The sequence below is a fragment of the Danio aesculapii genome, chromosome 21 (assembly GCF_903798145.1).
Source record: "Danio aesculapii chromosome 21, fDanAes4.1, whole genome shotgun sequence".
In the NCBI taxonomy this organism is placed as follows: Eukaryota; Metazoa; Chordata; class Actinopteri; order Cypriniformes; family Danionidae; genus Danio; species Danio aesculapii.
In genome coordinates this window covers 40,926,512-40,989,011 of record NC_079455.1, presented here as the reverse complement: position 1 = coordinate 40,989,011, position 62,500 = coordinate 40,926,512, and the positions used below count along the sequence as shown (strand labels likewise).

At 35.9% G+C, this 62,500-nt stretch overlaps 1 protein-coding gene across 1 annotated transcript; it reads right to left on the bottom strand.

Moving 5' to 3' along the window:
• Positions 1-10,079: 10,079 nt before the first annotated feature.
• Positions 10,080-43,683, bottom strand: ark2ca (arkadia (RNF111) C-terminal like ring finger ubiquitin ligase 2Ca). The gene is made up of 8 exons (XM_056446801.1): positions 43,527-43,683; positions 18,248-18,446; positions 17,990-18,115; positions 16,155-16,281; positions 15,865-15,969; positions 14,508-14,603; positions 14,222-14,325; positions 10,080-11,068 (listed from the first exon to the last, which is right to left on the bottom strand). Exons 1-8 carry the CDS (start codon positions 43,585-43,587, stop codon positions 10,951-10,953), a joined length of 936 nt encoding a protein of 311 aa, XP_056302776.1. The 5' UTR covers positions 43,588-43,683; the 3' UTR covers positions 10,080-10,950.
• Between the last annotated feature and the right edge of the window lie 18,817 nt (positions 43,684-62,500).

Genomic DNA, 62,500 nt, shown 5'->3' with positions numbered 1-62,500 from the left:
CTAAGCCGAAGGAAAATGAATGAAGTTGGCAGTTCTTTCCGCTGTGGTGACCCCTGATGAACAAAGGGACTAAGCCGAAGGGAAATTAATGAAGTTGGCGGTTCATTCCCCTGTGGTGACCCCCTGATGAATAAAGGGACTAAGCCAAAGGAAAATAAATGCAGCTGGTGGTTCATTCCTCTGTGGCAACCCCTGATGAATAAAGCTACTAAGCCGAATTAAAATGAATGAATGAGTAAAGTTGGCAGTTCATTCTGCTGTGGTGACTCCTGATAAAGGGACTAAGCCCGAAGGTAAATTAATGAATGAAGTTGGCAGTTCATTCCACTGTGGAGACCCCCTGATGAATAAAGAGACTAAGCCAAAGGAAAATAAATGCAGCTGGTGGTTCATTCCTCTGTGGCAACCCCTGATGAATAAAGCTACTAAGCTGAATGAAAATTAATGAATGAATAAAGTTGGCGGTTCATTCCTCTGTGGCAACCCCTGATAAATAAAGGGACTAAACTAAAGGAAAATTGATAAATGAAGTTGGCGGTTCATTCTGCTGTGGCAACCCCTGATGAATAAAGGGACTAAGGCAAAGGAAAATAAAAGCAGCTAGTGGTTCATTCCTCTGTGGTGACCCCTATTGAATGCAGAGACCAAGCCGAAGGAAAATGATTAAAGTTGGCGGTTCATTCTGCTGTGGCGACCCCTGATAAATAAAAGAACTAAGCCGAATGAAAATGAACGAAGTTGGCAGTTCGTTCCTCTGTGGCGACTCCTGATAAATAAAGGGACTAAACTGATGGAAAAATTAATGAAGTTGGCGGTTCATTCCGCTGTGGTGACCCCTGATGAATAAAGAGACTAAGCCGAAGGAAAATGAACAAAGTTGGCGGTTCATTCTGCTGTGGCGACCCCTGATGAATAAAGAGACTAAGCCGAAGGAAAATGAATGAATAAAGTTGGCGGTTCATTCTGCTGTGGCGACCCCTGATGAATAAAGAGACTAAGCCGAAGGAAAATGAATGAATCAAGTTGGCGGTTCATTCCGCTGTGGCGACCCCTAATGAATAAAGAGACTAAGCCGAATGAAAATGAATGAATCAAGTTGGCGGTTCATTCTGCTGTGGCGACCCCTGATGAATAAAGAGACTAAGCCGAATGAAAATGAATAAAGCTGGCGGTTCATTCTGCTGTGGCGACCCCTGATGAATAAAGAGATTAAGCCGAATGAAAATGAATGAATCAAGTTGGCGGTTCATTCTGCTGTGGCGACCCCTGATGAATAAAGAGACTAAGCCGAATGAAAATGAATGAATCAAGTTGGCGGTTCATTCTGCTGTGGCGACCCCTGATGAATAAAGAGACTAAGCCGAATGAAAATGAATGAATCAAGTTGGCGGTTCATTCCGCTGTGGCAACCCCTGATGAATAAAGAGACTAAGCCGACGGAAAATGAATAAAGTTGGCGGTTCATTCTGCTGTGGCGACCCCTAATGAATAAAGAGACTAAGCCGAATGAAAATGAATGAATCAAGTTGGCGGTTCATTCTGCTGTGGCAACCCCTGATAAATAAAGAGACTAAGCTGAAGGAAAATAAATGGAAACAACTATTTAAGCATTTCAACAGTTTTTATTACAAAATGAGCACATACAAAAAGGAGAAATGTACAAGCTTTGAAATTAAACAAAATGAAAACAAACCAAAAACATTTCAGCGATGCCACTTTTAAATTCATCATTAGTAGTAGTAATAAATAAGGTACAAAAATTCCACCAAAAGAGATTTCTAACATTTTACACATACTTTTTTTTTTTTACTCAACCAGTTACGTACTAGCAGTCACACCAGCAGGAGGCGCTATTGCTTTAATATGAATGATAAATAGTCTATATTCTGCTAGAAAATCCGCTAGTGAAAAAACACCCACAGCACGCGGCACCCCTGTCACTGGCACTTTTAGGACAACATTATCATTAATGTCTTGTTTTTTTTGTTTGTTTTGTTTTCTTTTTTCAAATGCAAGCAGCAGCAAAAAAATCGATCCTCTAATATCATTAGTAGAACATCTGCACTAGTCTTTATTTTCTCTATGTTACTGTATATTTCTATTTAGTCATGTATATATTCAAACCTGAGAAAAACATGCATTTTAAATCTGTTGTGCTTTATTATACTCTGTTAGTCCTGACCCTGCCATGAGACAGGGAGAGAGAGAGAGAGAGAGAGAGAGAGAGAGAGAGAGAGAGAGAGAGAGAGAGAGAGAGAGAGAGATTGGCAAAGTAAACTAGGAAGAGAGAGGTTTCACATTGCCCTGGAGACAGTCTGAATAGCGCTGACTGACAATATCAGAGACGAAGATTGAGAATGAAACAGAAATAGGCACAAGGAATGACAGGTTGAGAGAGGAGGGAAAAGGGCTCGTTGCAAAATCCTAGTGAGCCTCAATCTTAGATAGACGTGCAACATACGCACCGACCAATATCACATGCATGCTTGATAGAGAAGGCAATCCCATAATGCACTGTGACAAGTTGGAGTGGTGAATGCGGGCAATCATTCAGTACCCAAATGCATTGATAACACAATACCATGTAATTGACTATTTTAATCACTAGTTTTCCATGCTGTATATTATGCTTAATAAGTGTATCACTTCGTTAGCTTAGCAATATGCTAACATTAATTAGTTCCATGTATGTAAACAGAGATTATTTGTAAAGGTGGTGGAGAATGCGGGCAATCATTCAGCACCCAAATGCATTGATATAATACTATTATGTAATTTACAGAGGACTATTTTAATCAATATTTGTGCATGCCATATATGTTTATAATACTTAAAAGCACTTTTGAGTTAGCATAGCACAATAGCATTGTAAGTCAGATCTCTTGTGCACTTTCTTTGCAGTTAGTATGGAAAGTAACTATGTAGGGCAGCTCACTAGATTTTAAACAGAGCCTCAGAGAATGTAAACATTGGCAATTTAAGACTGTTAAAGATTAGGGATGCACCAATACCATTTTTTTTGGAAGTGATCCGATACCAAAATTCTGAGTATCGACCGATACGGATCCGATCCGTGCCGTTTTTTTTACAGTTTCTATTCTGGTGATAAACTCAAATAATATATCATCTTTAGTAAAAATAACAGACCTATAGGCCTGCTGTATATGACAGATGGCACAATCTAACTAAAACATGATGCTTGCTGTAAACTAGGCTACATTATTTGAGCATTCGTTATGACATTGATCTGTTGTGGTCCAGCTTATGTTCCCTTTATAATATATTTAGATTTTTCTTTCTAATCAAAACACAAACTGGGGTGCGTTTCAGAAAACCATCCTTAGCCAACTAAGGTCACAAGTTCCGTCATTACAAACATAGCTCATTAATCTGATGTTTCCAAAACTCGTCGTTCTAACGAACATTCGCAAACTGCGTCGCAAACTTGTGCGCTTGCAACTACAACTCTGGAGCTGTAGTTAGAAACATAGTTCCTGGCTGTGTTCTATTCCCAGTTATCCCCCCTATGCCCTATTCGTTTAGAAGATTCTAACATTTAAACTGGGAATAATAAAGTAAGGTGTAATTTGCTTTCAAAGTATTTTTACACTTCAGTTTTAGCGATCTTCATGTTTACAATTGCGCTCCCTTCACGTACACCTGCCCTCCTTTCAAATATTGATGTCATTTTGAACACAGCCGAGCGGAATTTGTTACGTCTCCAAAGCTAGTACATTTTTTACAGTCATTGCTCCAAAGCTTGTGAAAACAAAAAACATAGCATATGTTAGTGCTTTTATTTTATAGTAGGTTATTTATTAAGTTATTTATTAAGAAATGTAGCCTACTGTATATGACATGGGCCTGTTGGTTAGAACATTTCTGCAGTGATTTGCATGTGTCAAATTGTATTTGATTTGATCATCATAATCATCATTATCATTAATATTATTATTAAAGTATGATTTTTTTTACATTTCCTAATAAATAATAAATATAAAATTTCATTTTTTTATATAAATAGCCTCATTATTTACTTATTTATATATGATATTAGAATAAGTGTTAGCTTTTGTAAGTGATTGTTTGTTTTAAAATAAAATATGAAATGTTCTCAATAATATTTGTAAAGGAAACACAGTCTCTATATGTGATATTTACATATATCTCAATTAATAAAGCGAGTGCATGTTTTTACCAAAACCAATATTGGATTTTTTTAATGCGTGTGCATGTAAAACAATACAATTTGCACAAAGAAATGATGGGTTCCTCTTTAAAGAAGTTGTTACTCCACCCTGTTAAGAGCATCATCATGGACCTTTTACGATATAACTAACGTGGTTCAAATGATGGATCTGCGACAGAGAAACTACGGATTTTGGGAAGCACTCGTCACTACATAGTTATTTTGCCAAACGATGCATCGTACTATGATAGTTCAGCCTCGAGTTATGTTTTTGGGAAATGCACACCTGGTCTGTTAAATAAAGTATTAATATAAATAAAATCGCAGTGAAATATTCACAGTTTCAGAGTAGCCTGTATTAGACTAAATCATTTTCTGTTAATGATAATCCACATTGCGCCGTCAGTTTCACTTTTATTCATTTAATCAACTACATTGACCATAATGCGCCAGGCTTTACAAACTATTCGCAGCACTGAAAGTATTCCCCTCAGAAGAATAAACTCTGAAGGATGAAAGAACAGAAACTTTTAATATTACAGAATAATTTTACGCAGCGATGCACGTCACGTCTGCGCAGCCAGTGCGTGAATGAAGCACTTGATGCATCACAGAGAGACAGCTTTCAGCCATCTTGTATCTGCGGACATTTTCAAAACTCAGCAGCACAAAGGGAAGAAATCAGTGCGTTGAGGATCTGTCCAATGTATTATTCAGCTTTTTTTAATTTAAAATTTCAAGTAGGCCTACTTTGTGTGTGAAGAGCAGGTAATAACCCTCTCTACACCAGTGTTGCAACATGATTTAGAAACAACTCCAAAACTAAATGCATTTCTCCACTGATTACTTATGTTAACTAATAGTCTTGGAGAGAGTTTTTCAGGTTGACATGAACGTGACGCAGTTTGAATTGTGAATAAATAAAGAATGATTGACAGGCGCAGAGGAGGGAAGCGCTGAACTGAACATGAATTTAAGCACTTGAATATTCATCTGTGCTTCACATTTAACTATAGAATGGCTTCAGAACGTTTGGGATCTAGTAGGCCTACATGACCACTTTCTAGTGTCTTATAATAGGTTAACTTCATGGCTTTTGTGGCTTATAAATTACACAGAATATAGCGCACACGCAAGATAGGATTTGGATCTGTACCAGCTGGCCGATACCCGATTCAGCAAAAATATGCGGTATCGAACAGACATCCAATCCAAGCATTGGCATCGGTGCATCCCTATTAAAGACAGAAAAAGCATGGGCAAGAGAACGAATGTAAACATTAACATTAATAAACTGTTAATTACAGAGAAAAAACACATTAGAGCCGACTATAAACAGACATGTGACGAAAGAGAAAGAGAGAAAGAGAGAGGTAAAGATCATGTAAACATTAACAATGTAAGAAAGACTTACAGAGAGAGAAGTAGAGAAAGAGATTGTGTTGCAAAGGTTGCCAGAGTGGTAAAAATGATGCCAGTGAGAGGGTGGCCTTCGAAAAAACTAAGAGTGCAAACAGGACAGCGAATCAAAACCCATAATACTCTCACTCCGCTGCCGTGTCTGACCAATCAGCAAGCGGAATGTCAGTAAGGTCACAGCACCAAAGGGAGAAACACACACGAACACGACCAACCGCATGCGAAGCATTCCCGCAAACCAACTCAAACATGAGGTAAGAGTTTTAATCATTTTGTGTTATTCTAAATAAATAAAATATGATTCCATTGCAAAAAAATGAAACTATACAAAATTAAATACGCACCCACGATATCTACAGTTAGTAATAAATTATGATTGTTAAATACTTAAGGCATTTCAACGGACATAACCCTGTGTAAACGATCAACACGAGCCATCATCCACCAATCAGCACCGGGGAGGGGGGAGGAGCCGACACTCAGGCAAAAACACAGCTCATTGGCTGAAACAAACGCAGGGGGGTTTTTTTTAACTGAATGAAACTGTTGGCCCCAAAATTTAGCAGTTGTAAAATTTCCATAAGAAAAAGAATAACCTTGTGGTAAAAAATAAACAGCAATAAAAATAAGAAACTACAGAGGCTTTTTTCCATCATGGAATAAAAAAAAAAGGTCATTTAAATCAATAAGTCTAAATTCTGAGTTCATAACTCGTAATATTTATTTGAGAGATGTATAGTTAAGAATTTAAGGCCCCGTTTACACAAATACGTTTGTATGGTTGTACGGTTACGCCATCCGTCCACACTACCCCGGAGTTTTCGAGCCCCGAAAAGGAAGCGTTTTGGAAACGCTAAAGAGGCCATTTTGGTTTTAAACACTGCTGCTCCGTGTCGGTATGCATGGGGGAAAACAGACACATCTGAAAACGGAAGCGTGGCTGCAGACATTCGACATCTGATTGGGGCTATTCCCTCAATATTAAGTACACAAAGTTGCATCCTTTCCTTGTAAGTTCAGACTTCGGAAGATTGATTTGGCCAGCGTTTGGCCAGCGAAGAAATTAAAATGATCGCGCCCAACTGAGCCTGGTTTCTCTCAAGTTTTTTTTTTCTTCACTTCCGCCATTTAGTGAAGTTTTTTTTCCCTCTCCGCTGTCACCACTGGCTTGCATGGTTCGGGATCTGTAGAGCTGCGCATCGTTGGATTTGCTCTTCAGTGTTTGGACTCTCAGTAGTGATTATTAAACCACACTGAACTGAGCTCAACTGAACTGAACTTAAACACTACAAACTGAACTACACTGTTCCTATTTACTGTGACCTTTCATGTGAAGCTGCTTTGACACAATCTACATTGTATAAGCGCTATACAAATAAAGGTGAATTGAATTTGGAAAACCCCTGAGGTCAGCTAAATCTTCAAAGGGAACAGTGTACTTTATAACCTCATTCCCATTACCCTGGCTACGTTCTTTCACTTTCTTAACAATAAATTGAAAATATGATAGAAGGAACTGCCTATTTTAATTTTAATATTAAGAACTTAACAGACAGCAAAAATGATGAGGCGTCGTGTAGCTACATATTTATATGAGCGTCATCTTCACTGTATGCATATTTATAACAAAACGGAGCCGATAACATCACTGCCTCCTTTCATTTTCATTGAAGAATATGAAACATACCCTCTCTTTTGCTGAATATCAGTTTTAATCAGTGCTCAATTTGTAAATTGTGAGCTCCCGGAACAGATCGGGGTAACAGATCCAGCATATACCCAAAAGAGGGATAGGTGTCGCGGACGAAAGTGAAGAGGGTTGGGGAGTCGCGAAAGAACGTGACGAACGGGACGGGGCGGTGCGTGTGAGGATGGGTATCTTGTAAAATGAGGTGCCGGATCAGATTTCAGAGGTGCCAGATCCAAATTAAGCCCTGGTTTTAATAATCAATAATGGCCATTATAATAGTATAACGTACAATACGTTTATAGCAATCAGTCAAATACGCAGAATCAGTGCACATGCTTACATTAACTTATCTTTGTGCTCAGCCAAAACACATTACCTGATGGATTTAAAAGAGAGTTGTTAGATAGAGAAAAAGATTAGGCTAATTAAATATCAAGTTTAACAACTATAGTAAGATTAGATCCAGCGGTAGATCCTTAATAAACTGTCAGATGTGCGCTGCTCTCACCTGGGGAGGTGTGCTCAAAGCACCCGCTGACTGCCTGGAGCTCAGACGTGCACATACGCTGCAGCGCATGCCAGAGTGTGTGTGGGGTCACGCGATGTGCATTTTCAGCAGTGTAGTGTGGACGGAGATCTTTTCAGAAACGCTAGGGTGGACGTGGAGCGTTTTCGTTCTCAAACTAAAACATATTAGTGTAAACGGGCCCAAGAAACAAGTCAAAGTTGTGACACCAACTCAGAATAAAAAAATATTAAAAATACCAAAATGTAAAGTCAGAAATCCCCCAAAAAAGTCAGAGTTGGAAAATGTTAAGTAAGAATAATTTTTAAAAATCAAGCTTCTGTAAAAACCCACGCATTGCACCCCTGATTCCCTTTTTTATTTGCATCTTTTGCAAACTTCAGTGCTCAAGACAGTGTTTAAACGTTGGCACCAATTCAAACAGATGTGCTGTTGTTCATGTTTCTGTCTGTAAACATATAAACACTTTTACCTTGCTCGGCAAGATTCTTTTTGAAACAAAACTCAAAGCTTTAGTGGGGCAAATAAAAGAACAGGAAAATTCCTGCCGCGTTTAGCTCATCCGTCTCACCCCGCTCGAGTGCTGTTGGCGAATGGTCCTCTATCACACCACATTCTACATTGTAGTTCTAGCAATACAGCATAGCAACCAGCATAGCAACCACGAGGGGAGACCTGTCACACAAGAACACGGTTGTACACGCACAAGCCCCGCCCCCCTCCAAACACTGCATGTTTAAATACCAATAATAAATACAGCAACCATGGCAGCGCAGCACCAGAGTGAGGCCGGGCACTTCAGCTATGCTCACATGTGCTTTTTTTCAGTAGGCATTTAGGGTCAAAGGTCATGGCAGGGTCTCTCTCGCGCGCACACACACACACACACCCGCTCGCTACATGAGTCTGATAATGTTACGGATCGTCACAGCTTAGAGGAGCTAATACACATTCATGCATCTTGCATACACACGCACGCACACACACACACTTCCTCAAAACAACAACCCAAGCACAGATGCATGCAACTACTACTGCGCCTATCTACATCAATCCACCAATCACAACATTCTCCGCTTACTTTGTTGTTGGTTTTTTTTGTGTTTTTATGATGCATGTTTGTGTGTAAGACAACAGCTGTCCTCTATGGAGGCAGATCGGTCTCAAAAATAATACATAAACAAAGTAGAATTCATACATGCACAGCGCGATTTACATTGACACAATTCATAAATGCAGCTTAAAATATGAATTCACAAGTAAAAATCATAAATATTTTCACAAATTAATTGGATTTGTGCATTTATGAACTGTGTTTTGAAATTACGAATTGAATTTGTGTATTTACGAATCGTATTTTTAATTTACATATTGGACTTGTGTATTTACGAAATGTGTTTTAAATTTATTAATTGAATGTGTGTATTTACGAATCCTGTTTGAATTTACGAATTGGAATTGTTTATTTATGAACTGTGTTTTAAATTTACGAATTTGATTTGTGTATTTACGAATCGTCTTATGAATTTACAAGTTGGATTTGTGTATTTATGAATTGTGTTTTGAATTTACGAATTGAATTTGTGTATTTACTAATCAGATTTTGAATTTACATATTGGACTTGTGTATTTACGAATTGTGTTTTAAATTTATTAATTGAATGTGTGTATTTAGGAACTGTGTTTTGAATTGGTGTATCTACGAATCATGTTTTGAACTTACAAATCGGATTTGTGTATTTACAAATCGTGTTTTAAATTTATTAATTAAATTTGTGTATTTACAAATCGCGTTTTGAATTTATGAATTAGATTTGTGTATTTACGAATCGTGTTTTGAATTTACGAATTGGAAATGTTTATTTATGAACTGTGTTTTGAATTTACGAATTTGATTTGTGTATTTACGAATCGTCTTATGAATTTACAAATTGGATTTGTGTATTTATGAATTGTGTTTTGAATTTACGAATTGGATTTGTGTATTTATGAATTGTGCTTTGAATTAACGAATTGGATTGGTGTATCTACGAATCATGTTTTGAACTTACGAATTGGAATTGTTTATTTATGAACTGTGTTTTGAATTTACGAATTTGATTTGTGTATTAACGAATCGTCTTATGAATTTACAAATTGGATGTGTATTTATGAATTGTGTTTTAAATTTACGAATTGAATTTGTGTATTTACAAATCGTGATTTTAATTACGAATTAGATTTGTGTATTTACGAATTGTATTTTGAGTTTACATATTGGACTTGTGTATTTACGACTTGTGTTTTAAATTTATTAATTGAGTGTGTGTATTTACGAACTGTGTTTTGAATTTGTGAATCTACGAATCATGTTTTGAACTCACGAATTGGATTTGTGTATTCACGAATTGTGTTTTGAATTTATGAATTGGATTTTGCAAATGTGACTTGTGTTGTGGATGTATGAATTATATTTTGTATATGTATTATTTTTGAGATTGATCTGGCTCCATAGTCCTTCTGCTGTCTCGGAAATGAGTTGCGCTTCTGTTTTAATTGAGCATGTGTTCTTTTTTGGCTTGTCTACATGCACCGACGTGCACCAATAACCCACGGAAATACACACACACCAATACACACGCACCGAAATGGTGAACAAGCACACACACACACGCACAAGCCGAAGTAGCTCCAGTGTGTAAGACTAAAGCAGTATTGCAGATCAGAAATATAGTGAACACACACACACACACACACACACACACACTCCAGCAGCTAGATTTGACAGTGTCTTATCCGCTTCACCGTGTATGCATTTCAGTTAGTGTGTAAGTGTGTGTGCGTATTGTATGCAAGCTGAGGGTCTTTAGTAAAGTTCATGGCTTAAGGAATTGCACAAATACACACACGTATGCTACGGACACACACCTTTTTTTCCCTACAGACAGACTCACTCCAGTTCTAACAGTGTGTGTGAGTGTGTAGTGTCAGTTGTCATTGGCTCAGTAAAGCGTGTGAGTTAGTGTTTAGTGTGTCAGATGGCTCTTCGTACACGTGTGTGTAGGTCATATACAATGTGTGTGCATGGATGGATGGATGGATAGAGAGCATGAGTGTGTTATTTGTTAACATGTGTGTGTGTGTGTTTCAGCTCTCAGGGCTGAGCTGTGTTTGGATGTCCACTCTGCAGATGGGACACTTCCTACTGGTGGCCAACCACTGATCCACACATGCCTGATGGAACAAATGCATACAGGGTAACCGCCTGAAAACACACACACACACAAACACACACACACAGAGAGAAAGAGAGAGAGTAAAAAGAGTTAAGAAATTCTGTAAATGTAAGTATGGCTTATTAAAGCAAGAAGAGTTGCTTTAAAGGTGCAGTATGTAAGTGTGACACCCAGTGGTTGAAATAGGTATTGCGTTCATTGATCGAAACAAACGCAAGAGCAGGTTGCCAGATTGAGGACCTTAAAACCTTTTCCTAACCAACATCTTGAATGGATATTAGAAACGACTTCTATTTCTTGCATCTGAACAACAGAAAACTGACAATGATCACCTCGGGTACACCTTGTGTGCTTTATTCAGTGTTAAATGCTAATAATATGAGTTTGAATGCCATTTTACATGACATTTATTGCCAAACTACTGAAAGCAGCAGCAGATAGTTCACCTCAGATCTGTAAAATAATATAAACCTTAGAACTGAACTTTAGAACTGTGAAATAATGCAAACCAACACATATCAGTGATTCAGCTTGTACATTTAATATTGCTAAAGAGGTTTAATATGTATTCATTAGATTATAAATCTTACCATTTCGTGCAGTGAGTGCATATTCTGTGCTTCTGAATGGCTCTATATAAATTTCTGTCGTGTTTCGTCTGGTGCAAACAGCCAAATTGCTTATCACTGCAAATCTCGTCATGAAGCATGTTGTTAGGACACGTGGTTACAATGTAACCTGCTCACCTAATGTTTACGCTCGTAATGTTTATATTATTTGCTAACTAATAACCTCATGTGGATTCTGTTGGTTCTTTTAACTGCCAGTTCAGCCAATTATATTTCAGAACCTCGGGTTGCCTTGATGGAAAACCGCATATTTCATTCCTTCAGTCAGAAGGGCCCTCAAAGCATGCGTCTGTGACAGAAATGGGACCTCTGGTGGACAGTAGCAGACTCTGAAATATGACGCAGATTCAGCATTCACATGATGTTATTAATTAGCAAATAATTATATGTGGGCATAGATTGATTGTTTTAATCTAGATTAATCTCACTGTAATCTTGGAAATAATCTAAATTAAAATGGCTCATTTGAATTCTGCTGAAGGCATTCAGAATGTGTGCGCTACCCAAATAATGACCCAAAGTAAGTCTTTGAGAACGGGTTTCTCAAGCCAGGTGGCGCATTAGACTAGGGGCTCATCACCTGTTTCCAAAATGCATCACAAACTGCTTGGAAAGCTTCTACTGTAATAATTAGTGATGAAAATAAATTATGTTCAATAAGATGTACTTGTGTTTACTCACTGTTTATTCAGTTAAACATGAATTTTGAACTGTACGCCTACAAATTTTTTCCGTGTATCCCATATTTTCCGACAAGATCCACACAGGCGGATGTCAGTAAAGGACCGCACAAACACACGTCACGAAATGCGGAAGTTTTTTCTTTTCATTTGGCGTGCGTTATTAAATAACATAACACTCTCACCAGTTTACTCCTTATTTGTGGCTGCAGTTAAAGTCACCCAAAACTACAGGAAACTCTTACATGAAAGCACTTTACGTAAACACCTTAATTATATTATTGTCTATTAAGGCAAATAACTAGATTACAGATGTCCATGTAAACGTAGTCAGTGGTGTCTTTGTAGTAAGTGAAAGATCCAGAAGGGCATCCTGCTGATTTGATTCAGAAGGGCACTTTTTTTGTCAGACGGCTCACCGGTCAGGTATACATCCGCGCTATAATATAAAGGTGAAAGTCATCATAGCTTGCCTAGAATAGACCCAGCACCCAACCCAACTTTGAGAATAGATTAAAGGCGATATTTTTTTACCGCGCGCTAAGTGTCTCGCGTTAACGCTGATGCTGGCCCACCACTACAAATAATATAAATATTACGAGTGTAAACATTAGGTGAGCAGGTTACATTGTATCCACGTGTCCTAACAACACGCTACGTGACGAGATTTGCAGTGATCAGCAATCTGGCTGTTTGCACCAGACGAAACATGACAGAAATTTAAATAGAGCCATTCAGAAGCACAGAATATGCACTCACTGCACCCCAATTAAATGGTACGTTTTATAATTAATTAATACATATTAATTTTGAGTCACAGTTTTAAAGTTCAGTTCTAGGGTTTATTTGTGATCTATCTGCTGCTGCTTTCAGTAGTTTGGCAATAAATGACCTGTAAAATGGCATTCAAACTCACATTATTAGCATTTAACACTGAATAAAGCACATGAGGTGTACCTGAGCTGATCATTGTCAGTTTTCTGTTGTTCAGCTGCAAGAAATAGAAGCCCTTTCTAATATATCAATTTCAGGAGTTGGTTAGGACAGAAACTCCTTTTAATATGAAAATAGTCCTTCTGTCACATGCCGTTGCTTTTATTTAGAACACAGTTTAAATCAGCCTTTGTTGGTGTCCTCAATCTGGCAACCTGCTCTTGAGTGTGTTTTGAACCAGGAGTGCAATACCTAGTTTAGCCACTGGGTGTCAAACTTACATACTGCACCTTTAAATTTAAGTCAAACAGAACTGTTATTCATATATTTTTTATTATATACAGTTGAAGCAGAATTATTAGCCCCCCTGTTTGTTAATTTTTCTTTCCTCAATTTCATTTTAAAGGAGAGAAGATTTCTTCAACATTTCTAATCATAATAGTTTTAATAACTCATTTCTAATAACTGATTTATTTTATCTTTGTCATGATGACAGTAAATAATATTTGACTAGATATTTTTCAAGACACTTCTATACAGCTTAAAGTGACATTTAAAGGCTTAACTAGGTTAACTAGGTTAACTAGGCAGGTTAGGGTATTTAGGCAAGTTATTGTTTAATGATGGTTTGTTCTGTAGACTATCGAAAAACAAATTAGCTTAAATGGGCTGATAATATTGACCTTAAAATTGTCTTTAAAAAATTAAAAACTGCTTTTATTCTCGCTGAAATACAACGAAGAAGACTTTCTCCAGAAGATAAAATATTATCAGACATACTGTGAACATTTCCTTGCTCTGTTAAACATCATTTGGGAAATATTTAAATGAGAAAAAAAAATAAATCAAACAGGGGCTAATAATTCTGACTTCAACTGTGTGTTTCAAAACCCAAATTGCAGAATGAGGTCAATATGGTGGCATTTGTATTATATGTTACCTGACATCTTCTCCATCCTCCAGCATGGAGAGGCAGATGGTGCATTTCTCATCTACATCAGACTCCTCATCACTCTCACACAACTTCAGATCCATTGGCTTCCGCTACACACACACACACACACACACACACACACACACACACACACACACACACACACACACACACAAATACACCTGTTAATAAACGAAACCTGTGGGCTGGATTTGGAAGTGAAAGTCTATATACGTGCGTGTGTGTGTATGTGTGTGTGTGTGTGTGTGTGTGTGTGTTTGTGTGTGTTCACCTTCTTGTATTTGTGTGGGAAGGTGAATCTCTCTATGGTGGTCTGAATAGCCCCTCGGCTGACGCTTCCCAGTCGGTCCTCCAGCTGCAGCAGCTCCTGCACACACACACACCATGTGTGAATGTTACTTTTCAGCAGTGTGTGTGTGTTAGTCTTTGTCAAATTGTCCGTGTGTAGTGTTAGTTTTCAACAATTTGTGTTTGTGTGAAGGTTAGTCTTTATCTGTGAGTTAGCCTTGTGTGTGTGTGTGTGTGTGTGTGTGTGTGTGTGTGTGTGTGTGTGTGTATGTGTGTGTGTTAGTATTAGTGAGTTAGTATCCAATGTGTTAGTTTTCATCAGTGTATGTGTGTATTATTCTTTGTCAGTGTATGTCATAACAGTGTGTGTGTGTGTGTGTGTGTGTGTGTGTGTGTGTTAGTAATTATCTGTGTTAGTCTTCATGTGTGTGTATGTCTTCATGACTTTGTGTGTTAGACTTCATCAACTGGTGTAAGTGTATGTGTGTGATAGTATTCTTCAGTGTGTGTGTGTGTGTGTGTGTGTGTGTTAGTCTTCATTAGAGTGTGTATGTATTTTTGTCTTATTCACTGTGTGTGTGTGTGTGTGTGTGTGTTAGTCTTCACCAGTATGTGTATGTATTTTAGTCCTAATCAAAGAGAGTGTGTGTTAGTCTTCATTAAAGTATGTATTTTTGTCTTATTCACCGTGTGTGTGTGTTTGTCTTCATCGGTATGTGTATGTATTTTAGCCTTAATCAGAGAGTGTGTGTGTGTGTGTATTTTAGTCTTAATCAGAGTGTGTGTGTGTGTGTGTGTGTGTGAATTTTTTGTCTTAATCAGAGTGTGTATGTGTTAGTCTTCATCAGTGTGGGTGTTTATGTATTTTAGTCTTAATCAGAGAGAGTGTGTGTGTGTGTGTGTGTGTGTGTGTGTGTGTGTGTTAGTCTTCAATAGAGTGTGTATTTATTTTAATCTTATTCACCGTGTGTGTGTGTTTGTCTTCATCAGTACGTGTATGTGTTGTAGTCTTAATCAGAGAGAGTGTGTGTGTGAGTGTTTATGTATTTTAGTCTTAATCAGAGTGTGTGTGTGTGTTAGTCTTCATTAGAGTGTGTATGTATTTTAATATATTATTCACCGTGTGTGTGTGTGTGTGCACGTGAGTCTCTCTCTCTAAGTGTGTGTGTGTTAGTCTTCATCAGTGTGGGTATTTATGTATTTTAGTCTTAATTAGTGTGTGTATTTTAGTCTTAATAAATGTGTATGTGTGTGCGTTGGTCCTTATCTCTCTCTCTCTCTTTCTGCGTGTTTGTGTGTTAACCCTCATCTCTCTCTCTAAGTGTGTGTGTGTGTGTTACCTCATAACTCTCCCGAACAGCAGATGAGTGTCTGCTAGGACTCAAACTCTGCAGTGCCAGCAGGTGGAGCTGTGGATATGGATAATTTCTTATCTCGTGGACAACCTACAGACAAACACACACACACACACACACACACAATATTTTAAAATATGTCTATAAAATAGCCTTCATCTTTGTGTGTGTTAGTCATCATCTGTGTGTGTACATATTTTAGTCTTAATCAGTGTGTGTGTGTGTGCGTGTTCTGTTGCTATGGTGATGTATGCAGAATATCCACAGACACTCACCACCTGTGTGGTGGAGGTGTTCCTGGGCAGGTGGTGCATTCTAGGAGAGGCCAGGTAATGCTGGTAGGGTTGAGGAATCTGCTGTAGTGGATACTGATGCAGCACTCCTGCGTCCACACTCAGATCCCTGAAAACACATTTCAATGAGACTCATTTAAAAATGGCGGAAACATTCGAGCGTTTTGTTGTCCAGTTTCACTCATTTTGTAACAGAATTAAGCATTTGTGTGCAAGGTTATTTTAGTGAATAGTACTAAAACTACACTGTCAGAAATGCAGGTTTCCATACAATTAATTCCTGTTGTCCCAACACAAATCGATTAAGTTAACTTAATTTAAGTGGATTAAATATAAAACAATTGCTGTCTCAAAACAATCTCAAGAATTGTGTTGTTTCAGCTCATTTTAAATAAGTTGTTTGAACAAGTAGCTAAATAATATTTTTGAGTGTACACTACCTGACAGTCTGGTCCCCTATCAAAGTTTTAGAAACAACAAATAATAACTTCTTTCTAGTTGATCGTTTGGTATCAGAAGTGGCTGATATGAAAGGCAAAGGCCTCTAGATTACGCTTATTTGACCAAAATAAAATATGATCATGCCTTGATTTTGAATGATTTACTTAGGACAGTAAGGTCTGACTTTGCTTAGACAAAAGTCTTGTCACTGAACAGAAATAATGTCCAGTATAGAATATAAAGTCATGCTGCAGTGGAAACAGAATGAATATTGTGTCTGACTCCCATGAGCTTGGAGGACTGCATCCATACATCTCTGCAATGACTCAAATCACTTATTAATAAAGTCATCTGGAATGGCAAAGAAAGCGTTCTTGCAGGACTCCCTGAGTTCATCGAGATTCTTTGGATTCATCTTCAATGCCTCCATCTTACCCCAGACATGCTCAATAATGATCATGTCTGGTGACTGGGCTGGCCAATCCTGGAGCATCTTGACCTTCTTTGCTTTCAGGAACTTTGATGTGGAGGCTGAAGTATGAGAATGAGCAGTGCTATCCTGCTGAAGAATTCACCCTCTCCTGTGGTTTGTAATGTAATGGGCAGCACAAATGTCTTGATACCTCAGGCTGTTGATGTTGCCATCCACTCTGCAGATCTCTCACACGGCCCCCATACTGAATATAACCCCAAACCAAGTCTAAACTATTGTTTTTCAGTGTAAGCGCACTAGACGGACATGCATAAGTAGTTCATAAGTAGTTGACAATGGGTTAATGATGATGTGCATCCCAAGTAAAGTCATGATATAATTATATTAACATATAAGGGGTTCATGATGGTTAAATTAAGCATTAACAAATGTGGTAATTAATACATTAATAAACAATCATGTACTAACAAGTAATTAAGGTAGCCATTATTCACAAATGAACTCATGTGACTCATGTTGTAGTTAACGATAGTTTATGATTAGCGCATGCATTAACTCCTTATTAGTTGATAGTAAAATAATGTTTGGGCTGCATATTAACACATCATTATTCATGTACTGTAATTGTAGTGTTACAGGAGTTTCTCTTAATTCTTTATAATATTATATTTAATTTTATTGTAATTTTTATTAATTATAAATTATTGTCTGTTCTAACTATTACTTTATTCATACTTTATTATTCTTATTTATATTTATTAGAAGTTTGCAGAAGAGTTAATAAGCTGTGGAAACACTTAACTCAAACAAAATGTTCACAAAATAAAACAAAACCAGTAATTAAACAAACTACAACTTATAACTAAAAATAACAGTATCAAAATAAAAACTAATTTATTAATGTGAAACTACTTTGTGTGTGCGTGTCTGTTTCAGAACGCACCAATCAGTGCCTTCCGCCAGGTATCTGGGCTGCTGCGGGATTGGCTGCGGGACGTGAAGGGGCGGGGCATATTCATATCCCGGGCGTAACCGATGAGTGTTCAGCGGGACTCGCTCCTGTGTGCGTCTGAACACATCCGATAACACAAAGAATTTATGAATCAGTTTTGGTTTTTATTTCAAAAATAAATAGATAAATAAAAGGTCATACAATTTTTATATGCTTTTTTTGTTTGATTGTGTGTGTGTTTTGTCGTACCTGCGTTGCAGTAGCTGTTGCTGGATGAGGTATTGCTGCTGTAAGGCCTGAGGTAGGAAAGGGGGTGGGACCTCCTGGTATTGGGGTGGGGCAAGTGGAGGGGGCGGGAAATCAGCAGGCAGGGGCGTGGCTGTGGCGGCCAGGTGGAAATGCCGGCAGGAGGTGGCATGACTATGCTGGTGCCTGCTGAAATGTGCTCCTGTTCGGGACGAGAGAGAGTCCATACAACCCGTCAGAGAGCCGCCAGGACGCGTTCAGGAGACAGAGCTTATGTTCAGAACAGCCTACTGTGACGTAAAATAAGCATTTTTTTATACAGCTCACACTTTAGATTTACAACTTTTTTCAAGGTAAGTGGTTGCAAAAAAATGTATATGGGCTGAATTTAAACAAATAAATTAAGTGGAACATTACTAATTTTAATTTGTTTGATTAAATTCAGCCCATAGCCTATAAAATGTTTGCAACCACTTACCTTAAAAATATTTTTAGTAAATCCAATTAATAATTATTTTTCAGTGTATTTACAAGGTCATCATACTATTAAAAAAACTGTGCTGGGCAAAGATTAATCACGATTAATTTATTTGATATATGTGTGTGTGAGTGTGTGTGAGTGTGTGTGTGTGTGTTAGAAACAAAACAATACAAAAAAAAGTTACATAGATATTTAAATATATATTTAAATTTGCATCATGTACATATTTTATATGTAAATATAAATAAGCTCTCAAATATATGAATGCATGCGTAAAATATGTAAATTACATAACATGCACAGAACTCACATATATTATGAAAAAACAAATGTTTATTTTGGTTTAACTTTTGGCCAGCACTATAAAAATATAATAATAATAATAATAATAATAATAATAATAATAATAATAATAATAATTATTATTATTATTATTATTATAATTAACAATTATTATTAATACATACAGTGCTCAGCATAATTGAGTACACCTGATTTTGAAATTGCCTATTTCTACTGAGAAATGGGTACAAATATTCAATGTATTTTGGTGCATTTAAACAAAACAGATTTATTAAACAGATATACAGTTGAAGTCAGAATTATTAAACTCCCTTTGATTTTTTTTCTTTTTTAAATATTTCCCAAATGATGTTTAACAGAGCAAGGACATTTTCACAGTATGTCTGATAATATTTTTTCTTCTGGAGAAAGTCTTATTTGTTTTATTTTGGCTAGAATAAAAGCAGTTTTTAATTTTTTAAAAACCATTTTAAGGTCAAAATTATTAGCCCCTTTAAGCTATGTTTTTTTCGATAGTCTACAGGACAAACCTTACCTAATTACCTAACCTGTCTAGTTAACCTAATTAGCCTAATTAAGCCTTTAAATGTCACTTTAAGCTGTATAGAAGTGTCTTGAAAAATATGTAGTCAAATATTATTTACTGTCATCATGACAAAGATAAAATAAATCAGTTATTGAAAATGAGTTATTAATACTATTATGCTTAGAAATTTGTTGAAAAAAAGAAATCTTCTCTCTTCGTTAAACAGAAATTGGGGAACAAAATAAACCGGGGGGGGGGGGGGTCTAATCATTCTGACTTCAACTGTATATTTTAGACACCAAACATATTTAGAAATTGAAAGATAATACAATTAAATTAAAGCTAAATATTGCAAAATTAAATTAAAGCTTACAAAATTTCCACTAATTTTTTTGCTTCTCTTGATTTTTCCTCTTTTTAAATTTGTATTTAATATTTTTGTTCTGAAAAGTTATTTCATAGCATTACATTCTGGACACAAGACAGATATGAAAAATCCCTTAAATTGTAATGCAAAGAAATTAAAATAATAATGAACAAAATACACAAACATATTAGTATTGATACAATAAGACTGAAAAAAAATAAATGCATTAAATTGAAAAGGTAGTAATTAATAAAATTAATTACAGTTATTTACAGGGAAAGAAAATGTTAAAATGAGAATGAAAACAAAATTGTTTATTGTTTGCATGTTTTGTAATGTTATTCCATAGCATTACATTCTCAACAAGACAAATATGAAAAAACAACCTACATTTAAATGCAGAGAAATGAAAGAAAATCATAATCAATCAAAAAAACAAACTAGTAATAATACAATGAGACTGAAAATTAATGCATTCACTTAAATAGTTAGGTCTAAACGAAATTAGTTATTATAGGAAACAAAATGTTAAATGTTAGAATGAGAATGGAAAAAAAAACATTAAATTAAATGGTTCAAATGAGTTAACAGTTAAAAAGAATGAAAATAATAATAATAATAATAAACAACAGGATTTCTGTAGGTTTCACCAAGTTAAATTTAAGACTATAAGACTTTAAGACATAATGAATGAAATTTTAGACTCATTAAGGGCTAAAGGCAAGGAATTTTTCAAATGGTGCAAATGGGAAAGATTTTTTTTTTTTGCCCCATCAAAAGAAATGATAATTTAATATTTTACAATAATAAATGAATAATGAAAATGCTTATATTTTAGATATTTCTTTAAAAAGTAGTAAATATTTAAAAATAGTGTAAAAACCAGCAAGTTCTACTTGTATCCATACTCTTTGTTCCAACATAAACTTTAAAATAATAAAAAATTAAATGAACAAATATTTGAAAAGTTTTTTAAAAAGCATAATAATATGAATGCAAGCACAACAATCTGTCCAGTTCAGTGTTCTCAGCAGTAAATACACAAAGCACTTTTAAACAAATGTTATTGTAAGGAAAATAATTCAACCATTATGTTAAATAGAGTTAATAATTACCTTTTTGAATAAAAAGTTGAAAGTTTTATTGAGATGGATTGTCGGTGATTTTATGGGTTTTGGCCAGATTGGGTAGCAATACATGAACAAAAGAAAATTAAGACCCATTTAAAAAAGATTTAAGACCTACAACACAATATTTCAGTAAATTTAAGACTTAAGGCCTAAAATTTAGATTTTGGGATTTAAGACATTTAAAAACTTTAGGAGCCAGCGGAAACCCTGAATAATTATAATTAGTCAAAATTAATTACAGTTAGTAACAGAAAAACATCAATAAAATGAAAATAATAAATATGTATGCGCCTATGTTAGGATTAATATCAACCAAAACAAAATCTCTAATAAAATTCTTAAAACAAAGATTATCTAAAAGAAATTAGTGTCAATAAAATGGAAATAAAGAAATAAAATTAAATACAGTTGGTTATAACACAAAAAGTGTCAGAAGCAATATACTTAAGATGCAGAATTAATAATAATAATAATAATATATAAAAATGTAACTGTGATAATAATACAAATATTTTGTATAATAACTGTACAGATAGATATTAAAGATGTAAAACTATTAATATTAGTTTCAGTTAAATGAAAATAATGAAATGAAGGAGCAAAACTGATAATTTGGTAAATGTGTTGAAACCCCATACTATTATTGGTGATTTTGCAATGTCAGGACTAACTGGCCGTTTGACCACAGCAGATGTCTGTGGTGTGTTATCTTATCAGCAGGACATGAAGCAGAAGGCTGATTTTAGAAATGCAGGAACATTTGACATCTATTAGACCAGTGTTTCTCAACCATGTTCCTGGAGGCCCACCAACACTGCATGCTTTGTCTGTCACACCCATCACAGGTCTTTCAGTCTCTGTGTGTTTGGTTAAGTAGACAGGGAATGTGCAGAGCTGGTGGTCCCCCAAGAACATAAACACTGTATTAGACGAATCATTGCTTAAACTTTAATGAATCATAGTTATATCAAGTTCTCTCAAAAACTAATGTTTGTGTGTGCCTGTACAGGGGCGGACTTAACCAATAAGTGAGGTAAGCAGCCGCTTAGGACCCTGGGGAATTAGGGGGCCTCAAAACAATTCCAAGAAGACTATATTAATAACATATATTTTTAAAAATGTTCTATTATACTTTGTAAAATCTGAATATAACCATTAAGATTTTAATCTCATTACTTTTTTAAAACCGGAGGCCCCCACGAATAATAGGAATGTTCCTTTCATACTTCACATGCTAATGCTAAAATCTAATCACAAATATGGCTAATTAACTGTACATATAGTTAGTTTGTGAATAGTTTATAGTTTAAATTTGCTAATTTATTGTATTTAATTAATTAAGAAGTTCATACACAAGTTCATAGAGAAAGAGGAAGTGTGTTTTAAGCTGTAATGCCAGGGCCCCACACCTGGAATTGCTTAGGGCCCCAAAACCACTAAGTCCGGCCCTGTGCCTGTAGATGCATTTGGTTTTTAAAAAAAAAATAAAATAAAAATAAAACAAAAATTCACAAAAATGACGCTATATTGACACGAGTATCCTCACCTGTATCCCATCTAGACTTAAGCGCGGGAGCAGATGCATGATCAGGTTTTTATTCAAATTAAGGAAGCACTTTTTTCACTGTAAAGTCAATTTGTGTTGGGACAACATCTAGGGATATGTTAACATTCTAGTTTTTACAATTTTAAGTAGATTGAACATAAAAACATTAAGTTGTCCCCCCCAAAAAAACTCACAAGAATTGTGTTGCACCAGCTCATTTCAATAAGTAGTTAGAACAAACAGTAAAAGTCATCTTATTGAGTGTAGGGCAGGGCACAAAGTAACACGTTTTGGTTTTGGTCAAATAATGAACAAAGTAATAGGGTTAGACAAACCTTTTTTTTTTTCTTACCAACAACACTCAAGCTTTCCCTACAAATGAGCACTGGAAATATGATCGCTGGACCTATGGTTTCTGTGCAGTATTGCCAAAAGTGCCAGGAGTAAAAATGTTACTATTTACCCCACCTGCGGGGCAAGATGTAACAGACAGGGGGTTAGTTGTAACACATGCTTATAAAGGCAGATTTCACACAGTTAATTTAAATTCAGTTTACTTTAAATAGTGGCTATATTTCACAACAATATAAGATTTTACGTTCAGACTTTCACAGATAAATAGAGTATAAAATACTTTTATGCTGCAAAAATGGTTTCTCCTGGGTTTCTCATCCAAAAATTTGTCAATAATCGGCAGGAAGACGTCTGCCGACATTGTGGTGAAAACCACGGAAGCATGCCATGGTTAACCCTGAGCAAATACCTTAAAACTCTGTTACATTTAACCACGCGTTACTTTGTGCTTGCGCTCCCCTACACTGGATTCTATTGAATGGATTAATTGCTCATTTTAAGGCTAACAATGTGTTCTAGCAAAATAAACTTAGTAAAATTTGATTTAATGCGGAATTTAACAAGTTAAAGAACAATTAGTAACAGAAATTAGATGCTCCCTATTTTATTTCCCTACTGAAAAAAAAACAGCTTAAACCAGCCTAGGCTGGCCATTTTCAGGCTGGTTTCCAGCCATTTCCAGCCTAATTTTAGCTGATCAGGCTGGAAAATGACCAGCTAAAACCAGCTTAGCCAGGCTGGGAGCCCAGCCTAAACCAGCTATGTCCGGCTTAAACCAGGCTGGTCAAGCTGGTTTTAGCTGGTCATTTTCCAGCCTGACCAGCTAAGACCAGGCTGAAAATGGCTGGAAACCAGCCTGGAAATGGCCAAATCCCCTCTAAAACCAGGCTGGTCAACCAGCTAAAACCAGCCTAGGCTGGTTTAAGCTGGATTTTTCAGCAGGGTTTACATCAATAATGAATTCATTTATCTGTAAATAAGGCTAAATTACAGATAATGCTTTGAAATATCACCGCAATTCTTTAATTAGTCGGAGACTCTTCTGATATGTCACTCATTTGCCTCAGAAAGTAGCAGACTATTGTTTACCTGCTCGCTCTTCATTATTTAACCGAAGCCAGGAGACGATTAGTACACCGCGACACCTGGTGGCGCTTTACGGCAGGACTGTGTGTGCTTATCAGGATTAGCGCAGATCTAAATGGATCCCGTTCCCGCGGGATTAGCTCGGTTTTCTCTGAGTGCAAATATACCAGCGTGGGGCTGGAGGTCTGATGTGTTTCTGGAGTCTACAGACAGGTGTTTATGAGCGCTGGAGCGGCTGATTCAGCGGCTCAGATGTTAGACAGCCGCTCCTCAAATGTCTATTTCTGCCGCTCAGCTGTTCAGCGCTCTCTCTCTCACACACACACACACGCGCACACACACACACATCCTCATGCAAATTTTTATCTGTCATTTTAGTTTTCGTCATCATTCCATAAGAAAAAAAATTGTCTAGTGTTTTATAGTAAAATACTATGGTGCTTTTGAACCGTAGGCTACTATTATAGTAGCCTATTAACTATAATTAACTATTAGTATTATTAACACGTCAGCATAGGCCTGATGTTGGCTAGCATTACCTACCGCGAAATACTATAAAATACTTTTTATAAAAGTACTGTGGTATAATATAGTTTTTGCTACAGTAATAGGCTAGTTGTTAAGAAGTACAGTATTGGGTCATTTGTTTAGCGAACCACTTTTTTTTTTTTAGGTACACCTGTCTAACTGCTCATTAACGCAAATTTCTAATCAGCCAATCACATGGCAGCAACTTAATGCATTTAGGCATGTAGACATGGTCAAGACGATCTGCTGCAGTTCAAACTGAGCATCAGAATGGGGAAGAAAAGGGATTTGAGAGACTTTGAACGTGGCATGGTTGTTGGCGCCAGACGGGCTGGTCTGAGAATTTCAGAAACTGCTGTTTTACTGGGAGTTTCACCCACAATCATCTCTAGAGTTTACAGAGAATGGTCGGAAAAAGAGGAAATATCCAGTGAGTGGCAGTTCTGTGGGTCAAATGCCTTGTTGATGCCAGAATGGTGAGAATGGCCAGACTGGTTCCAGCTAATAGAAAGGCAACAGAAACTCAAATAACCACTGGTTACAACCGAGGTCTGCAGAAGAGCATCTCTGAACACACAACACGTCCAACCTTGAGACGGATGGGCTACAGCAGCAGAACACCACAGCGGGTGCCACTCCTGTCAGATAAGAACAGGAAACTGAGGCTACAATTCACTCAGGCTCACTAAAACTGGACAATAGAAGATTGGAGAAACGTTGCCTGGTCTGATGAGTCTCCATTTCTGCTGTGACATTCGGATGGTAGGGTCAGAATTTGGCGACAACAACATGAAAGCATGGATCCATCCCGCCTTGTATCAAAGGTTCAAGCTGGTGGTGTAATGGTGTGGGGGTTATTTTCTTGGCACACTTCAGGCTCATTAGTACCAATTGAGCATCGTGTTAATGCCACAGCCTACCTGAGCATTGTTGCTGACCATGTCCATCCCTTTATGACCACAGTGTACCCATCTTCCTGTGACTACTTCCAGCAGGATAACGCACCATCTCATAAAGCGTGAATCATCTCAGACTGGTTTCTTGAACATGAAAATGAGTTCACTGTACCTAAATGGCCTCCACAGTCACCAGAGCTCAATCCAATAGAGCACCTTTGGGATGTGGTGGAGCAGGAGATTCACATCATGGATGTGCAGCCGACAAATCTGCAACAACTGTGTGATGCTATCATGTCAATATGGAGAAAATCTCTGAGGAATATTTCCAGTACCTTGTTGAATCTTTGCCACGAAGCATTAAGGCAGTTCTGAAGGCAAAAGGGGGTCCATCCCGGTACTAGTAAGGTGTAACTAATAAAGTGGCCGGTCAGTGTATATTAGGCTTTTGTTACTTTGCGCGTGCGCGCGCACACACACGCACGTTCCATATGCAGATTTTTGTCTGACATTTTAGTTTTTTGTCATCATCCCACATGAAAAAAAAGTCTTGTAATTTTTAGTAAATACTAGTGTTTTTGAACAGTAGTATAGTATTTACAACACTTTTTTCAGCATAATGTTGGCTAACATTAACTATCGTGAGCTGATATAAAACAAATAGTTTTTATAAGTAGGCTAAATACTGTAGTATAATTTAGTTGCTACTTCAGTAATAGGCTAGTTGTAAAACTACAGTAGCATATGGGTAATTTAATTATAGTCTATATTTATATATTATTACTATGCATGACAATATCAACTATAGAATTACCACACAGGGTTTATTACTGTTCAAAAACACTATAGTAGGAGTATTTACTATCAGTTACTATAGTATTTTGTGACATGTTGGCTGTGTTAATGCATGTAAACTGCATATATATTTGCAAAAGAAGTGAATTTTTATAGAAATGTTAATATTTCTTCTTCCTATGCTTAATTTATAAATCTTTTTTTCTCCTGTTACAATAAACAAATAACTTTAAAGACCTTCAGAATAAAACTGCTGGAACCTATTAAAACAATACATTTAATAATGTGCATTTATTTAAAAACATCATATTTTCTTTGTTTACAGGCTTCAATTTTGTTAGCATAGTTCATAAAAATGGGTTTTATTTCGCATATTTTCTTCAGTTTGTTAAATAATCGCTGTTCTGTTTTTTTCTTTTGAGCACTGTAGACCAAATCCATTTATATGATGTCATTATAATTTTATTTCAATGAAAAAAACTTTAGTATTAGATAAACAATCTTTAATTTAATGAGATAAAAGGCAAAATAAATAAATGTTTAGTAGTTCTAATCACTCAAAAAACATTTTATTTACCCTTATTTATACTTCTAGACCTGTCTGGAAGTTTTATTAAAGGGCACCCGTGATGAAAATCAACTTTTGTACGCTGTTTGGACAGAACGGTGTGTAGGTATGGCGTGTCCACAGTCGTATTAGAGTGATATAAACTCAACAAGTCTCTTTTTTTTTATTTCCTGACATTAAATAGGACCCAATAAGATCCAAATCTCAGTGATTTTGAGGGCCAAAATCACATGACATAGGAGAGTGTGGTTTTCCCCGCCCACTGAAATGATTGACAGGTCTCATGTCTCCATAATACCACGTATACAAATGTCCACAGAGGTTTTTTTGCAAAGAACCTGAGATTAAAAGATGTTACAAGTGTCTGTGATCAGCTTCACCTCAATAATTAAATCTATTGGTTTAAAAGGTTTTTAAAACAGAGCATGTTTGTAATAAAGACAGTAAATTCACTATGTAATTCTTAACTGCTATAATCACCAAGGCCGCATGGTGTCAGTAAACGCGCATATGTGTGCGTGTTGTGTTTGACTCATCGTTTCAGAAAGGCTTGAATAAACTCCACCACAAATACATCAAATAAACTTTCTTGGTATTTCTGACTAATGAGCTGTATTTCAGCTTTATCTGTGACTTTCTATCACTGACTGCTGTTTATCTGACGTAATGCATGAGAAGCAGACATGCACATCGGAATTGTGGGCGGGGAGAAGAAGCTCATTTGCATTTAAAGCCACACGCTAAAAAAAACAACTATTAACAGCTTATTATTATTATTATTATTATTATTATTATTATACAAATGTTTGGAATAATTGATCCTTTGGTCAAAAATGTTGTAAATTAAATTACCTTTACAACAGTGATTTAATATGCATAGAAATCATATTAAACGCAAGTGTCTTGTATTTAATTTTCATGTTTTGAATCACTTGCACATATAGTAAATTATATACTTATGTAAATGAAACCGAACACTTCTGACCCGTGCTTACGGAAATATATGAAAGAAAAGGTGATAATCACATACTAAATTTAATACTATTTTTAATTATTATAATGTTCTAGCTATGGATAAATGGGTAAAATGGGTGGTTTCAAGTAGAGAAAGTGTGAAGACTTAAAGTAATTGGAGCTTCAGTGTATTTTATTGTCCTCAAATCATTATTTTTTAGTGATTATTAAGATTTTACAATATTGTTGCACTTAATGACATTCTAGTGGGCGTATTTTGTAAATCGTGGTTTAAATGTGTGATGGTCAGGGCCCATTTAAAAATAAAGTGGGAAAACTTTGCTGTTTTGATGCCTGAAAACCTTTTTTTTTTGTCGTCTTCTCATTCACCAAGGCTGTATTTTCAAGATTTCCGAGATCAAAAGAAGAGTATTCTGAAATATTAATTCTGAATCTGAATATATTTTAAAGTATAATATCCTCCTATGATGGAAGGCTTCATATTCAGCATCATTACTCATCTTCGGTCAGTTTACATCAATTTAATTTCTTTAAAAACACATTATATTAATGTAAATAAAATATTCAAACAAAGAGAATCATTTATTTAGTTAGATTACCATGCATAAATAACCATAACGTTATCTACCCTACTTGAGAAATGAAGATTGTGGTCACACTCACATTAATGTTTTAAAGGGGTAGTTCACACAAAAATCTAAAATTCAGTCATTATTCATCTTTTAATCTTGTCACACACCAAGATATTTTGAAGATTGTTTTTGGTTATTATGTATGTCAATGGCTGCTTTTTATGAGAATATCTTGTTTTGTGTTCATGAAAGAAATTCAGAAAAAGCTTACAACCATTTTAGTGTGAGTAAATGAGTGTTTCCCGTTAAGGTATCCATCTCAAAACTGGACATTAGTTGTAAATTTACCTCATATCGGTGGACTTTTTCTTTGGCGGAATAATAAAGAGGATATATATATATATATATATATATATATATATATATATATATATATATATATATATATATATATATATATATATATATATATATATATATATATATATATATATATATATATATATATATATATATATTTTTTTTTTTTTTTTTTTTTTTTTTTTATTGAAACTGTGGTCCTTGGTGATTGATTTAATGCTAGCAAGTGGCTATATTGAAAAAAAAAAAAAAACTAACAAAAAAAAACAAAACAAAGCTACATTAATACCCATGGCTGTTGATAATAAATGAAGGTTTTAAGAAGCGAAATAATCAAGAAAACATTTACAGTTATTTACAACATACTTGTCCCAAGTTCATTTGTGACAGTGTGGAGCCACAGATATTAATTTGTTTTGCTCATATACATATATATATATATATACACACACACAATAATAATATAATAATATAATAATAATAATAATAATAATAATAATAATTTAAAATAATAACATTTTAATAACTCATTTCTAATAACTGATTTATTTTATCTTTGCCATGATGACAGTAAATAATATTTGACTAGATATTTTTCAAGATACTAGTATTCAGCTTAAAGTGACATTTAAAGGCTTAACTAGGTTTAGTAGGTTAATTAGGCAGGTTAGGGTAATTAGGCAAGTTATTGTATAATGATGGTTTGTTCTGTAGACTATCGAAAAATTCTAGTCGAAATAAAACAAAGAAGATTTTCTCCAGAAGAAAAAATAAGACATACTGTGAAACTTTCCGTGCTGTTAAACATCATTTGGGAAAATAATAATAATTCACAGGGGGTTTAATATTTCTGACTTCAACTGTATATATATTATATATTTTTTGTTTTTACTGTTAAAAAGTGCCCGAAACTTACATTTTATGCTTTTACTTTTTTTTTTAAACCACCAAGAACCAATTTTAGCTAAAAAAAAATCTACTGAGGATACAGAGGAAGATTAAAAAAAACATCTTTATGAGAAATGTACCTTTTTAGTACAAAAAAAATTGGTTTTTATTTGTTTTGAACCTTTAGGACTTTTACCAGCCACACTTTTATATATGGTTTGCGAGGACTTTTAAATGGTGTAAGGTATTTTATACTCCAAAAACAGCTTATTTTATGGCCTAACTCTACCCCTGAACCCTCACAGGAAGCATGTGGCAAAATATTCATATCAAAAGACTTTTATATATATACTTTATATAATAAAAGGATTTTGAATAGAACGATACAAGGCATGTGCTCATAAACGACCTTAAAGGGATAGTTCACTCAAGAATTGTCATCATTTACTCGTTACTTGTGCCTTTCTTTTGTAGAACACAAAAAATTAGATTTAGAACAATGCTGAACAGTAACCATTGTCTTGAATAGTGTAAGATTTAAGCGTTTAAATTACAAGGATACAAGACATGTCCTCATGAACCATCTTAAAGGGACAGTTCACTCAAAAATTGTCATTTACTCAGCCTTTACCCATGTCTTTCTTCTGTTGAACACAAAAGATATTTTGAAGAATGCTGAAAAACAGTAACCATCAACTACCATAGTGCAAGTCTAAGTATGATTTAAGCGTTTTGAATTACAAAGATACAGTGCATGTCCTCAAACCACCTTAAAGGGATAGTTCACTCAAATTGTCATAGCCTTTACTTGCGTCTTTCTTCTGTAGAACATATTTTAAAGAATGCTTGTGTTCGTTTTTCCTACTATGGAAGTCAATGGTTACAGTTTTTCAGCCTTCTTCTTTGGTGTTCAACAGAAGATAGACACCCAAAGGTTTAAATCCACTTGAGGGAGAGTAAAGAGTAAGTAAATTGTCATTTTGGGGTGAACTATGCCTTTAATGGTACAACTGGGTCATACACATTGTCTTCTTAAACCACATAAACATGTACACACACAAAAGATGATGTTTTAAAGAATGCTGAAAATCAGTAACCATTGACTTCCATTGTATTAGTTTTTCCTACTATGGAAGTTAATGGCTACAGTTTTTCAGCATTCTTCAAAATATCTTCTGTGAGTGTTTTTCTTCTGTTGAACACTAAAGGTTTGGATCCACCTGAGGGAGGGTAAATAGTAAGTACATTTTCCTTTTGGGTGAACTATCCCTTTAAGAGTCCAATTAGGTCATACCCATTATCCTGTTAAACCACATAAACCTGCACACACACAAAAGAAGATATTTTGAAGAATGCTGAAAATCAGTAACCATTTACTTCTATTGTATTCGTTTTTTCTACCATGGACGTCAATGGTAACTGGTTTTCAGCATTCTTCAAAACATCTTTGAGAATCTTTCTTTTGTTGAACACCAAAAGGTTTGGATCCACCTGAGGGAGAGTAAATAGTAAGTAAATATTCCTTTTGGGTGAACTATCCCTTTAAGAGTCCAACTAGCTCATATCCATTGTCCTCTTAAACCTGTACACACACAAAAGAAGATATTTTGAAGAATGCTGAAAACCAGTAACCACTGAATTCCATTTTTATGTAAGTCAATTATTACAGTTTTTCCAGCATTCTTCAAAACATCTTCCTAGTGTTCAACAAAGGAAATACACTCATAATGGTTTGGAACCACTTAAGGCTGAGTAAATAATAAGTAAATGTTCATTTTTTGGTGAACTATCCCATTGTCCTCTTAAACCAAATGAACATGTATATACGCACAAAAGAGATATTTTGAGAAATGTTGAGTCCAAACATTAGACCCCTTTTACTTGCATAGTATGAGAAGTCATTTTTATAAATATCACCTTTTTTGTTTCTTTAAAGTCTCTATTTTAGAATATTTATGTGTATTTATTTGACGGACACGAACACAAGGACGAAATCGTGTGGCGAAAGGTCACAGGAGCGTTCACAGATCTCTGGCCCGGGAGGGAAATGGAAAAAAAAACAGAAGATGGAATTTTCCGAGTGCAAAAGTGCAGAAAGTGTTGATAGAGAATCGTTATTGTCTCATTTCACGGCGCCTTTGGAGAACAGAACAGAGGAGAAACGGACGATTTTCTCAGCGGGGAAATATTCCCCCAGGGCTCCAGAGATACAAGCTAAAAAAAACCTCTTAGATCAGCAGAAACGTATGGAGCGTGCAGTTCACGCCGGCTGAATTATAATGATCTCGCTCCTCTGCTTCTCTCTGAAACCCAGGCAAAAATATTGATCAGTGAATAATAGTGTGATGCGCTCGTCCTCCGGTATACAGAGACTCACTTATAAACCATGTTATATCAGAGATGATGAAGCGCATTGATTGGAAACAGTCTGACCTCCATCATTAGCAGTAAAGGTCAGCACCTGAAGGTCAAGTTGCAGAGATTAATCAATGAGTTTGGGTCAGATTTACCTTCATTCTGTCGGGTTGTGTGCTGACTTTTGACCTCTTTAAATCCAACGACAGCTACACTGTTAATGATTTGTTTGTAAATGACACTGTATTTAACGGTAAGATGCATTCTTGACAGTTACGCAGGGTGTCATTTAGGGCTGCACGATATTGTAAAAAACTGACATCGAGACGTTTTGTTTTTCTGCGATATACAGTGCATCCAGAAAGTCTTCTACGCTGCATTTTTCCACAATTTTTTATGTTGCAGCTTATTCCAAAATGGATTAAATTTGTTTATTTCCTCAAAATTCTACACACAATACCCAATAATGACAATGTGAAGAGTTTTTGAAATTGTTGCAAATTTATTAAAAATAATATAGCTGAAAAAAAATAAATAAATAAAATAAAAATCACATGTACATCAGTATTCACAGCCTTTGCCTTGAAGCTCTAAATTGAGCTCAGGTACATTGTTTCCACTGATCATTCTTGAGATCTTTCAGCAGCTTAATTGGAGATCCCCTGTGGTCAATTCAGTTGATTGGACGTGATTTGAAAAAGGCATACACCTGTCTTTATAAAGGTCCCAGGGTTGACAGTGCATGTCAAAGCACAAACTAAGCATGAAGACAAAGGAATTGCCTGTAGACCTCAGAGACAGGATTATCTCGAGACACAAGGCTAGGGAAGGTTACCGAAAAATTTCTGCTGCTCTAAAAAGTTCCAAAGAGCACAGTGGCCTCCATCATCCGTAAGTGGAAGATGTTTGGAACCACCAGGACTCTTCCTAGAGCTGGCCGTCCATCTAAGCTGAGTGAGCAGGGGAGAAGGGACTTAGTCAGGGAGGTGATCAATAACCTGATGGTCACTCTGTGTAAGCTCAAATGTTTCTCTGTGGAGAGAGGAGAACCTTACAGAAGGACAACCATCTGTGCAGCAATCCACCAATCAGGCCTGTATGGTAGAGTGGCCAGACTGAAACCTGGAATTTGCCAAAAAGGCATCTGAAGGATGAAATGTATTTTTTATTTAAATGGCATGTCAGCAACCAAGGCTATTTTCATGGCAGGAACAATTTAATAATAATATATAATTAAAAATTAACAAACAAATGAAAACAAATTAAGAATTTTTGTGTTAATACTTGATAAAAATTCTAAATATCTTTTCTGGTGTCACGTTGCTGAAAATGTCCTTAAGAGAGTTCATTTAATAATTAAAAAAAAAGTCTTCTGGAATAATTAAAAGCAGGACAGTCCAGTAAAATGTGATTTACAGTAAGGGGAATTTTGCAGTACAAACACTGACTAGGGTTTTCACCTTGGAGCAAAAAAACATGGGTTTTTTCCTTGTATGTCCAATACGACATCTGGTAAAAACCACTGGATCTAGTCTTAAAATATCTTAAGATTCTGTGAGATTTCAGGTTGGGTTTAATATACTTTATTATTTTCCAATGCATCCCATTCCTCTTGCCAGGCATCTGAAGGAATCTCAGAGCATAAACTAAATTCTCTGGTCTCATGAGACTAAAACTGAACTCTTTTGAGTGCTAATACCATCCCTACAGTGAAGCATGGTGGTGGCAGCATCATGCTGTGGGGATGTTTTTCAGCACCAGGAACTGAAAGACTAGTCAGGATAGAGGGAAAGATGAATGCAGCAATGTACAGAGACATCCTGAATGAAAACCTGCTTCAGAGGGCTCTTGACCTTCCAGCAGGACAATGACCCAAAGCACACCGCCAAAATATCAATGGAGTGGCTTCACAACAACTCTGTGAATGTCCTTGAGTGGCCCAGCCAGATCCCAGACCTAAATCCTATTGAACATCTCTGGAGAGATCTAAAAATGGCTGTACACCGTCGCTTCCCATCCAACCTGATAGAGCTTGAGAGGTACTGCAAAGAGGAATGGGCAAAAATTCCCAAAGACAGGTGTGCCAAGCTTGTGGCATCATATTCAAAAAGACATCAACAAAGCATTGCGCAAAGGCTGTGAATACTGATGTACATGTGATTTTTCAGTTTTTTTTATTTTTAATAAGTTTGCAACAATTTCAACAAATCTTCTTTCACATTGTCATTATGGGGTATTGTGTGTAGAATTCTGAGGAAATAAATTCATTTAATCCATTTTGCAATAAGGCTGTTGCATAAACAAAATGCTTGTTATACTTGTATATGAATACTCACCGGATGCACTGTATATTGCAATATGAACAGAAATTCAACCAAAGATTTGAATAGCTCAATTTGGAAAGAATTCATAAATTTTACATTGTTCGGGACAAATTTGTAGGACAGATAATCTGCTTAAATCAAACATACGTCACTTTATGAGTCCCTGGATTGAGTCTAACTGCGTTCAGCTACAGAAATTAAATCAAACAATCAAATAACACTGGATAGTCTTCATTATATAAAAATAAACAAATAATCTTTGTTAAAATGTCTTATTTCTTTAAATACACTTCAAATCTCACAGACATGGGCCTTAAAAATTAACAAGCAAACGAAAAACTTTCACTCTATTAAGGTTAAACTTCCCAATGTGTTCCCTGGTCAACTATAATCCCACTCAGATTTCCTAATGGATGAATACACTACAACTGAACCGACATTGCAGATTGTGACTATTGTTGATTTGGACATTGCGATATCGATGCAGAAACAATATATTGCACAGCCCTAATGTTACTGTATTTTAAAAGGAAGTATTCTCACATTTAAGTCATATTTAAGTATTTAAGTTTATTTAAAGTCATTTGAACTTGCTGTGAATCGAAATACAGTAAAATAAAAATAAAAAATGTGTGTGAAATCTAGCCAATCAAAGAAAATACAGTCATTTACCATTTGGACTTCTACAGTAAATAGATCAATTGAATATGAATTAGTTTTTTTTTTATTGTATAAAAATAGTCTGACTGAAAAATACTGTATATTTTACAGTAAAAATATACAATACTGTAAATACATGACCAGCAATATAAATGGTACTGTATATATTACTACAGTATTCTTGCCGCTTTTTTTGATTTACAGTAAATTGTTAGTGTATGATTTTATTTAGATCTTAATTTCTGTACCATGATTTTTCTAGATCTTGCATCAGCTTTTTGCATAATTAATAGCAGATATTTAAACAGATGGATTCCTTTTGTATACACAGAGTCTGTGTGCTTATGGTTGGCCATGCAATCATTTAAATAAAAAGTTGTGTATAGCTACAGGTAAAGTCAGAATTATTAAACCCCCTTATAATTTTTTTCTTTTTTAATATTTCCCAAATGATGTTTAACAGAGCAAGGAAATTTTCACAGTATTTCCTATAATATTTTTTTCTTCTGGAGAAAGTCTTTAAAGAATAAAGGCACGTTTTTAATTTTTTAATTTAAAAGATAAAAATTATCAGCCCCGTTAAGCTATATATATTTTCCATAGTCTACAGAACAAACCATCATTATACAATAACTTGACTAATTACCCTAACCTGCCTAGTTAACCTAATTAACCTAGCTAAGCCTTTAAAATGTCACTTTAAGCTGTATAGAAGTGTCTTGAAAAATATCTAGTCAAATATTATTTACTGTCATCATGACAAAGATAAAATAAATCAGTTATTAGAGATGAGTTATTAAAACTATTATGCTTTGAAAATCTTCTCTCTGTTAAACAGAAATTGGGAAAAAAAAAAAAAACAGGGGCTAATAATTCAGAGGGTTTAATAATTCTGACTTCAACTGTATTGCAAAACTATTTAATTGATTTTGAGGTAGTAAATCTAAACCATATTTTTATAGACATTATAAAAGGACTAAACATCGGACAACCATCAACTTAAAATAAAAGACTATTAGTTTTTTAAATCTGATATACACTAGTGAAGTTTGGGGGTTTAAAAGAAGTCTCTTTTGCTCACCATTTTTTAAAAATACAATAAAAACAGAAATATATATTAAAAAAATAAATTAAATAAAAGACCATTTACCATTGCTATATTTAAAAATATTATTTATTCCATACTCAAAACTACATTTTCAGCATCATGTGTATAGTTTAAGTATTTTATTTTATTGTATAGTATATATTAGTTACGCATAGGTTTTTTATAATAGCTCTTATGTCCAGTGTTGTGTTTGCATTTAAGCTTAATCCATGTAGCACTGTTGTCCTGCAAGACACGACATTTCGTTCCTCTGTATGTCCACACATGTATGGGAATGACAATAAAGCTCGACTTGACTACTCCAGTTTTGAGTGTCGCACAATACTATAGCAGAGCTGGTGCTTCAATATATTTGTAGAAAATCTGCTCTTTTATTCAATGAATAGAGAGTTTAATGGAATTTATAAACATTGAGTTTTTTAACTTATTATTATCATAATCATCATATAATCATCATCATATTAATGTCAGTCACTTGATCAATTTAGCACATCCTTGATGTCATTTATTTGACTCGATACTTTAACAAAATTATATATTTCCTAATTAAAATGAAATGGATCTGTTTTTATGTGTCAGGAACTGATTTAAGAGGATACACTCTAAAATTATGAGTTATTTCAACCCAATTTTGGTTAAAATACAGAAAAAACAACCTCTGGTTTAAAAAGAGTAATCCAAGTTCAATTTAAAAAAACTTAACCCAATACTGGGTTTGCACATATTGCAGCGGAAATAAGTATCGAACATCATTTTTCTCAGAAAATATATTTCTAAAGGTGCCGTTAACTTGAAAATTTTCCCAGATGTTGGTAACAACCAAGAAACCCATATATGCAAAGAAAACAAAACGAATTAGCTTACAAATGCAGTTATGCGTAATAAAATGAAATGACACAGGCATAAAAGTAATGAACACAAAGTAATAGAGGTGTATAAAGGCAGTGAAAGCCCAGACAGCAGCTGAAATCTCTTAAAAGACCTTCGTCATTGTGAATGAATATCAGCTGCTTTAGTCCAACATCTACATGAGCAGGAGGATAAAGATAAAACTAGGGTGGACATTTCAGCAAGATAATAATCCAAAACACAGCCAAGGAACCTCTCAAATGCTTTCAGAGAAGGAAAAATCAAGCTGTAGAATGGCCTAGCCAATTACCTAATGCGAATCCAATAGAAAATACAAATTAAAGCTCAGAAATTGATAGACGAGACTCACAGAACCATCAAGACTTTCACACTCTGTTGAAGTCTGTGAGAAACTCACACCTGGGCAAAGCATGTGGCTTCATTCTCCATATGACAGGCGTCTTTAAGCTGCCGTCACCAAAAAAGCCTTTAAAAATAAAGTAATAAATACATTTCAGTAGTTCATCACTTCCTCCTTGTGTCATTTAATTGTTATTACACACAACTGATTATTCAGATTGCTTTGTTTTGTTTTGTTTGTATTGTTTGTGTTTTTACCAAAATCTGGTTCAATTCCATGTCAACAGCTCCTTTAGAAATATTATTCCCAGAAAAATACATGAAGTGTTCAATACTCAGTTTCCCCGCTGTATTAGACCTAACGTTGAGATAAAACAACCCAGCATTTTGCAGAAAGTGCAGGACATTGAACCAAAGTGCACATCAAGCTGACTTTCATTATTAACTTTCACGCTAAACCCATTTGACTCCAGAAGAAAGGAAGTTTACGAGGGGGAGATCCGCTAATGCAGGAGGTCAGATATAGTGAAATGCAGATGGGATGCGTGTGACTCGAAGTGACTACATCGCCTCCGTATTCGTGAGTGCACATTCCCATGATTCACTCTGGCGAGTGGGAGGAGCTGAGATGACTCGAGGGAGGGGCCAAAGAGGCCGCAGAGTGGAGTGGGAGGGGCTTGAGGGAACGACACATGGAAATCAGCAGAGAGCACACTGAGGGTTAGGGGAAAATCTACAGTCTTTATTGGAAAAATATTAGTATGAGTGGAATCGTGTGATCATAATAATAGTAATAATAATTGTAATCCATGCAAATAAAGAGCGAAGGCAAGGCCCAACCATGCTCCATAAAAGTTAACAACATAACAGAAGCAGCATCCAATGGGTAGATGTGTATGCTACAACACGTCAGTACAGCAGGACATGTCTACACAAAGATACATTGGAGTTTGCTGTTCAATGTTCCAAAACAAAGAAACAATCAAAATCAAGAGGAAAATAACAAACATGGTCATGCATTACAGCCTAGTACAGGAACAGAAGGCAGAGAACCACAACCAAAGAAATAGAGACATTTCGATACTAGGAGGACTTCTACAGTGCAGTTCTAGTGATCCCTGTAAAGTGGATGACATTCGCGCTCACACAGCGCTAGCAGCGCCGCTCGGTAGCGCTAGGCTAATGCTGCGGTCAGCTCGGCAGCATGGGTAAATCAAATGAATGAGGGTTGGTTTGAGTGCTGGTCGGGTGCAGCGTGCCAGTGAAGTGCAGGGCATGTTTTGGAGTTGAAAACTAGCATATTCAATGTACGCTTTGTGAAAGATAGGCATTTGAAAACAGGTTAAGTTCTAGGCTTGTCACGAATCTGGATTTCAGTACCAATCGATAATGAAATTTTAAAAACCGCTAACATTTGAGCACGTTTTGAGTAGGCATGGGAGGATAATCGTTTTCAAGGTATACCGCAGTTTGGAAAAGTTAAGGTTTAAAAAAAAAAAGGTCAAAATTTTCTGCTATACCGTTCCTAAGTTATGTGTATGATTGTTTTTTTTTAGGACAACAGTATCTCCAGCAGAAAAGATGCCATTTTAAATTGTAAACAAATCTGTTTTTGAAACAAATGTAGTCAGCAGAAGTCAATAATTCATAATAGTAAATCACAATACCGTGAAACCGGGATATTTTTATCAAAGGTTATCATACCGTCAGAATCTTATACTGACCCATGCTTAATTTTAAACAGCGCTGATTTGCCATTGTGTTCACGTGCTCAACAGAAATGACTGTGATTGGCCATGAAAGTCATCAGTTCACCGAACTCACCGCTGTTTACTGAGTGTAACCACAGATACAGAGACTTTGGAGCGTTTTAAAGTCACGTCGATCAGCCGGTTTGTCTATAAGCTGACATACAAGAGATCCGCTGATGAATCAGAGCTTTAAAACGCTCCAGTGTCCCTGTATCTGTGGTTACACTCAGTAAACAGCGGTGAGTTTGGTGACCTTCATGGCCAATCAAAGTCATTTCTGTTGAGCATGTGAACACAATGGCAAATCAGTACTGTTTAAGAACGTGCTCAACAGCGCTCAAATGTTAGCGAGAAACGGACGTTTTTAAAATTCCAGTATCGATTGGTATCGAATTCCTGTATCGTGACAACACTATTAAGTTTATTTGGAGTTCTGTGTAAACTACAAACTGTTACATTTTGTAAAATTTATGACACCATGCATGTTTCAAGTGTTCGTTTTAAAGAGGCGAGACAACAGAAACAATAGTTTCATACAGGATTGCATGAGCACAGGCGTGTAGGGTTTCTTTACAGTGATGTCTCCACCTACAGGCCTGGCAGGCAATCGACAGCACATTTAGTCTTTCACACATGTGTGCACGTGCATTGTTTTTGGCATGTCATATCTTCTTTTTTTTTTTTAATTAGCTTTTTTTATACTTTGACATTATGCAAGTAGAGTTGTCACGATACTGGAATTCGGTACTGAAATTTTACAAATTTCCATTTCCTGCTAACATTTGAGCACTGTTATACACTGCTAATTTGCCATAGTGTTCACATGCTCAACAGAAATGACTGTGATTGGTCGTGAAGGTCACCGCTGTTTACTGAGTGTAACCACAGATACAGGAGCAAGAGCGCTCAAAATCAGCGCTGTTTAAGAATGCGCATCTACAGCGTACCAATGTTAACAGGAAATGGACAATTTTAAAATTTGTGATGCCATGCACGTTTCGAGTGTGCGTTTTAAAGACACGAGACAATCGAAACAACAGTATTGTACAGGACTGCGTAAGCAGAGGCGTGTAGAGTTTCTTAACACAGTGATGTCACCACCTACAGGCCTGGCAGGCAATCGACAGCACGTTTAGTCTTTCACACATCTGTGTGCACGTGCATCGATTTTGGCATGTCATATGTTTGCGAAAATTATCTTTTTTATAGTTTGACATCATGCAAGTAGGGCTGTCACGATACTGGAATTTGGTACCAATCGGTACTGAAATTTTAAAAACGTCCATTTCCCGCTAAAATTTGACATCACCATTGTGTTCATGTGCTCATCAGAAATGACTGTGATTGGACGTGAAGGTCATCAGTTTACTAAACTCACCGCTGTTTACTGATTGTAACCACAGATATAGGGACGCTGGACCATTTTAAAGTCACGTAAATCAGCTGGATTGTCTATTGATCTCATTCTTCAAGGCGGAAGTGCGCTCATTTTTGCGACTGTTTTAGAACTTCCGAATCAGTAGCCTATGGGAGAAATGACTAGGAATAATAAACAGCAGAAAACGGTCAAACTACTTGCTCTACAAACAAGCGTTTGAATGACAATACAGACAAAAAAACTAATATTATAATAAGAAAATATCAGTTTGCAACATCAAGCAGAAAAAACGAGCTGTTTTTAACATCTAAAAATCAATGGTAGTGAATGATACCGCAAGTGTCCAGCCAAAAAGATTCCAATGGCTGCGCCTGCTCATACACATATACAGAATAAGGTGAATAAGCTGACATACGAGCGATCTGCTGATGAATCGTGGCTTTAAAACACTCCAACGGTGAGTTCGGTGAACTGATGGCCTTCACAGCCAATCACAGTCATTTCTGTTGAGCATGTGAAGACTATGGCAAATCAGCGCTGTTTAAGAATGCACTCAACAGCGCTCAAATGTTAACAGGAAATGGACGTTTTTAATATTTGTGACGCCATGCATGTTTCAAGTGTTCGTTTTAAAGGCGAGACAACCGAAACAACAATTTCGTACAGGACTGCGTGAGCACAGGCGTGTAGGGTTTCTTTACACAGTGATGTCGCCACCTACAGGCCTGGCAGGCAATAAACAGCACGTTTAGTCTTTCACACACCTGTGTGAACGTGCATTATTTTGGCATGTCACATTTGCAAAACTTTGCCTTTTTTTTAAATACTTTGACGCCATGTAAGTGTTCCCTGCATGTTTAAAAAGCAGCGTAACTTCAACCAAAACTCCATACAAGAATGCCACTGGTATTTAAAACCATTGTTTGGGCATGGGATTTTATTTCCTTCTCTATAAGCGAATAACTTAAATTAGACTCAAATGACATCAGAACACTTGAAATATAGCGCATGATTCATTTAAACCAGAATTATTAGTGTTAACATTTACGACAGTTTTAAAAATCATTTTAAGTGAAAACTAAAAACAGCAAGATCACATAAAACATATATTTAGCAAATAATTAAGATGATTTTAGTGACAACATAAGTTGTAGTTACTTTAACTTGCACTGAAATAGGTTAATCATGAATTAAATTGAATTGGAAGTTAATAGATTCAACTTATAAGTGGTGTGTTTTACAGTAAATACTAAAACAAAGATTCTTGTACCATATTTCTTTGGTTCATAACGACATCATGCGGAGTAATAATAAGACAAGTTTTATTTTATGCAAACTTTTTCTATAAGCAACAAGGAATGGATTTAATTGGGTTAATCATTAATGGGTCACCACAGGGGGCAAACCCCACAGAGCAAAGGGTCACCGAGTGAGATATTATCGATCCAAACTCTACATAAATAATTAGACAATAAAAAAAAGCAATGTTAGTAAAAGCGTCCCAATCCAAATGTGACCGGCACAGCGCACCCTCCCAAAAAAAAGACAAGACAGAGACAGTGTTTAGGGGTCGATCAAGCCCGGCTATGATCGAGTGAGAGGCCAATGCATCCACTTGACAGAAATTTACAGCAAAAAATGTTGGTCTATCCACACTAAAGAATGGGACAAATCACAATGACAGTCGTAAAAAAGCTAAATGCTACAATGAGTTGTTATTTTCGTCAAAGCAACAATGACCATTTAAAAAAAAAAAGAAATAAAGAAGACAAGAGGATTCTTCTAGAGAAGAGAGAGTGTTATTTCTGCAGTCGGTTACACAGGAGGATATATATATATATATAAATATACTGGATGAGTGAGAGTTTGTTTGTAATGTCGTCTTCAGATGGAAAGAGAGGGAATGAGAAGAGGGAGTCACAACACAGCTAGATGCAGGGCAGGCAGAGGCTATAGCACAGCAGCGGCGGGTGATCGTTAGATACACAATGGAGGGGAACAGAGCTCTGAAAAAATGCGGTATGTAGAATCAGCCCCCAGACTATGGAACAAGGAAAAAAATAGAAACAAATACAAGCACAATCAATGAAACCATCGGTGCTAGGGCATGGCTACACAATGCACCTCAAATTACTGCTACTATTATTATAATTGCACATTTTTTTTTGTTATGGTGTGACAGTAAATGCATTAATTCTGTGTTACATACAGATGCTGGTTCAGCATGGCTATGCACCTTTAAAGTATTTACATATTGTGCTAAAAATATATACACACACGCATGTTTTTGATTGGCTCTAAAACGCATAACATCATACGAATTGAAGGTTATTGCATATTAAATATGAATGGATCTTCCCCGGTTGGCGCAGGATGGATAAAATGGTGAATTCCTGCTGTTATTATTGACACTGTAAACGGATGCACCTATTTTTTTCCATCCAGACGCGGTTGTATTTAATATTCAGGTGTTTTCTTCTCTTTTTTTCGATGATTAGACCCTAAATCGCCAATTTCATCCTGTGAAGATTATGAGCAGGTTCAGCTGAGGATATTTTGTGCCACTGCAGCTGCCCATCAGCACACTGACTGCTGAAGCCATGTTTAATTATTCACAAACAAAACCGCACACGGCGGAACGGATGTGAGGGAATTTAGCGGATCGTAACGCGTTATTTACACTGCAACATGGTAAACGCAGAGCAAATATAATATGACGGTTGTGTTAGTTACATTGACGTTACGCCGTTCATTGTGACGCGCCCCAAATGAGTGTTAAACGCAAGACATGTATATGAATACGCACAAACGCGTAGATATTACACTAACGTTAAATAACGTTACATATGGCATCTGACAACACAAAGGATGACGCGAACGAGCGCGCTACGCGTTTTTCAAACTGTCAATTTATCCAGCGACTTCAAACACAACACACGTCCAACACGAGACATAATAAGTATATATTTGTTCTATAACATTGCGTTAGTGGACAAAATCGCTCTGTGTTTGTATTGGAAAATACGCGACGCTCCGACAGGCCTTTGATCACATCTGCGCGTCCCTCACGCGCGCACCAGATCAGACGCGTTTGTTTACCGCAGTAAATAAGGCACAATTACCTCTACTTCTGACGGAACCGAAGACGGGAAGAACCAGATATCCGACGTGCACTAACACCATCCTGGCTCCTTTGTTGCTGTGCTGCCCATGGACACCTTCGCCTTCCAATACGAGACCATTCAAAATGCAGCCCAGACGGCAGCTGCCCGCACACAAAGAGAACGGCAGCCAATCAGAGCGCACGCCGCCGCTTCCTGTGGCTGCGGCCGCAGCCAATTAGATCGCTCGGCACGGCGGCAAGTCTTTTGTGAATTAGCTGTAGGGGGTTTGACGTGCTGGACGCGGCGGAAACGCGCAGCTACTGAAAAAACGCGTCAAGAGTTCTGAACTATGACGTCAGCGAGTAAATAATAATGTGGAAATTGTATATTAATACTAACAAAGCTCAAAGATAATCAAGGTTATGTAATTGATCCGTTTTCTGTTACATCAGTATTACATGTTAAATACACATAGTGTTTATTCATACCACAAACAGTTATATAATATAGAATATAGAATATTCTGATTTTATATATATATATAAATATATATAAACAGCCTGAGGTATCAAGACATTTGTGCTGCCCATTACATTACAAACCGCAGGAGAGGGCAAATTCTTCAGCAGGATAGCGCTCCTCATACTTCAGCCTTCACATCACAGTTCCTGAATAAAAAGAAGGTCAAGGTGCTCCAGGATTGGCCAGCCCAGTCACCAGACATGAACATTATTGAGCATGTCTGGGGTAAGATGGAGGCATTTTAGATGAATCCAAAGAATCTTGATGAACTCTGGGAGTCCTGCAAGAAGGCTTTCTTTACAATTCCAGATGACTTTATTAATCAGTGATTTGAGTCATTGCAGAGATGTATGGATGCAGTCCTCCAAGCTCATGATGGAGTCAGACACAATATTCATTCTGTTTCCACTGCAGCATGACTTTATAGTCTATACTTTTGTCTAAGTCAGACATTACTGTCCTAAATAATTATATATATATACAGTGCCCAGCATAGATGAGTACAACCCTTACAGATATGGATGCTTTACAACAATATATATGCGTATATACATTAGATTAGTCAATACCAAAGCCAAAACTGGGACTAATTTAATAAAATAATTTAAGATTATTGTGCAAAATTGACCAAATTCTTATTTTAATGAATAAAACAGTTAAAAACTGTTTTGTTTAAATGCACCAAAATATAACATTTATATTCAACTGAGAAATTTATGCTGTGTATTGTGTGTGCATAAATACACGAATGATATTCATTCATTCATTTTCTTTTCGGCTTAGTCCCTTTATTCATCAGGGGTCGCCACAGCGGAATGAACTGCCAACTTATCCAGCATATGTTTTACACAGCGGATGCCCTCCCAGCTGAAACCCAGTACTGGGAAACATCCATAAACAGTAATTCACACACATACACTACGGCCAATTTAGTTTACCCAGTTCACCTATAGTGCATGTATTTGAACTGTGGGGGAAACCGGAGCACCTGGAGGAAACCCACGGCAACATGGGGAGAACATGCAAACTCCACACAGAAATGCCAACTGACCCAGCTGAGACTCGAACCAATGACCTTCTTGCTGTGAGGTGACAGTGCTAACCACTGAGCCACCGTGTCGCCACAAATAATAATAAAAAATTCTTAAATTATAAAAAATCAAGTTGTGACAGAGTATTCTGATCTTAAAACAACAACAAAAAAACATTTATAAAAACCTAAAACCAAATAACACCTCAACAAATATCCAACAAAATAACATGGAGTGGGTTTCCTCCAAGTGCTCCGGTTTCCCCCACAGTTCAAACACATGCGCTATAGGTGAATTGGTTAAACTAAATTGGCCGTAGTCCATGAGTGTGAATGACTGTGTATGAGTGTTTCCCAGTACTGGGTTGCAGGTGGAAGGGCATCCGCTGGGTAAAACAAATGCTGAATAAGTTGGCGGTTCATTCCGCTGTGGTGACCCCTGACGAATAAAGTGACTAAGCTGAAGGAAAACGAATGAATGAATGGTTCAGACACACACATACAGATGAAGTCAGAATTATTAGCCCCCCTGTTTATTTTTTTTTCCCCCAATTTCTGTCTAACGGAGAGCAGATTTCTTCAACACATTTCTGAGCATAAGTTTTAATAACTCATCTCTAATAACTGATTTATTTTATCTGTGTCATGATGACAGTAAATAATATTTGACTAGATATTTTTCAAGACACTCCTATACAGCTTAAAGTGACATTGAAAGGCTTAACTAGGTTAACTAGGCAAGTTAATGTAATTAGGCAAGTTATTGTATAATGATGGTTTGTTCTGTAGATAGTCGAAAAAAATATAGCTTGAAGGGGCTAATAATTTTGACCTTAAAATGGTTTTAAACATTAAAAACTGCTTTTATTCTAGCCGAAATAAAACAAATAAGACTTTCTCAAGAAGAAAAAATATTATCAGACATACTGTGAAAAATTCCTTGCTCTGTTAAACATTTGAGAAGAGGGCTAATCATATTATCTTCAACTGTATATATATTTCTTTCAGTGCTCTTTTTCTCAGACAGCTGTTGTATAACTGTTGTCAGCAAATGCCATCACAGCTTCATATTTGGTGGCTGTAATATGTTTAGACCAGCCTGATCAACCAGTTGCTTTGTGTTTTAAAACATCTTTAAAAGAAAGCAGGAGAATCACAGACAGACAGACAGGGCCTGCTGGCCGTAAAGGGGGTTGGTGCTTTGAAAGACTATACACTCCATATGTCAGTCCTGAACCCCTTCCCCCATACACACACACACACACACACACACACACACACACACACACACACACACACACACACGGGTCTGAGCGGTGATTATCTCTGCTCCTTCTGTTCAGTCTTCTCACCATGACCCCTGTGTAGACCCTCACGTCCTCCAATTATAAACCAACACTCCTCATTCGGGCTCCATTATAAAGAAACCTTTCCTACTGTAGTTGACTTCTGCACAGCTGTTTCATTTATAAGACCTAAACACAACATTTATCCAATTATTATATTTATTAACGCTTCATTCAGGTGATCTGACCTTCAAATAATCAACGAACAAAAGCTTTGAAAGAAGTAACATGAATAGAAATAGGAATGTACACTTACCGGCCACTTTATTAGGTACACCATACTAGTATCGGGTTGAACCCCATTTTTCCTTCAGTTCTGCCTTAATCCTTTGTGGGATAGATTCAAAAAGGTACTGGAAATATTCCTCAGAGATTTTGCTCCATATTGCCATGATAGCATCACACAGTTGCTGCAGATTTGTCGGCTGCACATCCATGATGCGAATCTCCCTTTCCACCACATCTCAAAGGCGCTCTATTGGATTGAGCTCTGGTGACTGTGGAGGCCATTTTAGTACAGTGAACTCATTGTCATGTTCAAGAAACCAGTCTGAGAAGATTCGTGCTATATGACATGGCATTATCCTGCTGGAAGTAGCCGTCAGAAGATGGGTACACTGTGGTCATAAAGGGATGGACACGGTCAGCAACAATACTCAGGTAGGCTGTGGCGTTGACACGATGCTCAATTGGTACTAATGGGCCCAAAGTGTGCCAAGAAAATATCCCCCACACCATTACACCACCACCACCAGCCTGAACCATTGATACAAAGGAGAATGGACCCATGCTTTCATGTTGCTGACACCAAATTCTGACCCGAAATCCGAATGTTGCAGCAGAAATGGAGACTCATCAGACCAGGTAACGTTTCTCCAATCTTCTATTGTCCAGTTTTGCTGAGCCTGTGTGAATTGTAGCCTCGGCTTCCTGTTCTTAGCTGACAGGAGTGGCACCCATTGTGGTCTTCTGCTGCTGTAGCCCATCTGCTTCAAGGTTGGATGTGTTGTGCGTTCAGAGATGCTCTTCCAAAAAAATGGTTGGTATGGAAATGTATCTTTTATTCACCAAGATTACATTACACCGTGTCCTAACAACACACAAGATTTGAGTGTCAAGCAATTTGTCTGTCTGCACCAAAAGTGGCACAACAGAAACATTTAAATACCAGTCACTTTACTCCCAACAAAATGGTAAAGGCTTTTAATCTAATTATTGCACATTAAACCTCTTTAACATTATTAATAGGCTTCTGACTGACTGACGTTGCTGACGAGTCAGTTAGTAGTCACTAGTTATTTTATTTATTTTATTTTCCAGATCTAAGATGAACTATCAGCTGCTGCTTTCAGTAGTATGGCAATAAATATCACGTAAAATGGTTTTTAAACTCACACTGGTAGCATTTAACATTGAATAAAGCACATAATCAGTACCTGAGGTGATCATTGTTATAGTAGTTTATGCTGTTGTTCTGCTTCATCAATCTTCATCAATATACTGGGGTATTAGAACCCACACAGACTGTAGGTTGAGCGCCCCCTGTTAGCCTCACTAACACCACTTCCGGCACAATCTACTGCAGCTTTCCCATGTGGTCTCCCGTCCAGGTACTGTTTAGCTTCAGTGTGCGATCATGTGAGAGTTGCAGAGAGCTAGCTGCCGGCAGCTAGAATGAATTTAGTGATGAAAACCTTCATTCATTAATTTTCCTTCAGCTTAGTCCCTTATTTATCAGGGGTCGTCACAGCGGAATGAACCGCTAAGTTATTCAGCATATGTTTCACACAGTGGATAAATTTAGTTAATCCAATTCACCTATTGGATTAGTCTTTGGACTGTAGGGGAAACCGGAGCACTCAGAGGAAACCCACAGGAACACGGCGAGAACATCTCCACACAGTGCATGTCTTTGGACTGTGGGGGAAACCGGAGCACCTGGGAGAAACCCACACGAACATGGGGAGAACAACTGGAGCCGGGTACACTCCCCAAAAGACATTATAATTTGAACGGCATCTGCGCTTATTTTAGTCTGTGTTTATTATTCCAGAGGTTTCCATAATCTTGGACCAGGCCGTATCCTGAGCAGCTGCTGTGGTGGTTATTGAACAGTGGAGAGCATGAGACTGATTCCTGTAAGAACTCAGTGACAAAAGAGTCTTCGCATTGATCCTGAAGGGCCAGCCTGTACACCAGCCGGTGACCACTCCCACCTGTAGCTTCTCCACGATGGACGTCCAGCGTTCTCCAGCCTCCGCCGCTTAGACTGCAGCTCTGCACAAGAAGTTTGACCATAGGAGAAATGGTTGTGCCCAACTGAGCCTGGTTTCTCTCGAGGTTTATTTCCCCCTTCACTTCCGTCAATTGGTGTTTTTTCTACGCCACTGTCGCCACTGGTTTGCCTGGTTAAGGACTTGTGGAGCTGCGCATTGATGGATTTGCCCTTCAGTGTTTGGACTTTCAGCAGTGAAAATTAAACCACACTGAGCTGAACTATGGACTGACACGGTTTCAATTTACTGTAATCTTCTATGTGAAGCTGTTTTGACACAATCTACACAGTAAAAACACTATAGAAATAAAGATGAAATGAAAAATCTCCACACTCCAAACTCCACACAGAAACGCCAAGTGGCCCAGCCGGGCTAACCACTGAGTCACCGTGTCGCCCCGTGATAAAATAATAAAAACAGTAATAATATAAAAAATGTTAATCTGAATCAAATATTCACCTAAAAAATGCTTTTCTGACTAAGTTTTGTCTCGTTTCTAGTCCAAATATCTCAAAATTCTAAAAAACAAGAAACTTTTTAGACAAGTAAAAAGAAAATCTGATTTGATAACAGAAATATTTGAAAATTAAGATTTTTTTTCTTAAAACAAGCAAAACCATGTGCCAGTGAAATATTCAGATTAAAATAATCTTATTTCAAATCTAAATCAAGCTTATTTTACTTAGTTTTAAGTCTTTTCTTGAAACTCACTTATTTTCTGAATGTTAAAATCATTAAGTTCTGTAGATGTTTCTGTTTCCTTTTTGCTATTTGGTCTCTTTTTAACTTTATTTTCGTCTTTTAAATCATCCTTGAGCACTGGAAAGCCGGTATATAAAATAAACTTGTTACTATTACTTATTATTATTACTGGTCCTTACCCTACACTCTCATAAAAAAGGTACACGGTGGTACAAATAATGCTCCTTAAGGAACAGTTTTGTATCTTTGTAAAAGTTGTACCTTATATAATACAGAAAAGACCTCTAATGATACTGTTCTGTACCTTTTATGGTACAATTGAAATGAAGGTACACAATTGTTCTCATAAAAAAGAAACAAAGTGATTTTATGAATAATTTCCATATTAAAACATGAATCATCATTTAAAAGCATATCAATTATTAAGTTCTATAATACAATACAAAACTATAGGTATTGTAAACTAAACATTTAAGGCATTTTAATAAACATTTGGTAAAGCATTTTCTGATAAACACATTTTCATTATTGATATCCGCACCTTTTGGCGTTTGCTTTCCACAACTCACGTGAGCGTTCAGTGTTCATGCAGATATTTTAGTATTGTAAAACTATTCAAACATTGTGCATATCTTATTACAATACTTTTGCATAATTCTATTTCTATTTTAAAATTAAGTAAATTAAATGACCTTTTAAGTGATTATGAAGGTTTTGTGTGAAAATTGGAGAAAAAAAAATCCTGTAACATTTTTGTTAAAAGTGTTGAAATGTTAAGCAAAAATAGATCTTTTGATTTATGTTTAAGTGTTTTTATTCTTTATTGTAAATTGAAAAGGTGCATTTACACAAAAATAAACTTAAAAAAAAACATTGTTTAAAATGTATTTGATGATTTGTATTTACTGAAAAATAAATCGACACATTTTGAATAAATAGTTCTTAAAGGAACACATCTGACACTGTTAAGGTACAAAGTGTCTTGTCACTGTAGTGATACCTTCATGGATCAGATTTGTACTTTTGATGAAGGTACAATATTGTATCTGCATGTTTTAAAAACCAAAGGTATTTTGGTTTCCCATGGTACAAATCATGTCCTTAATGGTACAAACTGCAATGGTACAAATTTGTTTCCTTGTCTTAAGGTACAATTCTGTTCCATAAAAAGGTACTGCCCCAGAGAAGGGTTTGTACTTTCGTTGGTACCAATTTTTTTCCTGAGTGCGTATTGTTAGATTATTTAGCTTGTTTTGAGGCAAAAAAAACACTTAATTTTGACTTATTTCTGAAAACACTATATATATATTTTTTTTTTTTACGTGTCTTACATTTTTAGGACTGGAAGTCAAAGTTTTATTATTTATACATTGATATCCTATTTTTACAGCACTTTTGATCAAATAAGTGCATCTTTGTTGAACATAATATACATTTAAAACACTATAAAGTCTCTTATTTCTTGTTTAGAATGACTAAATTCACCTATAACATCCGCTCGGTATAAATATTCAATTCAAGTTGATTTGTATAGTGCTTTTTACAATAATTCAAAGCAGCTTTACAAAAGGTGCACATTTTTGCATTACAATCATAATACAATACATTAAGTTAAAGTTACAATCAACTATAAGCATAGCTAATAGTTATGTTAAGTTAATAGTTAAGTGCTAGTAGTTTTATATCATATAGGTGATGTCTATGTGGACGTTTAAAGAAGTGTATTTGTGTATTAAGTGTATGTGCTCTCCACAGAACAGAATAGCAGAACAGCAGTGACGCAACAAAACTTTCCTTCAGTAAAGCCTCAGCCAGAGTGAGATTAGCATACAGCTGCGTGCGTCTGCGTGAAGGAAGCCCTTATTTCTTTGTCATTAGGATAAACAGACTCTCTAACAGCAGCTGCCTATCTGTGACCCGCAGAGGTCAAAGGTCACAGGCGGCTTTCCCACGTCTGTGTTTATAAAAGCTTTGTGCTGTTACATTCAGAATGCTAACACTGATGATAATAAAACAACAACACACAACAGTACTCTTTAAATATCTCTGTTTATTTATCTTAAAATAGTTCATTTAATTCTACATAAATGTTTAAAGGAGGAAAGAGTCGCGGAAGCAAAAAAAATAAAAACACCTTTGCTGTTCATTTAAAATACTGTCAAAATGAAACCAACAGAAAGATGGAGTAACATGGAGAGGAGTTAAAGGGAAAGTGTTCTCAAATGCTAGTGGGAATGGTATAATGGGATTAATAATGTCTTGTTTATTATTGCTGTTTTTTTTTTGGAGGGGGATGCTTAAATAGCCACACATTCCGGCAGGAAACACGAAACTGAGGAGTGGGAGACATAAAAATGAAGATCATGTCATCATAATGGGGGATTTAGAACTTTAGAACTTCTGAGGATTTAGAACTTTAGAACTTTTGAGGATTTAGAACTTTAGAACTTCTGAGGATTTAGAACTTTAGAACTTCTGAGGATTTAGAACTTTAGAACTTCTGAGGATTTAGAACTTTAGAACTTTTGAGGATTTAGAACTTTTGAACTCTTGAGGGTTTAGAACTTTAGAACTTCTGAGGATTTAGAACTTTAGAACTTCTGAGGATTTAGAACTTTAGAACTTCTGAGGATTTAGAACTTTAGAACTCTTGAGGGTTTAGAACTTTAGAACTTCTGAGGATTTAGAACTTTAGAACTTCTGAGGATTTAGAACCTTAGAACTTCTGAGGATTTAGAACTTTAGAACTCTTGAGGGTTTAGAACTTTAGAACTTCTGAGGATTTAGAACTTTAGAACTTCTGAGGATTTAGAACTTTAGAACTTCTGAGGATTTAGAACTTTAGAACTCTTGAGGGTTTAAAACTTTAGAACTTTTGAGGATTTCGTACTTTAGAACTCTTGAGGATTTAGAACTTTAGGACTCTTGAGGGTTTAGAATTTTAGAACTTCTGAGGATTTAAAACTTTAGATCTTCTGAGGATTTAGAACTTTAGAACTCTTGAGGATTTAGAACTTTAGAACTCTTGAGGATTTAGAACTTTAGACCTTTTGAGGATTTAGAACTTTAGAACTCTTGAGGATTTAGAACTTTAGACCTTTTGAGGATTTAGAACTTTAGAACTCTTGAGGATTTAGAACTTTAGACCTCTTGAGGATTTAGAACTTTAGAACTCTTGAGGATTTAGAACTTTAGAACTCTTGAGGATTTAGAAATTTAGAACTCTTGAGGATTTAGAAATTTAAAAATCTTGAGGATTTAGAAATGTAGAACTCTTGAGGATTTAGAAATTTAAAACTCTTGGGGATTTAGAACTCTTGAGGATTTAGAACATCTGAGGATTTAGAACTTCTGAAGATTTAGAAATTTAGAACTTCTGAAGAATAATAACTTTAGAACTTCTAAGGATTTAGAACTTTAGAACTTCTAAAAATGTAGAACCTTAGAACTCTTGAGGATTTAGAAATTTAAAACTCTTGAGGATTTACAACTTTAGAACTCTCGAGGATTTAGAACTTCTGAAAATGTATAACTTTAGAACTTCTGAGGATTTAGAACTTTAGAACTTCTGAAAATTTATAACCTTAGAACTCTTGAGGATTTAGAAATTTAGAACTTCTGAGGATTTAGAACTTTGTAACTTCTTGAGGATTTATACATTTAGAACTCTTGAGGATTTAGAAATTTAGAGCTCTTGAGGATTTAGAACTTTAGAACTTCTGAGGATTTAGGCAAGGCAAGGCAAGTTTATTTATATAGCACATTTCATACACAGTGGCAATTCAAAGTGCTTTACATAAACAGGAATAAAAGAAACAATTATAAGAGAAATAAAAACAAACAGAATAAAAATAAAATAAAATTTAGAACTTTAGAGCTCTTGAGGATTTAGAACTTTAGAGCTCTTGAGGATTTAGAAATTTAGAACTCTTGAGGGTTTTGAACTTTAGAACTTCTGAGGATTTAGAACTTTAGAGCATTTAGAACTTTAGAACTTTAGAGGATTTAGAACTTTAGAACTTCGGAGGATTTTGGAACTTGAAAGTGGAATCTGAAACGTCTAAAAAAAAAAAAAAGGTTGAGTAGGAAATGAAAAGCCGAATGTGCTGGTGTGTGTGTGTGTGTGTGTGTGTGTGTGTGTGTGAGAAGCAGATCGAATGTCATCAGTTATTCATTCACCTTTGTGGTTTTCAAGCTGCACGATTCATCCGTAAAAAACTAAAGAAAAGATTTTTGCAGTATCACGCTCTGCTTTTCTGTACAATAAAAGTTAATAGTGAAAATGCTGGAAATGTCAAAAACACAGTTTCTAAAGCCATTTGTGCTCATAACACTTCTCTCATAACACAAGTTTAATATAATATGCTAGTGTTTAAAAGTTTGGAGTCTAAAAAAACAGTAAGGTGTTACTTGTTACACAAGTTCTACACTGCAAAAAAATCAGTATTTTTTATTTAAAAAAAACAGTACATTTTATTTAAATTAATTAAAAATTTCAAGTCATCTTAACTTACTTCAGTCAAACTGACTAAAAATATTAAGATGAATCTTGATTGTTATTAAAATAAGTTAAACAACACTTCTTGTCATGAATTTGTTATAATTTTTTTAAGTGCAAGTAAATTAATATTACTTAGTAAATAAATAATTTCACTGTAGCAAGGACACCCAGCTTTTTAAAAAAAATATCACAAGTCTGTTTTCCCTACTAAATCTGCTTTTATTTGATCAAAATACAGTAATATTGTAAAATATTAATGCCATTTGAAAAATACTTTAAATAAAATGTAAAATATTATTATTGAAATATTATTTATTCAAACAAATTGCCAGCAACCTCTCGATCATCACATGAGCTTTCAGAAATCATCTTAATATGATAAGTGGATGCTCAAACTTATTATTAAAGTTGATAACAGTTGTGCGCCTTTATTTGTTTCGCTCAAAATATGATTTATTGATATTTTCAGGAAATATAAACTTTTGTAACAATAAAAATGACTTTACTGTTACTTTTGATCAGTTTACAGCATCGAATGAAAGCATTACTTTGATTTAAAATCTATAGATACAGTTGAAGTAAAATTATAAGCCCTCCTGTGACTTTAAATCAAAAGTAATATGTTATAATAATATAACTGCTGTTATATTACGTAATAGACTATTTTTTTCCACACATTTTTAGACGTAACAGATTTAATACCTAATTTCTTTAGTCTTGGAAGTCAATGGATACCAGTTTTCAACATTCTTCAAAATATCTTCTTTGGTGTTCAACAGAATCAGGTTTGGAGCAAGTAGATAGTGAAAAAATGATGACAGAATTTTCATTTTGGGGTGAACTGTCCCTTTAAAACTGACACGGAGGTGAGCTAATGATGATGATTTCAGTGTCTGAGTGAGCTGTGCCTTGTGAAAGTGTTCAGGACAAAAGAAGTGCAGATACGACACATTCTGTCAATTGTAGAGTCCAGTCACTAGTGACAGATGTGTCCACTTTAAACTCTGAAAGCACTTCTTCTCCTGCAGAAAACCAGCCTGAAGACAAGACAACAGCTGAGAGCCGGCAGAAGCAGAATGCCTGCATTTTCCAGCACTCTTCAGAATATCTTGTTTTGAGGAAATCACCACTCGAGGGTGATTAAATGAGGAAGATTTTTTTTATTTTGGGGTGAACTGTCCCTTTAAAGACAGAAGAACATGCATTGGAGAAAAATGTTATGTACTGTGTGTATTTATATAGCGCATTTATTGCGTATATGGCCATACACGCAAAGCGCTTCACAATCATGACCCGTCTCTCTACACCACCATCAGTGTGCAGCATCCACTTGGATGATGCGACGTCAACCAGAGGACATTAGAACGAGTGCGCTCACCACACACCAGCTATAGGTGTAGTTAAGAGACAGTGATAGAGCCAATTCGGTGGATGGGGATGATTGGGAGGCCATGGTGGGTAAGTGCCGATATTGGAAAGTAAGCCAGGACACCAGGGTTACACCTCTAGTCTTTACGAGAAGTGCTATGGGATTTTTAATGACCAGAGTCAGGACTTCTGTTTAACATCTCAACTGAAAGACAGTATTGTGTCCCCTTCACTTTACTGGGGTATTAGGACTCACACAGACCACAGGTTGAGTGCCCCCTACTGGCCTTACTAACACTACTTCCAACAGCAACCTAAATTTCCCCATGTGGTCTCTCATCCAGGTAGTGACCAGGCTCAGCCCTGCTTAGCTTCAGTGAGTAACCGCTCTTGGGCTGCAGGGTGATATGGCTGTGGCAAAAGGTTACAGAGGCAACTTTTTTTCACTCAGAAACTGCCAGTGAGTTTCACAAATCATAATGAATTAAAATAGATATATATTTTAAGACAAAATGAGTTAGTATTTTGTGTGGTGGGGTAAAATAAAGCCCTAAAGTCTGTGACTATTTACAGTTTTTCACAGTGCATAAGTCACACAAACGACTTTAGCAGTGCTTTACTGTCATTTCTTTCTTACACAAAGCTTTCAAATGGCTACAGAAAACTATATTATTGTTAACTTAAAATGCCATCCATTTCCATTCACTTCTACTGTATTAACAAGAGGGCTATCAAACGTTTTTACATCACTTTTAGGTGAACTTTACTATTAAAATGTGTCCACTAGAACATTTTCGCCTTTTAAGGCAAGACACTACAGGCAAAAAGGGTTTTTTTTCATGCACTGATCAATTTTGGGCTATTTGGAGTTTCATAACAAAATAATAACAATAATGATGATTAAATAAATAAAAAAAAATAAATAAGTTTTAAAAATCCAAAATCCTCATTAAGAGTTTACTTTAGGTGGTTTATTTATATTTTCGTTTAAGTTTATTTTAATTAAACATATCATTAATGTTTCAGACTTACTCCTATTTCAACACAATTTCACAGCAATTCGTAACTTTTTGATTTGATTTAGTACGATTTGCTCATCCCCCAATGACGGTTGGGTTAAGGGGTGGAGTTGGGTTGGGTGCCACGCCTCCTTTTTAAAATCATACAATTTTGTACGACTGAAATCGTACGAATTAGCCACGAAACTGACAAAACGTAAAATACTTACGTTTCTACTTACGTTTTCTCAGGATGCCTAAATCCTAAAAGCACAGTGATTTTTATTTTTGGCTGCTGACTGGATTATCGGGACTTATGGAGGTATAAAACATATTAAAATAAACTTCTATAAACTCCTTAACTCCAATATGTCAAGAAATTAATTTCTGTTATAAATACATGTAACTTAGGGCTTATTTAAATGAATATTGCCTCATTAGCATATCTAACTTTAGGGAAAATAATAAAATACCATTTTATTTTTTTTATTTTGCTATTGGCCTGTGGTGTATTGCCTTAATATATGGTCGGTGACTTCAAATGATTGACAGATGTAAAGGTAGAATCAAACGCGAGAGGGTTAGAGGGGTGGGTAACAGTTTAAGGCAGGGCTTAAGGAGCCAAAATGGCCTCCAGCATGGCTCTAAAAGCTCTGAAAAGATCCTGCAGGGTTTGAGGGCGATATATAAGTAAAATAATTCACATTCAGGTAGTGAAAGCTGGTAACAATTGTGAGAAAAACAAACAAACACGAACTGAATATATTGCCAAAACTCCAACTTAAAGAGACAGTTCACCCAAAAATGAACGTTGCCATTATTTTATTTACCCTATTGTTTAATCTAAACCTGTATGACTTTTCTTACTCTGAGAAACAAGGAAGGAGATGCTTTGAAGGATGTTCATGCTGCTCTTTTCCATAAAATGGCAATAAAATAGCATATTAATCATTTGTATGCATTGCACGCTTTACAAAAATGCCCATCGTTATTAATAATATGTGTGCTAACATGTTAAGAAAGTTATGAAAACAAAAGAGGGCGAATAAATGATGACAGTTTTCATTGACTGGGTGAACGATCGCTTTAATACGCACAGTTTTCAAGATGCATATTCATATTGCTCTGTTCGAACAAATGATTTCTATTGGTTACATCAAGTAAAACACAGCAGAATATTAATAAATAGTTTCAGTGGTGTCGGGTTTAGCATAAAGCAACCATAGAAATATGTATATAAAACTAAGCTGTGATTAAATTGCTCTGAAAATCTATATGCAAATTAGACCCCATTTAGAAAACAAAATTATCACTTTTTTTTCTCTCATCACACATTGATTGTATTCACAAGTGGGTATACTACTGGTCAAAAGTTTTGGAAACATTAAGATTTGTTTAGGTTTTTAAAAGATGCATTACTTGATCAAAGATAAAGAAAAATTGTGAAATATTATAATTAAAAATATTAGATTCTGAAATATTCATTCATTCATTTTCATTCAGTTTAGTTCCTTATTTAGCGGTCACCACAGCGGAATGAAGGACCAACTATTACGGGATATGTTTTACACAGTATGATGCACTTCTAGCTGCAACCCAGTATTGGGAAACACCCAGACACACTCATACAGTACACTACAGCTTTTAATTCATCCAATTCACCTATACCACATGTGTTTGGACTGTGGGGGAAACCGGAGCACCCCGAGGAAACCCACACCAACACGGGGAGAACATGCAAACTCCACACAAACACCAACTGATCCAGCTGGGACTCAAATCAGCAACCTTCTTGTTTTGAGGCCAGTGTTAACCACTGAGCAAATCTGAATTTCCAGCATCATTGGATTCTTCAGAAGACACAAATACGAAGATTTAACAACCAAGAATAAACAATTATTAACATAAATTATTATTTATTATAATTAGTTTAATCTTACTCTTACTCCCACACTCTCAGAAACAAAGATACGAGAGCTGTCACTGGGGTGGTACCTTTTTAAAAGGTACACATTTGTACTTAAAGGGTCCATATTGGTACCTCAAAAGTATATTTTAGTACCTAAAAATTTTAAGAGAAACACTTTTGTACTTTTACAGTACTAATATGTACCCTTGTGGTATTTATATGAACCTTTTACGTACAAATTTGTACCTTTTGAAAAGGTACCACCCCAGTGACAGCTCGCATACCTTCATTTCTTAGAGTGCAGGGCTGTTTCATATCGAAGTTGATATTAAGCCACACTATGTTGGTGTTTTGTGACATCTAATTTTTACGATGTGGGTCGTTAGCCCAACGCTCAACTCAACGCCCAACCTGGAGGACCAGGATATACACACATACACTATGGACAATTTATCTTACCTAATCCACCTATAGTGCATGTCTTTGGACTTATGGGGGAATTAGAGCACCCGGAGGAAACCCACGTCAACACAGGGAGAATTGGCCCAGCCAGGATTTGAACTATATTTTGCCATTATATGATATTATATGAAATTAAATATCAAAATAATGAACTGAGCGTCTGATTTTAAACAAAAAAAAAAATCAATAAATTTCATGTGTTCATGTTCTGACCCAGCCGGGGTTTGAACCAGCAACCTTCTTGCTTTGAGGCGACAGCACTACCCATTGCGCCACCATGCTGGCCCTAGTTTAATATTAACGTTAATAATAAACAATATTCATAATTTACATTTCTCTGAATTCATATTTAACAACTTTCACTACATGAATTCATATTTTAGGGATACTTCAATGAATCCAAAATATGAATTAAGATCAATTTCTTTGTCCTTTCCATCACTTTTGATCAACTTTGATCATGCTAAAAAATAACCTTTTGTTTTATAAATAATGTTGTTTTTTTATTGCATAATAATAATAATTATTATATTAATAATGACAACAATTATAATTATTATTACTATTATAACTTCTTAATTGGGGCGACACAGTGGCTCAGCGGTTAGCACTCTCACCTCACTGCAAGAAGGTTTCTGATTCAAGTCCCGGCTGGGTCAGTTGGCATTTCTGTGTGGAGTTTGCATGTTCTCCCCGTGTTGGTGTGGGTTTCCTCGGGGTGCTCCGGTTTCCCCTATAGTCCAAACACATGCTCTATAGGTGAACTGAATAAACTAAATTGGCTGTAGTGTAGGTGTGTGAATGCAAGGGTGTATGGGTGTTTCTCAGTGCTGGAAGGGCATCCGCTGTGACCCCTGATTAATACTAAGCCAAACAGAAAATGAATGAATGAATAACTTCTTGAGCATCAAACCAGCATATTAGAGTGATTTCTGAAAGATCATGTTAAACAAAAGAGTGGAGTGAAAATATAAAATATCCAATATTTAACACAGGAAAAAAAAATCATTAATGTGTTCAAATTATTAATGGTTATTTTAAATTGTAATAATATTTCAACATTGTTGCAATATATTTAATCAAATAAATGCACCCTGCTTGAGTATTTATCTTAAACAAAACTTGATGATTTCAAACCTTTGAGTGCAACTGGATAAATTCTATTGGCTTAATAAAAGCAAGGGTCCTTTTCTAATGCGAGATGTACAGTGGGAGAAATAAGCATTGAACACGTCATGTTTCTTCCTGGGAATAATTTCCTGGGAGCTGCTGACATGGAATTGAACCAGATTTAGGTAAAAACCCAAACAATACAGATATAAAAACAAAAAATAAACAAAATCTGAAAAATGAATTGTGTGTAATAATAATGAAATAACACAAGGAGAAAGTGCTGAGCTACTGAAATGTATTTAATACTTACTATAAAAGGAGTTTATATAAAATAGAGAGTTTCCTTGGCTGTGTTTTGGATCATTGTCTTGCTGAAATGTCCACCCTGGTTTCATCTTCATCATCCTGCTAAAGCAGATGTTGGACTGAAGCAGCTGATATTCATTTACACTGAGGAAGGGCAGAGGGTTGCTGAAGAACTACTGAGAGATTTCAGCTGCTGTCTCGGCTTTCACTGCCTTTCTATACCTTCCTTTCTTCATGTGTTCCTTGTGTCATTTCATTTTATTACACAACTTTAATATTAAACTAATTAGCTTTGTTTTCTTTGCATATATCTAGTTCTTTGGTTGTTACTAACATCTGGTGAAAATTTCAAGCCAACAGCCCCTTTAGAAATCTGTTTTCAGAGAAAAAATGGTGACGTGTTCAATACTTATTTCCCCCACTGTATCTAATGAACATGTTCTGAAACTCTAATGCTCAGGACACACACACATTCACACACAAAAACAAACAAACTTATAGTGAAAGCAGTATTGGGTGAGGAACACACACTTCAAGGCTTCTCCCCACACAGCAGCATCAAGTGTTTGACAGTGAAACAGTGGGCCGTTTTTTTCTCCGCTCAGAATAAGACCAGCAGGTTTTTGTATTTGTCTCAGATAACAGCTCTTCAGCAGCTTAACAGGAAGTTACATCACAGAAACATGGCTGGGGCGATTCAGCAAGCGACTCCTGAGGCCGACAGCAGGATTTGTGTGAGTTTGTGTGGGTGATTCTTTAAGGAGGGCGAAGTGACTCAAAATAAAGGAAAAGAAAGGAAATTCAAGACGTCGAAATCTCAGGATCTGAGGAAGTGAAACATCCCTGATTTACCACAGTGAAATTACTGAGGTTTGAGGAGCGATTGATGATTTGTTGAGGTTGTTTGTAGCTGAATCTCATTAAAACACCCCAAAATCTAAAGGAAAACATACTTTGCTTAAAAAAAAAAATCTATTTTTAGCACCACATTTCTAAACATTTCCATAACTTTCCAAAAAAAACATTCACCCTACAGTGTGTATCCACGTTTCTTTATATTAAGTATTAGTTTAAATTAGACCCACTAGTTTTTCATGATTTAGCGATCGCTGACTCCAACGCAAAATCAACAAAGTCGCAAAGTTTTTTTTTATTTAAACAAAATAATCGCAAAAAATGTAAATAATCTCATAAAACATCCAATTTTAAACCATATAATCAAATTATATCTATTTCAGTTTGCAATTTATTGTTTTACGTAACTTACAGACGTTGCATATAGCGCATGTGATGTATTTAAGTGCCTCTCGAAAAATTATGTCTCACCTGCTCCCTCACTATCCTAACATTAGGTGGAAGCGGGGGGAAATTGTCTTGCAGCCTGTGCAGTAAGCAGCGGATGAAGCGTGAGTGATTTACATGTAAAGTCAATGCAAAGATGTGATTAGACATCCTGTGGTGCAAATCGAGTGAATAACACGGGGCGAATTGAGCGTTTTGTGCATTTGACGCTCTTTAAACTGTAAAAGAAAGTGTGAGCAAACATCTAACAAATGGAGCAATGGAACAGACAGAAAAGCAAGCAGCTTACAATGATGGAGATTGGTTCAAGGATGACGGCCGCTGGACGTAACTGAATTGAAGGACATTATTTTTGCTTCGCATGTATGGCTGGTAGTCTATTATGATGTGCGTCAAATTGACAAATGATTTCACTTCACTCTTTCCCTGCCGTTGACGATAGAAAACGTTTCCCTGCTATTAACGAGTTTCACGGCAATCTGTGTTTTAGGTGTATTACGGTAGGGGAAGCCCTAGTGCATGTCCTGAGTGAGGCACATAATGTCAGATGCTCGGGGGATCTGAGAAAGTAAGATCTTGGATAAAAATAAGTTATACAACCTTCCTTTGGCTTAATACCTACTGTTTTAGATCTTGTCTTCACAAGCGACCAAAATAAAGAAGCTTTATTTTTATGATTTGTGTCATTGTCACTGTGTCAGAATGCGCACCTAACATAGTAGGTTACCTAATATGGTAAATAAGATATCATATACTGAATATATATTGTATTTTTAATCGCAAAATTGTTCGCAAATTTCTGGGAATTACCATGACAAGATCAGTTATTTTTAATGCAAATAAAATCTCAAAAACATCATGAAAAACTAGGGGGTCTGTTAAATACTTTTTATATGTGAATTATTGACCAGGTTTTAGTAGTAATGTCGTACTTTTGCTTTTTTTTCTTTACAATTTATGATCACTTTTACATTTTAGTTTTCATTTTCAAATTACAGATGTAAATGAAATGCATAAAAGACGTTGAAGAGAAAATTATTTGGTAAATTTTAATTTAGTTTGACCAACTGTATCATTAAAATAAAAAAACAAAAAATTATATAGAAACAATAAATAGAAGAAATGTAAAAAAATAATTAAATGACAAGAAAATGTTT

Coding starts and splice junctions, on each gene's coding strand:
- ark2ca (XM_056446801.1), bottom strand. CDS start 43,587: ATGGTGTTAGTGCACGTCGGATATCTGGTTCTTCCCGTCTTCGGTTCC. Junction 18,116..18,247: donor CAACAGCTACTGCAACGCAG/GTACGACAAAAC, acceptor GGATGTGTTCAG/ACGCACACAGGAGCGAGTCC. Junction 14,604..15,864: donor CTGTTCGGGAGAGTTATGAG/GTAACACACACA, acceptor GTGTGTGTGCAG/GAGCTGCTGCAGCTGGAGGA.